Source organism: Sinohyriopsis cumingii, chromosome 3 (assembly GCF_028554795.1).
Source record: "Sinohyriopsis cumingii isolate HCF-2022 chromosome 3, ASM2855479v2, whole genome shotgun sequence".
Classification (NCBI taxonomy): Eukaryota; Metazoa; Mollusca; class Bivalvia; order Unionida; family Unionidae; genus Sinohyriopsis; species Sinohyriopsis cumingii.
In genome coordinates, this window is record NC_142963.1 from 72,140,017 (window position 1) to 72,212,105 (window position 72,089).

At 39.3% G+C, this 72,089-nt stretch overlaps 1 pseudogene across 1 annotated transcript; it reads right to left on the reverse strand.

Moving 5' to 3' along the window:
• Positions 1-12,588: 12,588 nt before the first annotated feature.
• LOC149803083 (uncharacterized) lies at positions 12,589-52,622 on the reverse strand (annotated as a pseudogene). The gene is made up of 4 exons (XR_016420288.1): positions 52,082-52,622; positions 15,981-21,065; positions 15,444-15,843; positions 12,589-14,829 (listed from the first exon to the last, which is right to left on the reverse strand). The product of XR_016420288.1 is annotated as an uncharacterized LOC149803083 (transcript).
• Positions 52,623-72,089: the final 19,467 nt, after the last annotated feature.

Here is a 72,089-nt window from a genome sequence, read left to right on the forward strand (position 1 = left end):
CGAAACATCTAGACAAACTCTGACGTTTCAGTTACAGTATGTAACATTTAAATTCCCTACTGGAGAACGAACATGTTTAGTTAGAAATTACCTTTATTGCTTCCGAAACAAAGACACTATAAAATCAAGTTGCCATGCCACGGATTATGTCACATATCATTGAACAGATTCCGTGGAAGGAACTCAATGACCATATTCAAACCGTGGATCATTACCATCGATTATTACAAGAACTGTATCCATTCAATTTGGGTCGACAAGTGGTGTGTGTCTTAGTGACTTGTTTTCTGGGATTTCGTTTACCAGCCGATTCTTTGTGGACTCTTTACGATCAGTACTTACCACCTCAATGGCCTTAAATGGTCACGAAAGATTCCTTTTGCTCAAAGCCTTGCGTTTTCATCTGGATACTTCTCGACCTCAACAGGAAAAAAAGATTCGTCAACTTTTAGCTACCCAAGACGTGTATGACGATGTGTGTGTAGCTTGTGACTTACATCCCCATTGGACAGATGTCCGTGCCTGGAAAGAATGGGATTTTGAGGCTTGGACCCAAGAAGTGGCCCAGTATGCACGAGAGTTGTTCAAGGAAAAAAGTTACTTTTCAACCTGTGTTAGTGACGGTGCCAGAAGAAGCCGTCACTCAGGACAGGGCTGTCGTGGACAGTCCTGAAAGACCCTTTCGGGAGGACACTTGTCTGACCTTACCCCCTACTATAGAACTGGTTAGAACATTACCCAAAACATGTTGTACAGACACTTGTGTTTATTCCACGTTAATGGTTATCGTGTGCCTTTTATCCTTGTACTTAAGCCTTTGGCTTTTATGTATTTTTGTCTTTCGTATTCATGTTTGAAACATTCAATAAACGTGTTCTGAAAAAAGTATATAAACTCTTGTCTTGTTTGTTTTCGTGTCACAAGTGACATTCCTAACACTATGGCTACCTCTGCTGTCTCTGCTCCCTCTTCCTCTACTGTCAAAGTCATCGACGAACACTTAGATCGTGCCAGTTGGGAGGCTTTCTATCTTCGCCATCCCTTTAACATGCTCATTGCTGGACCTAGCGGTTCAGGCAAAACCGAATTCGTCAAACGTTTGATCGAACATAAACATCATTTGATCGATCGGCCACCTCAACGGATCGTGTGGTGTTACAAAGAGTGGCAATCGGCGTACAGCCTCTTTCGAGAAAGTCAAGGCAATTCCATCGTGTTTGTGGAAGGCATTCCTAAAGAAGACGACGGCATCGTCTCTGACTCCCGTCAAACCCATTTGGTCATTTTTGACGACATGTTAGGAGAAGACGAAGAAGAAATTAAACTGTGGTTCACGCGCAAAGGGCATCACCGTAATGCCAGTGTCGTTTACATCACCCAAAATTTGTTTCAACAAAGTAAAGCCCATCGCACCATCAGTCTCAATGCGCATTACGTGGTCTTGTTTAAAAGTCCTCGAGATAAATCGCAAGTGCAAGTCTTAGCCAAACAGTTAGGAACGCCTTGGCTGACTCAGGCGTACGACGATGCCACTCAAACGCCACACGCCTATTTACTCGTCGATTTGAAACCTACGACCCCCGAGGATTTGCGATTTCGTACCCACTTGTTTCACCACTGGTGCCAAGACGGAGGGCCTGTCCTGTACACGTCTCCGTCCTCGACTTCATTTCACTCCCCATAAAAAAATCTATAAAAACCTCAGACCCTTTTTCGTCTGTCTCACTCTCAGTGCGAACATGACGTCCCTTCAGTCGCATCTTCCCGTCAAATTGATTCGTGCCTTGTATGGCATCAGTCGAGAAAAATATCCACAAATACGAGCTCGTGTCTTAGAAGCTAGTCTCAAAGAAGTCTTACGATGGTTCACGGTGACGGCACGTCAAATACTCCAAGGAATCATTCAGATTCCTCATCAAACTAAACGCTTTTTCGATCGAAACAAAGTCGCTTTGGTCCAACTGGCCGATCCCCGCATCGACACTCAAACCAAAAAACAAATCATTTTGAAACCTGGAGGGAGCGGTACTCTAGGAGGGGTCATCATTCGCTCTCTCTTAAGATGGGATCCTAATGCCCCCAAAGTTATACCCAAGAAAAAAGTCCAACGAAGCCCCAAGAAGAAAAAGAAAAAGACCAGGTCCCCAAGGAGAACTTCTCCAGTGGCAGGACCCTCCTCTTACCAGAAAGAAAAGAAACAGAGAAAAAGTCCCCAGAAAAAGAAAAGTCCACAGAAGAAAACTAGTCGCAAGAGAGGCACTTCGGCCAGGGCGCAACTTTACACTCGCAAACCACGACCTGCCACGGCAGTGACTGCGTCTCCGGCATCCTCACGTTCATCCACTTCTCCGTTGATGACACCAAGAACTGAAGAGTACTTGGAGACGTTGATCACATCAAGAACTTCTCCGTTGATGACCCCAAAAAGAACTTCCCCAGTGGCAGGACCTTCCAATTTAGTGGCAGTGGCTGCTGCTCAGAAAGTATCTTCTCCCAAAATCAAAGTCCAAGAAAGATCGGGCATGTTACAAAGTTTACTGGATTTGTCCAAGCAAGAACTGGCTCGATTTAGTCCGTTACGTACCCCTGCACGACGTGTCATGCCTGTTCTCAAACTAATACGACGTAAAGACAATCAGTGGCGACGCGTTCCAGTATAAAAAAGGCCTGTGACCAGGTCGGGGGTATCAGTGTTTTGGTGCTCCTGAACATGTCACCCTCCAGAAAACCCCAAGAAAAGAAAAGGAAAGGACTACCACCACGTTTAGTCAAACATGGGGACATGTTATCTGTCCTGTCCAAAGCTTCTCCACCTCTACGAAAAAAACGTTTTGAAAGGCACGATCCCTTTGTCCAAACACCAGAAACAATGCTTAAGCAAACATCGTCACGTTCTTCGCCAAATGGTTCAAAAGAAAATTCCCATTCGTCAAAAGAAGAAGATGTTGGTCCAACGTGGAGGCATTTTACCTCTTTTGTTAGGTCCCATACAGAAAGGAGTCTTGGGAACCATGTTGGGAGGACTGGTGGGAGCAAGATAAAAAGACCCTCGGAAGTCCCAAGATCTCAGAATCGACCCCTGACAACCCCATGGAAGGACGAAAACTAGCTTTAGTGCCTTACAAACGATGGATGGAATACCATCGGTGGCAAGAACAACGCACCCCGCATTTACCTCCCAATCCCAATTTGAGCGAGATGTCCCATTTACAACACGAACTGCAGTCCTTGATGGATCGCCAAGATTTGTCCGAAACAGAAAAATCGCAAAAGTACGGTCAACTCTTGCAACGACTGCAACTCTTTCACCAGAAAGCTTTAGACGAAACAGCTCTACCCACTTTGAAAGATTTTAAGACCTTGATGAAAAGTCCAGCACCATCATCACCACCACCACCACTACCATCCCCAGGGGTCACCAGAGATGCTACCCCACGAAGACCTGAGGAAGAAGAGATGCGAGAAGTGTTTCAAACACCGTCAGCAGCTCCCATTTCGAGTAAGATTGCAGCATCCTTGTTGACCCCGTCCCCCACACCCCAACGAGAAGAAATGAAAGCTTGGGTTAAAAAGATGATGTCCACGCCTCCTTCGACAGAAGTGAAAAAGAAAGAAGGGAAGCCAGAAGTGAAAAAAGAAAAGAAGACCAAAGCCATTCCATTGCCACCTCCACCACTACCTTCGACTTCTACTCCCGTAGCCCATCGGACACGTACATCCGTTTCCAAACCACCCTTTCGTCCCACCCAAAGTAGCATCACCGAAGAGTGGGTAACTTATTAACACACAAACAAACACAAAAAAATGGAAAAAGTCTTAGCCAGCATTTACTACGATCCCTCCCATCCTGCAGGTTACGCAGGAGTTCAAAATTGTATCGTGCTGCCAAAACGCGACTGAAAAGTCTCCGTTTACCTCAAGTGCAACGATGGTTACAAGAACAAGCTACCTACACTTTACACAAACCCATTCGACGCAAGTTTGCCAGAAGTCGCACCCGAGTGGAAGGCATCGATCATCAATGGCAAGCCGATTTAGCCGATGTCTCTCATTTGGCCAGCTACAATCGTGGCTAGAAATATTTGTTTTGTGTCATCGACGTCTTTTCCAAATTTGCTTGGGTCGTACCCTTGACTTCCAAATCGAGCAGCGAGTTAGTGCGAGCCCTGCAACGGGTGTTGAAACAAAGCGGTCGTCACCCTCTTCGATGGCAAACGGACAAAGGCACCGAATTTCTGAACCAAGCTTTCGAAAAAGAATTAAAGAAACGTGACATTCATTTTTTTACCACCGAGAATCCCGAAACCAAAGCCAGCATCGTGGAACGTTTTCAACGCACTTTGAAAGAACGCATGTGGAAATATTTTACGCATCACCACACTCTGAAGTACATCGACATCTTACCGCACCTGGTGCAAGCGTACAACCAATCTTACCATCGAAGCATCGGACGTGCCCCGCAAGACGTGACTCCCGACAACGAAGTGCTGGTGTTTGAGCGCCTGTTTGGTACGTCCCCGACGAGGGCTGTCCCCAAGAAAAGTGGAGTGTTGGCCGTAGGAGATTGGGTGCGCATTGGCAAAACCAAACGCACTTTCGACAAAGGTTACTTACCTAACTGGACGAGCGAATTGTTTCGCGTCACTGGACGAGTGCATGGCCGTCATCCTGCCGTCTATAAATTGGAAGACATGAACGGAGAAGTGCTCAAAGGAACGTTTTATTTGCCCGAGTTACAACGTGTCACCAAAAAAGAAGACGACGTGTACGACATCGAAAGCATTCTCGAACGCAGAACCCGTAAAGTGGGCAAACGACGTGTGAAAGAAGTCAAAGTACGTTGGAAAGGATATCCACCCAGTTTTGATTCTTGGATCGACGCTTCGCAAGTCATCGACTATAAAAAGAAGTGACCATCATGCCCTTTCACACAGCAGACGCAGCTACGTCAACCACTCCTCCTTCACCTAGTTCTTCTGTGCAAGATTTACAAAAACAACCCTTGTGGGTGTGGTGTGGAGAACCTGTGCCTAAAATGCAAATCGTCTTTTTCTGCCAAATCTTCGTGGTGTATTGTGTCATCGGGGCAGCCATTGCCAATTTGAGTTTGCAACAAGGAGACAAACAATTGTGGACCATTTTATTGAGCAGTTGCATCGGTTACCTGTTTCCTAATCCCTCCCTAAAATTCTCCTCGAACGGGAACCACGGGAACGTTGTGTCCAGTGCCAGTGTCAATCACCACTCCAACAACAACCACAATCAGAACCCCATTTTGGACGGAGACACGCCTCTGACATCCACTAACCCCTCGGACAGCCACAGAACTCTGGAATTATGAGTCACCAAAACCAATTTTACTTAACCTTACCCAGTGACAGTTCCATGGAGGTGTTTCCCCACAACACGTTGTGCTGTTACACGGCCAAATTACCTCAGGCCATCCCCTTAGATCACGAAGCCCATTGGGAAGTGGCTTTGGTAGAAATGATTCACCCAACACAAATCAAAAACATCACTGAAACTCAAAACACTTTTGACGTCGAAATTCTGGACCCAGCACTGCAGCAAACCATGACGAACAGTCCTCAACATAGATCACATCTTGCGAAGGACCCAATACCCCGCAGCAGCAGTGACCCTTCTCCTCCTCTTTACGTTTATCACTTTAAAATTAATTCAGGCCATTATTTTAGTGGTCAACATCTGGTGGAGGCCATCGCTGACAAATTCTATGCAACATTTGAGAAAGTTCTATAAAAGCGTGTTACCATTGAGTACCACAAACAGTCTCACAGTCTACTCATCAGATTTGAAAGTGAGGAAAAAAGTATACGTATTAAATCTTGCCCTGGATTGTATGACATTTTGGGTGGAGACCTCAAAATGATCACGGATAAGCAGACCAAAAAGATTAACATCGCAGAGATTGACAACAACGAGCATTTTGCAAGGTATTTTCGTTACCCGGTAGAACTGAACCAGGGACCGAATTTGATCTTCGTGTACTCCGATGTGGTGGAGTACAACGTGGTGGGACACACCTCCGTACCGTTACTGCGTGTCATTCCTTTCAAAGTAAATTCTGCCACGGCCACTGACGAGGAAGGTGGAAACACTTATCACGTCCACCGCGAATTTCTCCATCCTCATTATTTGCCTGTCAGTAAGTCGTATTTGGACACGGTCAACATTGCTATAAAAGGAGATCTGGGACAAAATATTCCATTCACCAAAGGAATAGTCATGGTGAAACTCCATTTTCGAAAACGGTTTTCTCACGACTCGTAAGTCATGTATCCAGTGTACCGAGGGGTTGCACGACAGCGAGGACACGGTTTAGGAGATATGTTAAAATCGGCCTTTCGTTCGGTGGCTCCGGTGTTGAAACCGATGGTGACACGCGGATTGCACGCCTTGAAAGATGCGGCACTGACGCAGGCAAAGAATTTCTCCAAAATGTCATCATTGACAAACAAAACCCTAAAGAAGCTTTCATGAGGGCAGGCAAAAATGTCTTGCTGCAAACGGGCAAAGACCTTTTGGGCCGCCGAGAAACACCTATAAATGCCCTGCACGCTACCGAATCAGGCATTCAGCAAGGACAAGGCAGAAAGAGACGACGAAGAAAACACCCTTTCACCAGACTTCAAGCGAGAAAGGCCAAGAAAAGAAGAACCGTTCGAGACTTAGACGTTTTCGATTATTGAGACACAGCAACAAAAACAAATGATGCATCGAGAGTCTTGCGCCTGTTCCAAGACGGAACTGGATCCGTTTGCCATGCCCCCCACGATGATGACCATGCAAGAATCCCAATGGGTGGAATTTCATCCCGTCTCCTCGTTGGCCGATTCCGCTCCCATCGAGTTTGAAATCAAAGGACAGCCCGAAAATTACATCGATCTGAATAGCAGTTACTTGTACTTGAAAGTCAAAGTTCTAGATAAGGATGGAAATGCTATAGACACTGAGCCAGTAGCTCCCGTCAACAATTTCATGCATTCCTTGTTCAGCTCAGTGGACTTGTACTTGAATAACAAACTGGTCAGTAGCAGCATGGATACTTACCCTTACCGTGCCTACCTGGAAAATCTCTTGACGTACGGAATAGATGCCAAGAACACCCATCTCAATGCCTGCGTGCTATGGGAACCTGACGAAGCGGGAGAATTTGATCAAACAGGTCTTGAAGCTGACCCCAAATCAAAAAAAACCACCAATGAGGGATTTGTAGAACGAAGAAACAAAATCAAAAATGGAAAGAGTTTAGAACTGATGGATCGTTTGCATTTGGACATGTGGTTGCAAGAGAAATATTTGCTGAACGGGGTCAATGTCCGCTTGAGACTGAATCTCAGCAGTGCCGCTTTCCATTTGATAGCTGATAGTCCTGACGTCAATCCCAAAAGCAAAATCGAGGAGGCCAAACTCTATGTACGCCGTGTGGAAGTGTTACCTAAAGTGGGAAACGACATCAGTCAGACGTTGAGCAGAACAACCGCCAAGTATCCCATACGACGTGTGGAAGTGAAAACGTTCACCATTCCTGCTGGACAGCATTCCATGATCGAAGATCATCTGTTTCAAGGACAGTTACCCAAACATTTAATCCTTGGTATGGTCTCGAATTCAACCTTCAACGGAGCCTTCAAAGAAAATCCTTTCAACTTTCAACTCTTTTATGTGAAGAAAATCGAAGTCAGTCGCGATGGCAAGACCTTGTGTACCCGACCTTTCGAACCTGTCTTTAGTGACGACGAGACTAAGATGAATTACTTAAGGTCGTACTTGTCCCTGTACGAAGCCACTGGTCAGTTAGGAACAAACACCAGTCACGGTATTACGTACGAGGATTATGCAGGAGGCTACGCTTTGTGGGCTTTTGATTTCACTCCAGACCAAGGCAGCGACGAGGGACATTTTCACCCTATAAAATCTGGCCAGATTCGTGTGGAACTTCAGTTTGCAAAAGAACTGCCAACAACAGTGAACGTCATCCTGTATGCCGAATTTGATAATACCATAGAAATCAACAGTTTGAGAGAAGTCATTCTGGATTATTAGAAGCCATGGAAGACTGTTATCCCTCTTTACCTAGTGGAGAAACTTTGAAGATGGAATGTGAGGAGACCGTGGAAGGAGAATCTCAAGACAAAGACGAAGAAGATATCATGATGAAGTCGAGATGGCCAGAACAAGAAGCCCATTTAGTCTCCTGTTTTGCCAAACACTTGGTGTAAAAAATGACGGAATTGATCAAGAAAGAGTGTTATGGATGTCAAAACGATCATCCCAGTCAAATTCAACACGACAAATGCCTGATGTTGAGTCAAGAAGAAAAATTGGACGAGTATCTGGACGAAGCTTGGAGTCTCATCTCGGACGAAGACGTGTTGCACCAGTGGTATAAAGACTTGCGTGAACATTCTTGTCCACCATTAACCACTCAAGAGATCGATCGTATCGAAGCTCTCCTGAATCAGAGTGAGGAGACGAAAGGAAGAAACGGTTATTTGTCAAACATTTTCAAGCAAAAAGTCAGGATCGAATTGATGACATATTATTACCTGTGAAGAAGAAGAAAAAAAACCACACACAAATGGATACCTGGGAACTTTATTACCTTTTAAACCACAGTTCGTATACGGCTTCTTGGAATCCTGTCGTCTGTGCTAAAGATGAACTCCCTCATCTCAAACCTCAAGACCATCAAGCTTACGTGATCAACACGGACGACAGTCATCTCACAGGAACCCACTGGGTATCCGTTTACTTTCCTCAAGAAGGATGTGTGGAATATTTCGATTCGTACGGATTGCCCCCTTTGGAAGACGATATCATTGACTTTATGAGAAGAAATGCTCAGACCACCCGATTCAATAATGTGAAATTACAAGGCACAGATTCCTTGGTGTGTGGACAGTACTGTGTGTATTTTCTGCATCATCGCAGCCTGGGCTATTCCTTAGAACATTTAGTGACTCATTTTGATCCTCGTTCTTCTTCTAGAAACGATGTGAAAGTAGATCGATGGTTTTGTGACCATTATGCTTATCTTTTGTCTCAAGTTAGGAAACGTAGTGTCCATCAATGTCCTAATGATTTCCAACAGTGGAAATCACAATTTCATTCACAACGTTGTCAGACCTGTTTAAAGTAGACTGTAAATTGAGAAAAAATGTTTGTCATTTTTGAAGAAAAAATGTTTGATGTTATAATGTTAGATTATTGTTAAAAAATATGTTAGAGTGGTTGTTGGTTAGTGTTAAGTGATTATTGAATAAAAAATGTCTTTTTTTGTTTGGCAATAAGAATGTTTGATTCATGCTCTTTAATTTGTCTCTATCCCTCTCATGACACTCATTGAACGTTGCGACTCGAAAACCGTGTGGGGACGTTTTCCTTCACGTCCGCGCTTTGACTTTAAGAACCGAGGAAGTTTCCAGTCTAACCATCCATTGTCGACTCATCCTCCTACGAAGATGTGCTCCAGACTAGCTAAGCTAAACGAAGCCTACGTGAATTTGCATAGGGTCAGACACAGTCTTATACCGAAGCCAGAAGAAATAGAGAACGTGAGAATGCTAAAAGTCACTGAAGACCTGATAGAAGAGCTCTTCAGAGAAGAAGTGAACAGGGAGAAAGAAGAATGGACAGAGAAGTACAGACTTCAGAGACAGCAGCAACAGCAACAACAACAGCAGCAGCAGCAACAACCTGAACCTGACAGAGGTTTTGTCGATTGCCGTATCGACACCAAAGAGTTCTTCTCTTTCCGAAGAAGCAGTCCTATCGCCAGAAAGTCTATCCTCAAAGGACATCGCATTCTTAGAAACTAAAAAAAGATTGCCATAGCAAACAACAAAAAAAAACAGCCCTTTTCAGGGCTACCCCAATACTCTAGAAAAGAAATAACTATCCATTTGCCAATGTGTGTAGGTAGAGTAGTGTGAATATAAACACTCTTTTTTTTAATAGTGTGAGTGTACGTGTTTGTGTGTTTGTGTTTGTAACCGCTCACGTACGTTGGTGTGGATAGTAGATTAAGATGATTTTTTTTTTGGTGTTTGAGGTGTGGATTTGGGGTTAGATTGGATTGCTTTGCTTATGTGAATAGTATATTGAAGTGATTAATGAAAATTTTTTAGAATAGTGATGAGCAGTATAAAAAAGTGAGTGAGTGTTTCTTTTAGGTCCGCGCGTTGTTTTTTTGGTCATGATCTAGGTAAGATCAATTTTATGTTTTTTAGGGGGAAGTTTTCCTTCACGTCCGCACTTTTAGTATAAATTGAAACTCGTTCAGCAGTCCAGTTACCCTTGTTGATTGATCAACACCAGAATGAACACGAGACTGGCGAAACTGTTTGAACTTCATGTGCATCTGGAATATGCCAGGCGCCTGTTGAACGAACTGGCCGCGGAGGCCATTGTGGAAGAGGGAAGGATGAGAGAGGAGGAGGAAAGAAGAAACAAAGAAGAGGAGGAGAGAAGATACAAAGAAGAGGAGGAGAGAAGATACAAAGAAGAGGTGGAGAGAAGATACAAAGAAGAGGAGGAGGAGAGAAGAAACAAAGAAGAGGAGGAAAAGGAGAGAAGAAGAAGAAGAAATTTCAGAATCCCGGAGACAGAAAATTGGGATTCTGAAGCCACATATCCTGCCTCTGCTCTCTCCCCAAAAAAAGTAAAAAGCAACTGGGAAACAAGATGTGTATGTGGCGCCAGGCCTGGAAGGTGCCACCATTAACCAGGTGTCCATGAAGTTCCAAACAAAAAAAAAGCCCTTTTCAGGGCTACCCCAATACTCTAGAAAAGAAATAACTATCCATTTGCCAATGTGTGTGTGTGTAGGTAGAGTAGTGTGAATATAAACACTAACTCTTTATTAATAATGTGAGTGTATGTGTTTGTGTGTTAGTGATTGTGTTTGTAACCGTTCACGTAAGTTTGTGTGAATAGTAGATTATGGGTTTCTTTATTGTTTCTTAGCGTATGTGGAGAATATAGTTTGAAAGTAGGGGATGTTTTCCTTCACGTCCGTGCGTTGTTTGGTCATGATCTAGGTAAGATCAATTTGATGTTTTTAGGGGGATGTTTTCAATCACGTCCGCGCTTTCACTATAAGAACCCACAAAGTTTGATGTTGGAACCATTCTAAGGAAAAACTGAGACAAAATGACTCAAGTATCAGTTCTATTTAATCTATTAAGAGACATCTATTTTTGGATAATGGATGTAGAATATGTTGTAGGAAGAATAGAAGAGGAATGGAGGCATGGAGATATGAAAGACTTTGTAACCAGTCAAGTTCAAGGCCTAAAGACAGCAAGAGATATCATAGCAGGGATGATTGAAGAAGAAGTCAATAAGTCAAGAGGCTTCATTAACCCACCTTACTTCAGAGTGGGAAGTTTGAAGGAAGCACTGGATCATGTCATCAAAGTCCGGTGCTTCCTAGAAAAAATATTGTACTGGACAGAGTGGAGGAATGTAAAATGGGGGTTGGACAAGGTGAAGAAAGGGGAAGATCTGATGAGAAAAGTAATGGAGGAAGAAGTAGAGAAGATTAAAGAGAAATGGAGGGAAGAAAGAAAAGATGTGGAAAACAAAAAGAAAAAGGAAGAGTTTGAGCGGCTTAACAACAATTGGATGAAAATCCAAGAGAAGTTCCGAGCCATGGGTCACCCGGACTGGATGCCGGAAACAGAAAAGAAGAAGAAGAAAGGAATGATGGAAAAAATAAGAGGATGGTGGAAGAAGTTAAGGAGCTAGAAGAAGAAGAAGAAGAAGAAAACCCAAAGGGCCTTTTCACCCATATTTCTCGAAAAGAGAATGACTTTCCATTGCCTACCCCTTTTTTTAAATTTAAAAAAAATTTAAAAAAAAAAAAAAAAAAAAAATTCCATGTTCAATTCCCCTTGTCCCTAGATAGACCCACACTTTATTCCCCCATGTTCAATTCCCCTTGAGGCTAGAGTGGCCCAAGACTTTTTCTCCATGTTCAATTCCCCTTGAGGCTAGAGTGGCCCAAGACTATTTCCCATGTTAAATTCCCCTTGAGGCTATAGTGGCCCACGATTTTTCTCCATGTTAAATTTCCATTGAGGCTATAGTGGTCCAGGGGGGGTCTGTAATGCTAATTTCCATTGAGGCTATAGTGGCCCTATTCACTACTTGCAATTTATTGCTAAATAATCAACTAAAGTCAGCCGTAAGTAAGGCTTGCCCCGCCCGCCCTCCCAATTCGACATCCACCCCAGGCATTGTTACATCCTGTATCATTCACAAATAAAATTTGTAATGGGAGAGAATTGAAGAAAGCAAGCAAATATATTCGTTTTGGAATGATCTTATATAATGAATACAATTTTTACATCCTATACTGTTTCCAATTAACTCTCTCTCTCTCTCTCTCTCTCTCTATCTATCTATCTATCTATCTATCTATCTATCTATCTATCTATCTATCTATCTATCTATCTATCTATATATATATATATATATATATATATATATATATATATATATATATATATATATATATATATATATATATATATATATATATATATATATATATATCCTAACGTGCACGTTCCGAGAGCTACCAGCGAAATCCCTGGATTAGCATCTGATTCACGACCTCTTCCGATGAAAACATGGAGAGTTCCTTTAACCCAGATGAAAAAACTCAATAATTTTCTCATCAGTTTTGATCTTCTGCATATTATCTATGGTTTTCTTTATTTCAAGTTCTTCTCGAAGTATCCTTCTGGCTGCTTCACCGAATGTATCGTCCAAGTATGTAGAAAATGCTTTGGACGCACAACCAGCTTTAAATTCACGAGCAGATTCATAGATTTTTATGATCGTTCTACGAAGTTCTCCTCTGATTTCATGTATGTCTTTAGGTCTTTCTGTTTTACTCCACTCTTTCAAAGCGTTTTTCAGATTTTTGTCTTCTATCTTGCCTATCAACTCCAAGTTCAATGTCTTGTCAACAAATGCGGGATGTGCTTTCAAGAAATCATCAACATCCTGCATGTATTTTTCCACCTATTCTTTTTCTGATGTTTTCAGGGCTGCTCTGAATTTTTCATTGAAAGATTCTTGAATTCTCTTTTTAAATTCCCCTAAATCCTCAGTAGCAACTTTTTCACTAAGATCCTTCCATAATGTCTGAAGCTCTTTTCGCTCAAAGTCTGAAAAAGCATACTTGTTTTTGGCAAACTCGTTTACATAGATGCTGTTGTATCTGTTTGCTCCTGCACCTGTGTCCCTAAATATATCTTGAAAATTGTTCACGACTTTTTCTCGGTTAACATCCTTTGAGAGAAATTCAATTGATAGAGTCGAAAGCATCACCAGATAATCTAGTTTTCTTTAGATATTCAATGGCATTGGCATCACCACTTAATGCCTTCTTAACCTCCACATCATCAAGCCATGGAGTACTGTCACCCCACCATTGGTCGAAGCCGACAATACATTTAATGTGGCATTTTTCGAAGAGTTCAGTACACTTTTTAGACAGACAGTCCATACAAGACAAAGCGTCTGATCTCCCATGGCTAGTACATGGACTGTACTTCGTATAGAGAACGATTTCACATGGGCTGTTAAATTTTCTGCATTCCTCCAATCGCTTAATATTCAGCCTGTCTTCAAGCAAAAACTGTTCCGCATGCTGAACGTTAACAGTTGCTTTAACCTCAGAACCTTCAAGATAAATGGGCTTCATGTCTGGACCCAGTGGGGGAGGACGAGGGTCCGTTTTCCTGATATCACTCACAGACATAAGCGATATATCATCTATATTTCTTGTGACGGGATTTCTCAGGCCAACAACAGCATATTGTTCCCCAAGATTTTCTGAAATGTCCGCGGATAATTTCATTTTAGCCATATCATCTTCAATAACTTTATTGACTTTAATAATGCTAGTGTCACTAACAGAGTGTAAGTATTTTGCGTCATCATTGGCTCTAGAAATAGTTTCTTTTCTAATATCGCTACCAGTTTTCTTCAGGCCACATACACTGAGCATGCGCTTGCATCTTGTCAATCGTGTGTAATCTTTACTGTTAGCTTTTGCCAATTTAATATTTTTCTCTGCTTTTTCTGCTAAGCTGTCGCCAATTTGTTTTAATTTTGATTTTACTACTTTGCCAATGGCAACCATTTTGTTGGATATGCTATGTGCGAGCGATTTGCCGGCTTTACTTGCTGACAGGAACAAGTAGGATGCTGATGCCTTAAGTCCTTGAGATTTTCTTAACATCTTCAATCTCTTCAAATTAATCTTCAGGGATATCGATGTGGCTTTAACTGATCGTAAAGCGAAGTGAAGTCTTTTCCATGATCGAGTTAGTACAGTCTTAGCCATGACTGGCATATTTTTTAAGACCTTGAACGAAGACATTAAAATATTTCCCAAGGACAAATTGGACTTTTGAACATAGAGCATAGATTTCAGACCAACTTTGACTGCATTAGCAGATACTTTTATCGATTCTTTAATTGCATTAGCCGCTGCTTTTATTCCAGCCTTTACACCAAGTTTGATTCCTGTCTTCATTCCTCACGCAGCAGCAGTAGCCGTGCCAGCTGTCAAAGCGATGACAACGTCGATTGCTATATCTATTAAAGCGGACTGCAAGGCTTCCAATGCGACTTCGTCACAGCCTTTTCCTGCATAAACACTAGCTCGAATTGTATTATAAATAGTTGAAAATATTGGTATAAAACTAATAATTTCGGCTGCCTTTTCTTCAGATCTATCATAACAATGAGCACATCTTAGTAGCTTTCCGTCATTGTTCACGTCTTCTGTTGTTAGCTATGTCCACATTTGAGTACTGGTGTCCTTTGCGTAATATATCCTCAAAGTATCGTAACTGGAATCCTAAACCTTTGACTGATCATTGAATAAGGATTGGATTCGACCGTTTGATCGTGCCCATTGTTGGTAGCGTTCAAATGCATATCTTGTTTCTAAGAGAACAGGGGCTCCGTCATACCAACTATTTCTTAAACTCAATGCCTTTCCTGACTCACGTTTAAAATGTGGTTCTCGATCCAAAACCATAACTGTTTGTTAGGTGCATTTGTGTCAATTTTTCTCCTTGTAATTCGATCATATCCTTCATGCGTCAACAAAGGACAAGGATCTTCATCACTTTTTAGAAAATAGGCCTTGGGGCTGTCCATATTCGCACAATGAAGGAGGTCTAAATTTTGTAAACCGTCATCCTTGTCAACAAAATACCATTGTTGATTTGGCCCACCATGTGGGTCGACCCAAGTAATTACATCACCACGGGAAACTTCAAAATCAACAGCATAATTGTTAGCCATTGACCTTATAAAAAACAGTTCCTGTATCTAATTTTGTGTCATATAATCGCCTTTGTCTCTCAATATAATCTTCGCTCATGAATTGCCGTTTTCCATGTCCAGAGCAAATCCTGTATTTGCATTCATCAATTTATCTCCACTCCAAAACCAAACTTGACTAGATATCAGGTCTTGAGATATTGGGCGTGTTCGAACTTCCTCATTTTTTCCAAATCCTGTAAGCAACTCGCATGGAGCTCTGCTGTTTTGGATAAATGTCAAGCAAACTACTTTTTCAAAATTAGAAAATGAATCGTCGAAAAGAACAAATGACCACCTTTGGTTTGGGCCTCCATGTTTTGAACAATAGGAAATTGGTATGCGGGGCTTTGCCTTAATCGCATCAAAGACACAATTTGCATCTACTTTGGACACAAAAAGTAATCGTCTTTCATCCATTTTTGAGATTTCACAAAAGCAAAATGGTCGTTTAGAATCACTTGCGATCGAAATGCATGATTAATATCCAGCACTTGCAATCGAAATGCATGATTAATATCCAGTGCTAGAGAAGTCGCAGAATTGACAATTGACTCACCATTCATGTACCACAGTTGGTGACTAATATTTTCCTCACTTTAGTGTATGAATTCGGGGGGCTGCCCTTTTTGGCGAGCCGTCAAAATATGACATGGTACTTCATCGTTTAGAATGAAAAACAGCTTAGTTGGAGCTGATTCATCCATTGGACAGAACAAGTGATCTATATCTTCCAAAGAAGAGACAACCTCGTAAAACTTCCACTTTTGAGCTCTACTTTGATGATACGGTGTGATATATAGCAATCCATTTTCCTCTGGGTACATTGTTACTGCATTTAAACTGTCATTTATTACATGGATCGAATTTTGGTAGTGATGATATTCCCAGAACTGCCCATTCAATGCACTTCCTGGCGACTGCATCACAATTATTCCATTTTCAATCGATAAGTCAAGACCTGTTTTATGATGAACTAGTCTCGTTGCATTCCAGTACCACATCTTGTTTTCCATCAGGTCATGTACAAGTGGTTTTACTGATACCGCTGTATTTTCAATAGAACCTGTTAGGAACTCACACGGCTGAAGTTCGTTCCTGATGAAGTAAAAACATGTTACATTTTCAAAATTTTCCATTGGAACCCACTCCCACTGTTGTGATAATATTCCGGCGTCGCAATTGGACAGCTGTAAGGGCACGATGCTTTGGGCAAATCCAAGGCAGACATCTCTGTTATGCTGAGATAAGATTCGATTTTCTCTTGTAAACCACTTCTGATCCATCTTAAAAGCATTTCTGTGCCAAAGATCAACTTTTCTATTTGGCAACGCTCTGAGAGCACGACCACTTCCTACATTTATAATGTTATTATCTTGATACCAAAGCTGCTTTTCAACTGATCCACTGTCTAAATGCTGAAATTTCGGATATTAGCTTTCATCTGTAGCAGTCAACAAGACACATGGATCTTGCATCTTTTTCAAGAAAAAGAACAGTTGTTTTTCAGAACTTTTATCTGGACACTCAAGCATCTCCGGGTTTTGTAATGACTCCCCTGTCCGTATGAATGCCCATTGTTGATTGGGTAAGTAAGATGGGTTTTCTAATTTGATAGCTCCCTCACTTATAGGATCAACCTCCCACGTACGTCTACTGATAAGACCTTTTCTTTGCACCATATTATACTTTGACTTCACCCAGGTTGCGTTAGCATCAGAACGGAGAACAAGGTAACGGTCTGATTCAGAGGCGGAGAGCATTAAACCTGTTCTGGCGTGAATCAACTTACTCTCTTGCCAACACCAGATCTGATCTTCTATCCTTTCGTCTGACAAAGGCTCTACCTTAACTCGCCATAGATTCCCTTTTCCAGTCAAATACTGACATGGGAAAATGTTACTGCGTATGAAATAGGTACACACCAACCGATCCATGTTCTCTTCGAGATTGTTTAGTTTTAAAAGTTCGAAATTGTCTTCTGTCGATGTGTTTCCTGTGTCGTCTGTTGCTAGGGAAATGGTATCGCCTATGTTTAAAATTGCTTTGAGTCTTAATGTGTCCACTCCAGTCTGTACAAAGAAAGTATTTGAGCGAAACTCTACTTGGGAAATTCCCTGAATCAAAAAAATCTTTCTGCACCATTAAGATCTCCGAATTATGATCTCTATTGTTATGAATGAGGTACATTCGAGTACCTACATTCACAAGTGTCCCTTCTTTCCACCACCATAATTGATCGGCCATGATACTGTAATCAAAAGGAATGAAGATTGGCGGTTCATTAGCCCTTACACTTGTTAGTACAACACAAGGAAACTTATCGCTCATTATCAAGAACACTTCGTCATCATCAGGATTGTCACAATGCAGAATTGATGAATTTAGTTCGAGATCTTTTTGGAACAGCATGGACCACACTTGAGTGTCCTCGTTATTCCTGTCACAAAGGCTGATTGTTCCGTCGGGTTGCTTCTCAACATGCATGCTTAAATTGTTAAAAGGGGATAGTCGCTTTTGGTTGAATACCCAGTCCTTCACGAAGTTATTTCCCTTGCCGTCACTTACAAGGGTTACATCATCACTATTTGAAACAGAGAGGTACTTGCCGCTTATAAGCCCCTTAATCTGACTGCCATCCCAATACCAAAGTTGTGAATTCATAACTTTAGGGTACATCGGCATAGCAATGACACGGTCTGACCGATCTAAGTGTGTCAAAAAGAAACAATTTTTGTCATCATTTCGAAGAAAAAAAGGACAAAATAAATCTTTTATTTCAGTGTGCTCTGAGACAGGTATAATGTCCCATTCCTTGTAAGCATCATCGCCCTTATCGCAGAATAATCCAATTAAATCAGAGTTCGGCTCGAACAATCCAATCTCACAACTTTCATATTGTTTGGACATTATTCGATTTTCACTTACAACCCACTCCTGTAACGACTCAGAGGCATTTAATTATTGTAAGGCAATACATTCTAGATGAGGACTTCCTGAATTTATAAAAGAAAGGACTAATCGAGAGTTTTCGTGCATAATAACATTCTTCGTTATCGTCCATATAAATTTTTTAACCTCCTGCGTAGCGCAGTACTCGAAGTCTGGAAAATATGGCCCTGATACCGTCAGGAATTTACAAGCACTAGCTTTATTTCTAATAAAGTAAGGCTGAGTTGTTTCTTCATCATATCCACCATAATCATAAAATTCATTATCTTCAAAGAGATCTTGAAAGGGTCTGTAGTCACCACAACCTTTTCTGATATCATTAGCAACAACAGCACGGCGCTCTGAAACCATCCACTCACTCGTATACGCATCAGTTGCTTGGGACTGCATCGTTAAAAGCAGCTTTGAGTCAAATGTCAATATTTCGTGACCAATCAGAAGCCATAGTTGATTCTTGTCCATATCTACGCGGCGTTGGACTAAACCATGTGTCAGTCCAATAGCAGAAAAAATAATTTCAATTTCTGAAGTTACGGCCAGTCCTGTACTGGCGTGTATTAAATGATTTTCGCTGTAATACCACAATCCTGCCCCTTGATCCATTTGTTCCATTTCTGGTGTTGTCAGGATGAGAGTATTATTGTTTGCTTCATCCACTATCAAAAGTTCACAAGGAGAATTGGCATTGGATAAGATGTAAAAGCAGGAAATGCGTTCAAGATCATTTCGTGCGCTTTCCAAAGCAACGTAAGTCCAAGTCATATTCATTTCGTGTTCATCCTGGCAAATGCTTTGATCTGCATTTTTTATATCATCCATTGAATACAAATAGTATTCAAAGTCAACATCGTTATCTTTATATTCCATAGCATAGTTGTACTCCTGACTTGTGTTCACTGGTTCACATACTTCCTTTTGTATTAATGTAATGTGCAAAGAATCGTGCCATACACTGCTTTTCGTAGACTTTTCAAGCACTGTAGTTCGGTTCAAGTCAAATAGTTCTAATCTGCTTTTCGTCAAATGTAGAAACAGGCCGGATCCCTTGTTTATTAGGTGGTCATTCTATATCCTCCAAACTTGCCATGAAATATCCTTGTCAAAACACCTCCTGGTAAGTCAGATGCTCCTTCTGGTCGGTTAATGTAAGTACTTTGCATGCATGTGCACTACTGTCCAATTTGAGGAAAAAAAACTCGTGTGAATCAATGCTGTCGCATTCAGCCTGCCAATGTATTTTTTGATATTTTTCATGGGGTACAACCTCAGTTTCAACCAAGGAGTGTGAATCACTGCATGAAACGGATACGTATCCATTGTGAATATCCAGTTTGCAATTAGTCCCGCCGATATGTATTGATCTATTTTTATTGCTGATATCCCAACTTTGTGACTCTGCATCCCAGTCGGGTTCCTCGAGCATCATGACGTGTTGAAAATATCCAGAAAATTTATTTACAGACACAGCACGACCAGTCTTTGAATCTATTAAGTGCTTTAATTCGTATCTCCATTTCTGCTCCTGTAGATTTGAAAACATTTTGAAAACCGAGTAGTTACTTTCTTTAGAACTTGTCATTACGAAGCAAGGATTTGAACTTATGTACATAATGTAATTTTCTAAACTGCCTGTAGCGCGTTTCGTACGCATCGGTATGCCAATAGATTCTGTCGAATAGTCTTTTTCAAACAGGTCTTGATAAGCGTTTAGAGTCTCTGACCTGAGTGGCTTGATAGAAACTTCTGTTGTATGATTATGTCTCACCATTGTGCTATTGATATTTACTGGGCTCAATTGAGATTTTAAAATGTTGAGAGCACTCGTAATTGTATTCTTTGTTTGTAGACTCGTCTGAGATTCTAATTTCTTTTGATCATATTGTAGTGGTGTTTGCAAAGCGTCAATGTTTGCGGTCAGTCCATGATTTTCAGTCTCTGGTGGATCCTCCGTTCCTGAATCAAAAAGTTTAATTTCTTCCACTGCTGATTCATATGCATATTGCAACATATCTTCCAGTTCAGTCTCATTTCCGATCATGTAGTTACTAGCGAAAGCATTGAAGATACCATTAATCTCTCCTGTATTAAACAAATTTATTGTCAAAAGGTCCAGGATATTACTTGTTAGGTTCGATAAAACGTCTCGATCAAAATGTTCCACATGACCAGACTCTTGCTCTTGGGTTGAACTATTCCCCATATTATGTTCTGTAGCATTTAATATGTGCATTGCGTCATCTAATTCAGTCAAAGCCTTGATAACATCGATCGTAGTTTTCGAACCTAAAAGGTCAACAAGTTCTATCGCTCTCTTCTCCATTTGAGCATCACATTCAGCGATGTAAAATAGGACAGAGGATATTAAAATGTAGACAAAGCTAAAAGTAGGATTGTCTTTCCAAAAATTGTACGCTGCCTTCTCGTTTGATACACAATCCGTAAGCCAGACGTTTACATTTTCAACAATTAATGCATTTCTCTCTTTGAAACGGTTGCCAAGTGACCGTAATGCATCCAGAACCTTGCGCAGTTGCCGAGATGTACTTCCACTCGACATGCCTTTTCCACTGCTCAATTCTGTAGCGTCAGAGTTCCTTGTAGACGATGTTCTCATTTCGTCCATGTCGAGGAGAAGAACTACATTGAATTCCTGTAGTAGGAAGAGACAGATCCAAACAACGGCCGATCGTTTGTTCCTCTTAGACGACATCTCTGTAAGACAGACTTCCCCCTGTAATCTTAAGAAATACATAAAACAGTGATTTACAGACTGTAATCACATTTTCAAGGACAGTATTTTAAACAGTCTGGTCCATGATTCGTGTGAATAATCATTATTATTAACATTACTTTCATTAATGTTAACATTATAATAATTATTATTATTTAGAAGAATGTACGAAAATATTTTAACATTTTATAATTGTATTTATTTCTTTATCTTTTTCAAGCTACGCCTCAACTAAAGCAACTCATTAGTGCCGTGTCTCGTTATTCAAATTTAGCCTGATTTCAATTCTACGACAAATTTAATGTCATACATTAGTCTACGCATACTTTGCTGACAAAATTATTTTAAAATGTATACGTAGGTAAGTAATGGCAGGTTTGGTACAATAACATCGTGCTATTACATCCTACTCCTAAACCAGATGGAGGTGATAAAATGTTATATTTGCAATCCTGAAAATTCGTTAAATTTAATAGAAAAGGAATAGAATACATCAGCATTTTATAAATTGTTTCTTTAGCCTGATTGGGAAAGATTGAAAGTATAGTATATATCGGAGAAGAAATAGTTAAGAATATTTTTGCAAACAAGTTAAAAGAAAATCCACACCAATGAGGGAAAGCAAAATGCAGGACACATTTAAAACGAAATAAAACGAATGATGATAAAATGGAGAGAAATGTTATGCCGATGTTAACCAGCCAAACAGACAACGGAACCAGATACATACAACAAATGGTCATAGTCTGCAGTCGGATTGATTTACGTGAACGTTTATCTGCCGATAAGCCCACTGTTTATAGTCTATGAATATTGATTGAGCTGGAACACTTAAACAAATGTTGTAACTTTTGAAAACAGAAATCAACATGCAAAAAATAAGCGATTTTCGGCCACTGATTGTAAGACGCAGTTGTGCCTAAATGTACCATTTATAGACACAAATCACCCCATGGCATCCAGTTAGACTTAGTGTCTAGCATTTAGTGGATGTCAGTGAGATTTTTTGAAAGCGTATTTGCAAATGAATATACTTACTTTTATACCTTCATACATACTTAGGATGCCTAAAGAGTGTTGTTGTTGCCCTCACTAAACAAGAGACATGTTTAATTTTTAGGTCATGTTAAGAAGCAAACGTCCTTACTGCATGGATCAATTCAACGTATTCAAAGCTTCAAGCAAGCCGTAAATTTCACTGGCTGAGCAAATCTGCATTGGAAATGTGTCTGCTATGGAGTCTATTAGAAGTGAACATTTCGGGTTTTATGTAGTCTAATGGAATAAATATTGTATGGAGGCCTCAATGTATCCTATTGGAATTAAGCGTTAAAGGCTTCCATAACGCTACGGATGACAACATGTATCTAGAAATTTGTCATTGTGAGATGGTATGAACTCTATGTGAATTTTACGTTTCGACAAAATCATGGACGGTATGAAGTCAATGAGAATGTAATATTGTATGGATTCTATAGCAATAGTTAACGCTACTTATGACACTGCTAAGTCTGTGTGAATGTAATGTGAGCTAATATGGAGTCTGTGGAAATTTAACATAATGCCTGGTTTCGAATGGAGTATATGTTAATTTACATTATAATCGGTCCACTATGTAGTTTATGCGTATTTAACTATACGTGATACCGTGGAGTCCATATAAACTCATTATGTTGGGCTACTATGCAGCCTATGTTTATTTGACATTAATACAAAATTTGGGACGTTATGAAGTCTACGGGGACTCAACATTGAAAGGTGGAGGGAGTTATGTAAGACTAGAGCACGCTGTGTAGATTTATTATGACGGGACTGTTAGCCGACCATGAAAATTAATCTTTATTGGTCCCTATGACCCCTTATTTGAAATTGACATTCCTTAACGGTATTATACATAAGGGGGCACTATAAACATAAATACAACGGGATTAAGTATAGAAACACACACCTAATGACATATATTGATTTATTCTTACAATCTTACAAATCTAATGGTAATTTTCATATCAGAACATATATATATATATATATATATATATATATATATATATATATATATATATATATATATATATATATATATATATATATATATATATATATATATATATATATAATTCTTTCTCATTCTGCCATGCGCTGTTGGTGAAAAAGACAGTGAAACATTGCTTTACCGCCTACAACGACAGACAGCGGCGTAAGAAAATGTTTTCGTCAACTTTAAGGATTTTACATTTTTTATTGTGCTTTTTAAAAACAACAAACATCATACATTGTTCTGCTACTTGACTGTTTTACTGAAAGAGGAAAGCAGCTTTGCTCTTCGCTTTGTTACAAATGTACTTGTGGGTTTGTGCCTGCCAAGAATAGAATGATCTTATCTTTTACTGCAGAAAACGTGTGAGAATGGTTTCTTTTGCGCACACCATCACTATTTCAGAACTTTGAGAGGAAGTAAATATAGATTAGTAAATGAATGCCTGAAATATCAAAGCACATCACTATAGCCCTTTATGTGAGTTTAACATTCGGGATCTTATTGAAAATTATGGAAACTAATATTGTGGTCGGTATTGCATTCTATGTGAAAATAACATTACTAATGTAACTATAATGGAATACGGAAACTGTACCATTTCTGAGGTCACTATGGACTTTTAGTGAGCTTTAACAGATTGATTGATTGATTGATTGATTGATTTTTTTACGGCGCATCAGCACTGTTAGGCTATTTAGCGCAAAACAAAATGTTATTTCTATAATCTTTTTAAAAAATTATAAAAGGACCTATATCGACCAGAGATATAAAAGAATTGGTTGAAATTAAAAACGGTAAGACGGTAACGGTGCAAAATAAAGCTTCCCGATCAACGGGAGATGTAAATGTTCTACGTGTATGAAAAAAGATGAAAAGGTATTAAAATGGGACGGTATATATATTGCATAAAACTGCACAAGGTAAGAGCATAAAAGTCAGAGTTTAGAGTAAATATTTACGGCTTTCAGGAACTCTATAATACGAGTGATGTTTATAGTATAGTATAGTCCATTCTCCTAGAGTAGGCTTGATTGCATGAAGTTTGTTATTTACAGCATCATTCCATGATGCCTGCCACTTCTGCCGTAAGGACTTTCTGATACTAGGTTTAAAATCAGTATACGGTATTTTAAAATCAGATGGTTCTAGAGTAAGGGCCATTTTAGCAGCGCGATCAGCTTTTTCGTTACCTTTAATACCAATATGGCTAGGTAACCAACAGTTATATTATATTGTGGGAGACACTCATCTTGGTATTTTTGACGAGTATGTTTTTCAATAATCGATTCTACAGTTTTCTATTGTGTAGTGACTGAAGTACTGATAGTGAGTCGGAGAAGATGATACTGTTAAAAATACGTTTGCTTGCTATATGTTGCAGACCAAGGTCTATTGCTCTGATTTCGGCTGAAATAATTGATGTTCCATTTGGTAAGCGAACTTGCGTTGTGTGATTTCCACAAACGAAGGCTGCAGCAGCCTTTTCCGCATCCTTTGAGCCGTCGGTATAAATTCTTGTGTAGTTTTTATATTCGGTGAGAAGTTCTTGATAACAGTTGTGGAAGACGGAAGGGTTTGTCTCCGATTTTTTTCCATCGTGTAGCGTAAAAAGTACTTTTCATTGTTTAAGTTAGCCAGGGTGGTGTTTCGGAGATGGACAAATATGATTCTCTGGCTGAACCATACACAACGCAACCATAGTCCAGTTTGGACCGTATAAACGTTCTATATAAACTGAGTATGACTTTTCTATTAGCACCCCAGTCATGTGCGCTACTACTTTAAGTAGGTCAAGTGCTTTTAAACATTTAGCTTTCAAGTTCTTTAGGTGTGGAATAAAAGTCAGTTTTCTGTCAAAGATAATACCTAAAAATTTTGTTTAATCAACAACTGGAATAGGTGTTCCGTCCAGCGTGAGGTGAGGTTCTTTGTGGTGTCGTCGTAACTGACAGAAATGCATGCATACCGTTTTTGATTTTGAGAATTTGAAGCCGTTCGTACTAGCCCAATTTTAAATCTTGTTGATATTTTGCTGTAGTTGTCTTTCAATTGTATGCATGTGTTTTGACCGATAACATATGAGAAAATCAACAACATATAGTGAGCAATCCACACCAAGAGTCAAACACTTGGTGATGTTATTAATTTTGATATTGAAAAGAGTCACAGATAAAATACTGCCCTGGGGCACACCCATCTCTTGCTCGCGCAAATCTGAGAAAGTAGAGCCCACTCGTACTTTGAAATCTCTGTCTGAGAGGAAGTTGGATATGAAAGAGGGCAGACGGCCTTTTAGACCTAGAACGTGCAGGTCTTTTAGTATCCCGTACTTCCATGTTGTGTCATAGGCCTTTTCTAAATCAAAGAAAACCGCTACTAAATGTTCTTTGTTGATAAATGCATCGCGAATGAATGTTTCTAGTCTAACCAGATGATCGTTGGTGCTCCGTCCATAACGAAAGCCACTTTGGAAAGGAGATATTAAATTGTTAATTTCCAGGTACCATACAAGCCGAGAATTGATCATTCGTTCCATTGTTTTGCACATGCAGCTTGTGAGTGCAATAGGTCGATAGTTGGTAGGATCTTCGCTATCTTTGCCGGGTTTGGGAACTGGTATTACTGTTGCTTCTTTCCATATCTTAGGTAGATTACCAGTAATCCATAAATCATTGAAGAGTTTCAAAAGAGATGTTAAAGATGATTCTGGAAGATGTTTTAAAAACTAGTAATGTATTTCGTCAGGCCCAGCGGAAGTATCATGGGCCTTGTCTAAAGCCTCCATAAGTTCTGATAGTGAAAACAGTTGGTTGTAGCTTTCCGAGTTGTTGGATGTAAATTTTAAACGTGACTTTTCTTTTTGACTTTTCAATTGTTGAAAGGCTTCGGAATAATTAGATGATGAGGAATTTTTAGAGAATGTATTAGCAAGAACATTTGCTATGTCACGTTTTGACCTAAAATTGTTATTGTTCAGTTTCAGATGTCGGAAAGAATTGTGTTTTGTCTTTCCGTTTATTTTGCGGATCGTGTCCCAAACTTTCTTAATTGAGGAACGAGAGTTTAAAGAGGAAATATATTTCTTCCATGATGCTCGTTTACTTTCTTTGATTGTGCGGCGAGCTTTGGCCCGGAGAATACGATATTTACTTAAATTCTCGGGCGTCGGATGATTGTTAAATTTTCTTAAGGCTTCTCGGCGTTGTCGTATGGCTTCCTTACATTCCTTAGTGAGCCAAGGTTTTAGGGTTCTTTTACAGTTTGTTGAGGACTTGGGAACGGATTCTTCTGCAATGTCGGTTAAAATAGATGTAAAATGCTGAATGGTGTCGTCAACATTGAAAACTGTATCCTCATTCAGCCTAGTTTTACAGAGTGTTTCAAACTTGGCCCAGTCGGCCTTCTTTAAATTCCATTGTGGAATTACTTCATCAATTGTAGAGTTATGATTTACAAGGGAGATTGGGAAGTGATCGCTGCTTTGATTGATTGATTGATTTATTTTTAACGGCGCATCAGCACTGTTAGCCTATTTAGCTCCAAAAAAAGGTTATTTGTATAATCTTTTAAAAATTATAAAACGTCCTATATCGACCAGCGATATAAAAGAACAAATGGTTGGAATTAAAAACGGTCAGATTGTAACGGTGCAAAATAAAGCTTCCCGATCAACGGGAGATGAAAATATTCTATGTTAATGAAAAAAGATGAAAAGATATTAAAATGGGACGGTATATATATTGCATAAAACTGCACAAGGTGATAGCATAAAAGTCAGAGTTTAGAGTAAATATTTACGGCTTTCAGGAACTCTATAATACGAGTGATGTTTATAGTATCAAAAAGTTCTTTCATGTCATGCACAATGTAATAACGATCGCGCGTAGGTTGCAGGTCAAAGCCTTCTTTCATAAAGTGCTTGACAGTGAATGGTTCATTGCAAGATTGATTGATTGATTGTTTCTTTTTTAACGGCGCATCAGCACTGTTAGGCTATTTAGCGCCAAACAAAGTGTTATTTGTATTGATTGATTGATTGATTGATTTATTTTTAACGGCGCATCAGCGCCAAACAAAGTGTTATTTGTATAATCTTTTAAAACTTATAAAAGGTCCTATATCGACCAGCGATATAAAAGAACAAATGGTTGAAATTAAAAACGGTAAGATGGTAACGGTGCAAAATAAAGCTTCCCGATCAACGGGAGATGTAAAAAAAGATGAATAGGTATTAAAATGGGACGGTAGATATATTGCATAAACTGCACAAGGTGATAGCATAAAAGTCAGAGTTTAGATTAAATATTTACGGCTTTCAAGTACTCTATAGGTTCATTGCAAGAAACGCAATCTGGTGGGTCTTCACCTTTTAGTATGTGGGTGTGGGTGATATAAGTATGAGCAATTCGGATTCTTGCAATGACTACCTCCGCCCTACGCACGGTTCTATAGGAAGGAGTCCATTCTCCTAGAGCTGGCTTGATTGCATGAAGTTTGTTATTCACGGCATCATTCCATGATGCCTGCCACTTCTAACGAAAGAACTTTCTGATACAAGGTTTAAAATCAGTATACGGTATTTTAAAATCAGATGGTTCTTGAGTAAGGGCCATTTTAGCAGCGCGATCTGCTTTTTCGTTACCTTTAATACCAATGTGGCTAGATAACCAACAGTATATTATATTGTGGGAGACACTCATCTCGGTATTTCTGACGAGTATGTTTTTCAATAATGGGTTCTCCAGTTTTCTATTGTGTAGTGACTGGAGTACTGATAGCGAGTCGGAGAAGATGATACTGTTTAAAATATGTTTCTTTTCTATATGTTGCAGAGCAAGGTCTAGTGCTCTGATTTCGGCTGTAAAAACTGATGCTCCATTTGGTAAGCGAACTTGCGTTGTGTGATTTCCACAAACAAAGGCTGCAGCAGCCTTTTCCTCATCCTTTGATCCATCAGTGTAAATTCTGGTGTAGTTTTTAAATTCGGTGAGGAGTTCATGGTAAGAGTTGTGGAAGACAGAAGGGTTTGTTTCCGATTTTTTTCCATCGTGTAGCGTAAAACGTACATTTGGTTGTTTACTTAGCCAGGGTGGTGTTTCGGAGATAGACGTTTTCTGAATTTTAGAAAGATCTGTATTTATAGTGTCAAGGCTGGATGATATTCTAATGCCAAAGAAAGGTATGGCGTTTGGTTTATTTTCGTATAAAGTTTTGTATTTGGGTTGAAAAACAGCCGAAAAAGCAGGATTCAGAGGCAGTGACACCTTCACTTTTCATCCCCTCTACGATGTCTTTGTCGCTGACTCCAGCCAAGTCACGGCAACGAATGACGCCTTTTGATGTATTTAGAGATGTGTGTGCGAAACAAGTCACTGGGATGTCATGAAATACCTTAATTTTTTGAATGTTCTCAGTGTGTGCTTTACGTTCGCACTCCACAAGCAGACCACCTGATTTAATCTTTTTAACGATTTTTGGTTTGCCGGCTAATCCAAGTATAGTCTTTTCGATTATAAATGGCGATAGTGCGGCTAGGGGTTTGGTTTCATCTTTTGATTTGATGACCATGAAGCAAGGAAACGATTCCACACTACATGGTTCATCATCTGAGTCAGTTCCCGTTTTGGTACGCTTATTTTGATTTTTTTGATTTTCCATTTTGGCTTGAATAAAAATTCAGCACCCGTGCTCCCCACCCACCAAGGAGTCCAACAAGGGGACACTTTTCAAGTGTCAGGGATACACAGATGCCATACTCAGTTGATAAAATTACCTTTGATTGACCCTGAAGTCGCCAATTTCTAAGGTCGGTAAAATTACACCCCGATTGACCCGTTAAGCCACCGCCTTCTAGGAAGTCTTCTAAGATTTGGAAAAGGGAAAGATAAAGTAAGAGAGTTTAGGGGCAACGGTGGTATCAAGAGAGATACAAGGAGACAGATAAAGAAGGTGAGAGAGTAAATAAAGACCTCCTAGGGCTCGGCGTGACCAGCCGATTTGTCGGAACCGGGCCCATCCCGACCACCCGTCTACGAGAAGTAGAGGCCAAAGTAGTGTGTTGCAGGGAAAGCCTCTGCTCAACTACCAGGATCCTTTCCTCCCCCGACACGGGACGCAACCCACGGCAAACAGGTTGCCTCTACTTAGTCGCCTTTTACGACACGTAGCGAGGCACGTCGGGCCAATTCTACAACCCCGGACCCGCAGGGGGAAGGGTGCGGGAAGCTGTTGAACAAGATTGTCGAGTTCGTTTGGTACCAGGTTAGTGGTTGGTGGTAAATAAATAGATCAAAATGTAATCACTCGATGTAGAGTGACGCTTACAGCAATGGCTTGTAAATTGGTGTTTAAATGGATGAAGCTATGAGGGGCTCTGTTCTTCACAATACCAGAGACTCCTCCTGAGGCGCTGTCAACATTCTGTGAATAAGTGTTAAACAGGGAGTAGTTTTTAAGTGTGATGTTCTCCGTATCTTTCAAAAATGTCTCCTGAACACATAATACTGCAGGATCATGTTCGTTTAAAAGCAGAAGAATATCATTGTAATTTGCTTTAAGTCTTCGACAGTTCCATTGTATGATGGTGTTCTTCATTATCCTTTTAAATTAAAGATTGTGGACCTAGGTTAGACTTTTCGCGGAGGCAATTTGAGTGGTTATTTCTCTGGAGGAAGTACGGGGGTGAATTTTTTGTTGTTAGGTCTGGAGCTACCTTGAGCGCATGGAGCAGATTCTTCCGCATCCATGCTCTCAATGTCTCCAAACCTGTTATAGAGTTTGATGGGGTCATCTGGCCCCTTTTGTTATCTGTTTCCGTGAGAATTTTTTTTTACTTTTCGGTGATTTTGGTGATTGGGTATTGAATGTAGTTTGTGTAGATGCCGTGTTTTTCTGTGCTTGGTAACGGGGGGTATTAGAGCTTGGTGCAGAATCGGGTAGATCTGTCTGTGTTTGAGCGTCCTTCGTTGTTTTAGGATTGCTCTTCACTACTTTGGAGAAGTATGGGCCAGGATGGGCTGGTTTTGCCTGTACAAGTTTTCTGGCTTCTGGATAGGGAATATTAGCTCTGTATTTTACCCTCTGAATTTCCTTCTCCTGTGTCCAGGTATCGCAATCCTTGGAATTTGCGTGGTGCTCTTTTCCACAGTTGACACAATGCGGAGTTGCTCTACAGTCAGCTTCCTGATGAGAATTGTCTCCGCATCGGCCACATATTTGGCTTTTAGAGCAGCGGTCTTCGTGATGGCCGTATTTTTGGCACTTATAACATCGAAGGGGGTTGGGAATGTAGATCTCAACCTTCACTTGGAAGAAGCCAACTTTGACCACTTTGGGTACTGTTGGCTTGTTAAAGATGAGAACAATGGTATTGGTGTCCTGTAGGTTGTTATTACGTTTCATACGTATTCTGCGTACTGCAGTGACACCTTCATTTTTCATTCCTTCAATGATATCAGTGTCGCTGACTCCACCCAAGTCGCGACAACGAATTACACCTATGGATGTATTGAGTGTGGTGTGAGCGAATGAGGTCACTGGAATATCGAAGAAAGTTCTTATTTTCTAGATATTGTCTGTGTGACCTCGTCGTTCACACTCCACAAGAAGGCCTGCAATTGTTTTCTCGATCACAAACGGAGAGAGTCAGGTAAGCGGTTTCGTGGCATCTTTTGATTGTATGACCATGAAGCGTGGAAATGACTCCACACTGCATGGTTCGTCGTCAGAGTCAGATAGAGTTTTGGATCGTTTATTTTGATTTTTTTTTGGAAGTTTCCATCTTGGCTTAATTAAAATTCGGCACCCGTGCTCCCCACCCACCAACAAACCCAACAAGGGGACACTTTTCAAGTGTCAGGGATACACAGATGCCATACTCAGTTGATAAAATTACCTTTGATTGACCCTGAAGTCGCCAATTTCTAGGGTCGGTAAAATTACTTCCTGATTGACCCGTTAAGCCACCGCCTTCTAGGAAGTCTTCTAAGACTTAGGAAAGGCAAAGATAAAGGAAAAGACTATAGGGGCAACGGTGGTATCAAGAGAGATACAAGGAGAAAGATAAAGAAGGTGAGAGAGTAAATAAAGACTTCCTAGGGCTCGGCGTGACCAGCCGATTTGTCGAGACCGGGCCCATCCCGACCACCCGTCTAAGAGAAGTAGAGGCCAAAGTAGTGTATTGCATGGAAAGCCTCTGCTCAACTACCAGGATCCTTTCCTCCCCCGACACGGGACGCAACCCACGGCAAACAGGTTGCCTCTACTCAGTCGCCTTTTACGACACGTAGCGAGGCACGTCGGGCCAATTCTACAAGCCCGGACCCGCAGGGGGACAACTCGTCCCTGGAGACGTTAGCAAGTTATCGGATGGCAGAGAACATCAAAATCACTCGTCGATACTGTCCTAACAATACAGACCTTTACTAAAAAAAAAAAGCCGCGTATCTGTACGCCTGGAGCAAATTTTCCGAAATTCAGCTCCCACCGATCGAAGCGCTATACTTGTCCATGCAAGGAAGAAACAATGTAATTTGTAATATCCTTAAGGTTCTCCATGGACCCAACATTATTAGGCAATCAATTAACCATGAAAATAATTATTTTGTAATGAGTCTTATGAGGCTGGATTTTAATTCTTTTTGTAACACAACTTAGTATGCTTGAAAATTCTTACCAAGTACAGACTTGATATTATCATATGCGGAATAAAGTTTTCAATTCGGAGGTAAGCAAATCCTGTTTGTAGTTCGCAATCCCATAATGCATAAACAATAGTCATCGGTTTGTAAAAAAATTAAAAAAAGAACTTCTGACGTTTGCGCTACTGGCCCAATAAATGTAATCTCCCATTTCACAAAGTTGGTTAGTTTAATATCTTGTTTTGTTCATTTGTCAGTAGTGTTTGTGCATGGGTGTTTCTTTGCATTTTCAATGTTATCTTTGCTTCATATTACATTAGCATATCCAGTCTGATTATTGTTTCTTTTATTTATATTATGTTGAAATTTAAATCTGCGTTTGATAGTTTCAATTGTATTTTATTTGTTTACTTTGACAGTTGTTTGTTTCGATTGTGCCTCGTTTGTTTCATTTAAGTAGCTAGCTTATTGTTTTTTTAAACACTGTTATTTCATTTGGCGTTTGCTTTTTTCATTCGTATGTTGATTGTTTCTATTGAAATTTGTTTCGTTCGTGCCTCGTTAGTAGTAAATGGGGATACCCTAGCGACAATGGGAATTAGCATTAAAAACACCCCTGGGACAATCTGGCGACAAGGGAAAATTAACATGGAGAAAAATCGTGGGACAATCTGGCGACAAGGGGAAATTAACATGGAGAAAAATCGTGGGACTGTTGAACTACAAGGGAAATGAACATGGAGAAAAATCGTGGGACTGTTGAGCGACAAGGGAAATGAACATAGAGAAAAATCGTGGGACTGTGGAGCGTCAAGGGGAATTGAACATGGGAATAGAGTGTGGGTCTGTCTAGGGACTAGGGGAATTTAGCATATGGAAATTGAACATGGTGGGTCTGTATAGCGTCAAGGGGAATTGAACATGGTGGGATTGTCTAGGGACAATGATGGTAGAGGGTCAAACACAACAGAGACAGAAACATACATACACTAGTACAAGCGTGAGATTTATATTTAAAGCATTACCAAGACCTGAAATCTTGCTGGGGTGTTAAAAAATTTGCATAACTGTAATGATGCTATAAATAGCTATAATCAAGGAAATGCTCAACGACAAAATGGATGTGACTAAAAGTAACGTTAAAATGACGAAATTGTCCCAGAATTTAAAGGAAAATAAACATATCCCCGAAAATTAAGTTACAATGGTTTAGACTAAAATGGATAAAATTAGTAACTACTTACAATATCAACTTCTGTGACGATCATGGATAAATACCTATGTATCTATAATCAGCTGAAATTCCTATGAAATCCCACTATCTATTTATAGCTCCAACTTGTGGGTTTTTCCTTTGGAAAATCCCACTATCTTTTTATAGCCTCAGCTTGAGTGACGTTCCTGTTTATGAATTCTAGTATATATGTATAGCTACAAAATGTGGAAATCCCCAAGTCGATATTTATAGTCTCAAAATTTCCAGCGTCAGTGACGTCACTGTACTGAACACTAGGGGATAAATGGCAACAGTGTTGCAAGTGGCTGACCTGAATACGCGCTACTGTAGGTAGGTAGGTAGAGTGTATCTGATAGGGATAAAGTGAGTTTTATCGGGACAAACAGAGACCAATACACACACACACACACACACACACACAACATACGCGCGCAGACTCTCTCTCTCACACACACACACACACACAGAGGGAAGAGGAAAAAACAAACCCCAAAATATACTATCCACACTCGGGAGGAAGAAAAAAAAAACAACCAAATATACGATCTACACAACGTACGCGAACAAACACACACACACACACACACACAACATACGAGCGCAGACTCACACACACACACACACACACACACATACACACACACACAGAGGGAAGAGGAAAAAACAAACCCCAAATATACTATCCACACTCGGGAGGAAGAAAAAAAACAACCAAATATACGATCTACACAACGTACGCGAACAAACACACACACACACACAACATACGCGCGCAGACTCACACACACACACACACACACACAGAGGGAAGAGGAAAAAACAAACCCCAAATATACTATCCACACTCGGGAGGAAGAAAAAAAAACAACCAAATATACGATCTACACAACGTACGCGAACACACACACATACACACACACACACACACACACACACACACAGAGGGAAGAGGAAAAACCAAACCCCAAATATACTATCAACACAGAAGGGAGATAATACAAACCCCAAATAAACTATCCACACAAACGTACGCGAACGCATACAAACCCGAAATATACTATCAACACAGAAGGGAGATAATACAAACCCCAAATAAACTATCCACACAAACGTACGCGAACGCATACAAACCCCAAATATACTATCAACACAGAAGGAGATAATACAAACCCCAAATAAACTATCCACACAAACGTACGCGAACGCATACAAACCCAAAATATACTATCCACACAACGTCGCTAACGCATACAAACTCCAAATATGCTATCCACACTCGGGAGGAAGAAGAAAAAACAACCAAATATACGATCTACACAACGTACGCGAACACACACACACACACACACACACACACACACACACAGAGAGGGAAGAGGAAAAAACAAACCCCAAATATACTATCAACACAGAAGGGAGATAATACAAACCCCAAATAAACTATCCACACAAACGTACGCGAACGCATACAAACCCCAAATACACTATCAACACAGAAGGGAGATAATACAAACCCCAAATAAACTATCCACACAAACGTACGCGAACGCATACAAACCCCAAATACACTATCAACACAGAAGGGAGATAATACAAATCCCAAATAAACTATCCACACAAACGTACGCGAACGCATACAAACCCCAAATATACTATCCACACAACGTCGCTAACGCATACAAACCGCAAATATACTATCCACACTCGGGAGGAAGAAGAAGAAAAACAACCAAATATGCGATCTACACAACGTACGCGAACACACACACACACACACACACACGCACACCACAGAGGGAAGAAGAAGAAAACCATTATACACTATCCACACGCAGTGAAGAAATAACCCTTTATATATATATACTATCAACAGAGAGTGAAGAAAATAACCCATTATATTCCATCAACACAGAGTGAAGAAGAAAAAGTTTTTTGAAAGCACCTAAGCCCTCACCTGCAATGACCAACTCTGCCAAACACCTACACCCCACCCACCCCCACTCCCAACACTACAAAACCCATTTAACCCGTTATTTTATGGCATCAGTGTGTGATTTAGGAAACATCAAGACACAAAATGAAGGACGAATAGACTGACTATTGTTTACGGACTTGCATGCCTAAAGAGCGTGCGTGAAGGAAAACATCCTTCCATTTCAATTCTAACTAAAACATGATCCAGAGGGATAGAGAGAGGTGAAAGAGCACAATTTCATAAAGTGTGAGTAAAAACAAAACACGCCATCCTTATTATACAATGTCAAGACCAAGAGACACTTACGTTTTCTTTCTGGTCTATTCTCTTTTAGAAGGTAGTATGAAATTTCACATCAGGGCTAACGTATCGGCTCACATTGTCAATTTTTCCATTTCCATGTTTTTACTGGCACAAGTTCTTCATCATCTTCAATTTCTTCTTCTTCTGAATCCCTCTTCTCTGTTTCGTCTTGTTTTTGTTTCTTCTCTTTTCTCGTAGGGCACTCTGAATTCCAGTGTCCTTTCTCCTGACAACGATATTAGGTATCTTGACTTTTGTCTCTCTTTCTTAGACGAAGCAGGTATTCTGGAGACAAATACCCATTTACCTTTGCAGATATAGCAAACTTCATTAGCACTTACACACTTTCGTATGACTCTCATCAAATCAACGACCAAAAGAGTAAGTTTTGTTGCCACTTTCGCATGTGAATTATGCTTTCGTATGACTTTTAGCAAATATTTGACCAGCAGGTCGATCTGTGCTGACTCTTCCATCTTCTTGATCGTTTGAGAGCGGAATGAATACTCTGACGCTAAGACACTCTCCTTATATACATGGACCTGCTGCGTATGAAACCTAGTCAAATGTAATTTTGCAATAAGATGAAACGATTTCATTGAGGAAGTAAAAAGCAATGATGTACCGTATCGCCTCACACAAAACCTGAAGTTTTAGTTCAAATCCGTGTCAGCGATTTCGAAGACGACATAACTGAGCTTTAATCAATGCTCTCCAATTATGCCACAAAACCACGAGTCCTGATTCACGCCAAAAGAAATTTCGTTCGGTCCATAAAAAATGGTATCACATCTGAGAAACGCAAAAACGAACTTCCAGAAAACTGAGAACGACGGCTTACACCTACAACGTAAATGTGTGAGTTCAAGTAGTGCGTAAAACTTAGTCAAATTAGATTTTTATAGTCAAGACGAAACGATCTCTTTTCGAACAAGAAAGCAGACACCAAGCGACAATGGCGATCCGTGTCACACAACACTTTTCAAAATGTATATTATCAGAGGTTTGTTCTAGCGATCTGCACGGTTAAATTAAATGTTGATGTATTTTGCAATAAGACGGACACAATTTCCATGGGATCGCCCATGGTACGAATGTTCGTGCATTAGTTTAATTTTTAAAAATATTTTTTTATATAAATCGCCTATAGGATAGACCCAGTAAAGCATGGCCATTCTCGTCACTGTCTGAATAGCTACTCAAGTCAATTCGAAGCGAACGCGGTAAGAAAATAAGTAATGCCAATGAAATGGCTTACAACGGGTGATGCATTGTTTTGTTCTAGGGCTGTGTGGCATAATAATCCCTATGTTCTTGCGTTGTTACCATTACAGTGCAGACAGACTGAAATGTGAACTTACAAGCCCTCTTTCTGTGTGTTGTACCATTTCCTCTTACCACATCAAAATACTGAGCGTCACAGTATTGGTTCGCGTTTTCAAGCTGACCATTTTTTTATATCTCACTTAAACATTTCGACATAAACACTCACATCGGTAGAGTCAGAACAGACGTGTTACAGTATTGAGGGGCATGTTATCTTTTCTTTTTCAAACTAATAAATTTGGGGTTTGTATGAAGTAAAGAACCGAAAGTACAGTGAAACTCAAGGATGATGACCAAATCTGTCTGTCTATTGATGCGTGTATTTACTTAAGAAGAAATATGACCTCTAAAACACAAAAAGATACGGCAAGCATGATTAGATTAAACACAACGATGTTTTCCTTCACGCCCGTGTAATTTAGAGTTTCAATCGTCTTTGAAGACAAACTTGGTCTCCTTTTGTAGGGCTTGAAATAATAAAAAAATTGAAAAATCTTAAGCACTTTGCTATAGATAATTTCATCAACAGACCAAACAACATAAATACCGTTACAACAATAGAAAGCCTTAAATCTTCTATCAAAAAGAAATGCATGAAAAAAATTAAAGATTAACGATAACTAACCAATGAAACCGAATTTAACAAAGGCAATGATTGATTGATTGATTGATTTATTTTTAACGGCGCATCAGCACTTTTAGGCTATTTAGCGCCAAACAAAGTGTTATTGCTATAATCTTTTAAAACTTACAAAAGGTCCTATATCGACCAGCGATATAAAAGAACAAATGGTTGAAATTAAAAAACGGTAAGATGATAACGGTGCAAAATAAAGGTTCCCGCTCAACGGGAGATGTAAAAATGATCAATAGGTATTAAAATGGGACGGTATATATATTGCATAAAACTGCACAAGGTGATAGCATAAAAGTCAGAGTTTAGAGTAAATATTTACGGCTTTCAAGAACTCTATAATACGAGTGATGTTTATATTATCAAAAAGTTCTTTCATGTCATGCACAATGTAATAACGATCGCGCGTAGGTTGTAGGTCAAAGCACTCTATCATAAAGTGCTTGACAGTGAATGGTTCATTGCAAGAAACGCACTCTGGTGGGTCGTCACCTTTTAGTATGTGGGTGTGGGTGATAAAAGTATGACCAATTCGGATTCTTGCAATGACTACCTCCTCCCTACGAATGGTTCTGTAGGAAGGAGTCCATTCTCCTAGAGTCGGTTTGATTGCGTGAAGTTTGTTATTTACAGCATCATTCCATGATGCCTGCCACTTCTGACGTAAGAACTTTCTGATACAAGGTTTAAAATCAGTATATGGTATTTTAAAATCAGTTGGTTCTTGAGAAAGGGCCATTTTAGCAGCGCGATCTGCTTTTTCGTTACCTTTAATACCAATGTGGCTAGGTAACCAACAGTATATTATATTGTGGGAGACACTCAGCTCGGTATTTTTTACGAGTATGTTTTTCAATAATGGGTTCCCCAGTTTTCTATTGTGTAGTGACTGGAGTACTGATAGCGAGTCGGAGAAGATGATACAGTTTAAAATACGGTTCTTTTCTATATGTTGCAGAGCAAGGTCTATTGCTCTGATTTCGGCTGTAAAAATTGATGCTCCATTTGGTAAGCGAACTTGCGTTGTGTGATTTCCACAAACAAAGGCTGCAGCAGCCTTTTCCTCATCCTTTGATCCATCAGTGTAAATTCTGGTGTAGTTTTTAAATTCGGTGAGGAGTTCATGGTAAGAGTTGTGGAAGATAGAAGGGTTTGTTTCGGATTTTTTTCCATCGTGTAGCGTAAAACGTACTTTTGGTTGTTTAATTAGCCAGGGTGGTGTTTCAGAGATCGATGTTTTCTGAATTTTAGAAAGATCTATATTTGTAGTGTCAAGGCTGGATGATATTCTAATGCCAAAGGAAGGTATGGCGTTTGGTTTATTTTCGTATAAAGTTTTGTATTTGGGTTGAAAAACAGCCGAAAAAGCAGGATTCAGAGGGTTTGATTTTAATTTCAGAGCATACTGTGCGGAAAGCATTTCTCTACGATGCGATAACGGTGGTTCATTCGCCTCAGCTAGAAGGCTTTCACACGGGGATGTTTTAAATGCTCCCAGAGCCAGTCTTATTCCCTGATGATGAATTGGATCAAGCATTTTAAGATACGATTTTCTGGCAGAACCATACACAACGCAACCATAGTCCACTTTGGAGCGAATAAACGTTCTGTATAAATTTAGGATGACTTTTCTATCAGCACCCCAGTCAGTGTGCGCTACTACTTTAAGTAGGTTAAGTGCTTTTAAGCATTTAGCTTTTAAGTTCTTTAGGTGTGGAATAAAGGTCAGTTTTCTGTCAAAGATTATACCTAAAAATTTGGTTTCCTCAACAACTGGAATAGGTGTTCCATCCAGCGTGAGGTTCGGTTCATCGTGATGTTTTCGTAGTTGACAGAAATGCATGCATACCGTTTTTGATTTCGAGAATTTGAAACCGTTTCCACTGGCCCAATTTTGAATTTTGTTTATATTTTGCTGCAGTTGTCTTTCAATTGTATGCATGTGCTTTGACCGATAACAGATTAGAAAATCATCAACGTATAACGAGCAATCCACACCAGGAGTCAAACACTTGGTGATGCTATTAATTTTGATGTTAAAGAGCGTCACAGATAAAATACTGCCCTGGGGCACACCCATCTCTTGTTCGTGCAGATCTGAGAGGGTAGAGCCCACTCGTACTTTGAATTCTCTGTCGGAGAGAAAGCTGGATATGAAAGAGGGCAGACGGCCTTTTAGACCTAGATCGTTCAGGTCATTTAGTATCCCGTACTTCCATGTCGTGTCATAGGCCTTTTCTAAATCAAAGAAAACCGCTACTAAATGTTCTTTCTTAATAAATGCATCGCGAATGAATGTTTCTAGTCTAACCAGATGATCATTGGTGCTCCGGCCATATCGAAAGCCACTTTGGAAAGGAGATATTAAATTGTTAGTTTCCAAATACCAGACAAGCCGAGAATTGATCATTCGTTCCATTGTTTTGCACACACAGCTTGTGAGTGCAATTGGTCGATAGCTGTTGGGGTCTTCGCTATCTTTACCGGGTTTGGGGACTGGTATTACAGTTGCTTCTTTCCAGATTTTTGGTACATTACCAGTAATCCATAAATCATTGAAGAGTTTCAAAAGAGATGTTAATGATGATTCTGGAAGGTGTTTCAGAAACTGGTAATGTATCTCGTCAGGCCCAGCGGATGTATCATGGGCCTTATCTAAAGCCTCCCTAAGCTCCGATAGTGAGAACAATTGATTATAACTTTCCGAGTTGTTGGATGTGAATTTTAAACGTGACTTTTCTTTTTGAGTTTTAAGTTTTCGGAAGGCTTCTGAATAATTAGATGATGAGGAATTTTTCGAGAAACTGTCAGCAAGAATATTTGCAATGTCACGTTTTGAACTAAAGTTCTTATTGTTCAGTGTCAGATGTCGGATAGGGTTTTGCTTTCTCTTTCCGTTTATTTTGCGTATAGTGTCCCAAACTTTTTTAACAGAGGAACGAGAGTTTAAAGAAGAAACATACTTATTCCATGATGCTCTTTTACTTTCTTTGATTATGCGGCGAGCTTTGGCCCGGGCAATACGATATATATTTAAGTTTTCGGGCGTCGGTTGATTATTAAATTTCCTTAATGCTTCTCGGCGTAGTTTAATGGCTTCCTTACATTCCTTAGTGACCCAAGGTTTTTGGGTTCTTTTACAATATGGCGAGGACTTGGGAATGGATTCTTCTGCAATCTCTATTAAAATAGATGTAAAATGCTGAATGGTGTCGTCAACATTGAAAACTGTATCCTCATTCAGCCTAGTTTTACACAGTGTTTCAAACTTGGCCCAGTCGGCCTTCTTTAAATTCCATTGTGGAATTACTTCATCGACTGTAGAGTTAAGATTTACAAGAAAGATTGGGAAGTGATCGCTGCTATGAAGGTCATCAGCGACCTTCCATTCATAGTCCAAAAGCAGAGAAGGAGAACAAATTGTCAAATCGATGCTTGTGTATGTACCCGTGCCTGGGTGTAAATATGTAGGTGTTTTGGTATTATATAGACACAGATCGTGTCTAGAAATAAAGTCTTCAACTTTGCGACCTCTGTCACTTATATGATTCGATCCCCATAAAATGTTATGGGCATTAAAATCCCCGAGTAAAACAAAGGGTGCGGGAAGCTGTTGAACAAGATTGTCGAGTTCGTTTGGTACTAGGTTAGTGTTTGGTGGTAAATAAATAGAGCAAAATGTAATCACTCTATGTAGAGTGACGCTTACAGCAATGGCTTGTAAATTGGTGTTTAAATGAATGAAGCTATGAGGAGCTCTGTTGTTCACAATAACAGAAACTCCTCCTGATGCCCTATCAACATTATGAGAGTAGTTGTTAAACAGGGAGTAGTTTTTAAGTGTGATGTTATCTGTATCTTTCAAAAATGTTTCCTGAAGACATAGTACTGCAGGATCACGTTCGTTTAAGAGCAAAAGAATATCATTGTAGTTGGCTTTAAGTCCTCTACAGTTCCATTGTATGATGGTGTTCTTCATTACAAGTTAATATTGAAGATTCTGGAGCTAGATTAGTCCTTTCGCGGAGGCAATGTCTTTGGTTATTTATCTGGAGGAAGTACGGGGGTGAATTTTTTGTTGTTAGGTCTGGAGCCACCTTGAGGACATGGAGCAGATTCTTCTGCATCCATATCCTCAAAGTCTCCAAACCTATTGTGCAGTTTTATTGGGTCATCAGACCCTTTTTGCTGCCTATTTCCTGTCGACTTTTTCTTACTCTTTGGTGATTTTGATGGTGGAGGATTGTTGAACGTTGTTTGCGTCGATGTTGAGTTTTTTGGGGGTTTGTAATGCGATATGTTCGAGACGGAAGGGGATTCAGGTGGGTCTGTTTGGGTTTGGTCGTCTTTCGTTGCTTTTTGATTGCTTTTTACTATGGTTGAGAAGGATGGGCCGGGGAGTGATGTTCTAGTTTGTACAAGCTTCCTGGCCTCTGGATACGGGATGTTGGATGTGTATTTGATCCTTTGGATTTCCTTCTCCTGTTTCCATATATCGCAATCTTTTGAATTTGCATGGTGTTCCTTGCCGCAGTTGACGCAATGCGGAGTGGCTTTGCACTCGGATTCCCGATGAGAAGGATCTCCACATCGTCCACATACTTGGTTTCTGGAACAGCGGTCTTCATGATGACCGTATTTTTGACATTTGTAGCATCGGAGGGGATTTGGTATGTATACCTCAACCCTAACTTGTAAGAACCCAACTTTGACAACTTTAGGTACCGTTGGTCTGTTGAAGGTGAGTATAATGGTGTTGGTGTCTTGCAGATCGTTGTTTCGTTTGATACGAATCCTACGAACTGCAGTGACACCTTCACTTTTCATCCCCTCTACGATGTCTTTGTCGTTGACTCCAGCCAAGTCACGGCAACGAATGACGCCTTTTGATGTATTTAGAGATGTGTGTGCGAAACAAGTCACTGGGATGTCATGAAATACCTTAATTTTTTGAATGTTCTCAGTGTGTGCTTTACGTTCGCACTCCACAAGCAGACCACCTGATTTAATCTTTTTAACGATTTTTGGTTTGCCGGCTAATCCAAGTATAGTCTTTTCGATTATAAATGGCGATAGTGCGGCTAGGGGTTTGGTTTCATCTTTTGATTTGATGACCATGAAGCAAGGAAACGATTCCACACTTTTGCTTTCACGTTCTTTCCCGCACTCCTAGTCTCATGATTCTTGATATCAGGAAATGCGTAGCCATGATGGGCGGTAATGTAAGCAGCGGTTTCTACCAGTTGACTGAGGGGGTATCCAGTGTAGGCTTGTCTGTAGAATTGGGGAAGAACTCTGACCCCTAATCCCCATTGAGAAGGTCTTGGTTTAAAGGTGTCTAGAGATTTGTAGGCAACGTATTGTATGGCTGTAATAAACTGCCCTGCTATGTTGACGTCATACAATGCTTGATCTAGCCCCATTTCGGTGTACTTCTCAACGAGGGTCAGCGTCCCCCTCCTCCTCAATCGCCTCAATTTCCTCTTCTGGTTCTGATACTAATTCTTCAGTTGAGGTAGATAGTTTCAAATCCGCTGCTATCGTGTCTGTCGCTGTTATTGTTGTTGTAGTTGTTCTTTCAGCTGAGATTGCCTGTAGTATCGGAGTGAGAAAAGAACGTAGTGCCTCCGATAATTACATTTGAGTTTGCCATACCGTTTGTGTAACATAATTGGACCTTTGTTTTGCCACCACTCTTTCCGGGACGGGTTGTTTGTTAGGTATAGTCGGCTGTTGACTAGCTGTTATTTGTGTTCTCGAGGTGGGTGGAGTGCTAACTGGCTAGGTCTGCATTTCTTGCTCCCGCTGCTGTTGCGTATATTTCTTCCCTCCACACCGAGTTCTGGACCTAATTCTTCAAATTTCATTGTACCCGAACTTACATTATCCATATTATCACCAACAAAAGAAAACAAAACGCACAGACCTAAAAGAAACACTCATTCACTTTTTACAGAACATTACTATTTTTAAAATTTTGATAAGCGACGGAAACGAACAACTTAGAGTCACACTTTCTAACCAAGATAAAGAAATCATGTGCTGATAGACTCACTTCTGTATTTTTTCTTCTAACTGACTAACGTATCATAGGCAATGGAATGTGATTTCTTTTCGAGAGCATGGGGTAGCCCTGAAATTTTTTTTGGGAAGTTGAAGCTATGGCGATCGCTTAGGTTATAAGATTCAAAAATGTTGTGTTGTGTTGTGTCTCCAGTCTGTCCATCCATTGTCGACTCATCTTCCTACGAAGATGTGCTCAAGATAAGCCAAGTTGAACGAAGCCTATGTGAATTTGCATAGGGTCATGCCAAGTCTGATACCGAGACCTGAAGAGATAGACAATATCATAATGTTGAAAGTCACTGAAGACCTGAAAGAAGAGCTCTTCAAGGAGGAATTCAAGAAGGAGAAAGAAGAATGGACGGAGAAGTATAGACTTCATAAACAGCAGAGAGAACAGCAACAGCAGCAGCAGCATGAACCTGGCAGAGGCTTTGTTAACAGTTTTATCGACACCAAAGAGTTCTTCTTCTCTTTCCGAAGAAGCAGACCTTATCCTGTGAGAAAGCCTGTCGTCAGAGGAGGCCGTCATCTTATAACCTAAGCGATCGCCATAGCTTCAACTTCCCAAAAAAAATTTCAGGGCTACCCCAAACTCTCGAAAAGAAATCACATTCCATTGCCTATGATACGTTAGTCAGTTAGAAGAAAAAATACAGAAGTGAGTCTATCAGCACATGATTTCTTTATCTTGGTTAGAAAGTGTGACTCTAAGTTGTTCGTTTCCGTCGCTTATCAAAATTTTAAAAATAGTAATGTTCTGTAAAAAGTGAATGAGTGTTTCTTTTAGGTCTGTGCGTTTTGTTTTCTTTTGTTGGTGATAATATGGATAATGTAAGTTCGGGTACAATGAAATTTGAAGAATTAGGTCCAGAACTCGGTGTGGAGGGAAGAAATATACGCAACAGCAGCGGGAGCAAGAAATGCAGACCTAGCCAGTTAGCACTCCACCCACCTCGAGAACACAAATAACAGCTAGTCAACAGCCGACTATACCTAACAAACAACCCGTCCCGGAAAGAGTGGTGGCAAAACAAAGGTCCAATTATGTTACACAAACGGTATGGCAAACTCAAATGTAATTATCGGAGGCACTACGTTCTTTTCTCACTCCGATACTACAGGCAATCTCAGCTGAAAGAACAACTACAACAACAATAACAGCGACAGACACGATAGCAGCGGATTTGAAACTATCTACCTCAACTGAAGAATTAGTATCAGAACCAGAAGAGGAAATTGAGCCGATTGAGGAGGAGGGGGACGCTGACCCTCGTTGAGAAGTACACCGAAATGGGGCTAGATCAAGCATTGTATGACGTCAACATAGCAGGGCAGTTTATTACAGCCATACAATACGTTGCCTACAAATCTCTAGACACCTTTAAACCAAGACCTTCTCAATGGGGATTAGGGGTCAGAGTTCTTCCCCAATTCTACAGACAAACCTACACTGGATACCCCCTCAGTCAACTGGTAGAAACCGCTGCTTACATTACCGCCCATCATGGCTACGCATTTCCTGATATCAAGAATCATGAGACTAGGAGTGCGGGAAAGAACGTGAAAGCAAAAGAGAGACGTGTTACCTTCTAACAGAAAAAACAGACTTTTTTTTTAGGGCTCCAAAAGATTGATTTTTATTAAATAGGGAACCATATTTGGCTTGGTATCCCTCCTTGACTAAACTATTCTCAAAACAAACTTGACCCATTGGAACACCACAACAAACTTAACTTTTTAAACCTAACAGTGACCAAACTGGTATATGTCGCTTAGACATAATAATTTAAAATAAGATCAGTATGGCTATTTTTATGTACACTAAGTACTAATATTAGACAGATATGTTAGGAAGTAGGAAATTTAACAGACTCGTTAGATTTGAACTAATTGCACAGGTGGTTAACACATTATTGGTACCTTTTATTGTCCATTAGCAAAAACGGGACTTGATTTGAAATAAGTACGGGCTAGCGTTTTGGTGAGTACTTAACATCCATGGCTGTCTTGCTGAGCACCTTTTTCCTCCTTTACCACGCTCGGACAGAAAAATGAGTGTGTGGTGAGACAATTCCCACTCATGTTTAAAGTCTTTCAGTCAGGTTGTTAAGGACTAGTTAGTCCTACACCTGAGTGGCTAAATTTAAAAATAGTCTGTGAGTACATAAAAGCCTGGGGGATGAGGCTCTCTTTCCTTCCCCAGGAGTAATTAAAAATCACGCGGTGCGTTATTAAACCAGTGATACATGCTCCATTAGAGCGAAAATCACTTTAATTCAAGTAAGCAGGCAAGCAAGTTCGGGTACCGTCTCTAGCACTCTTGATGACACCAACTGTCTGGGTTATTTTCTTTCTTGCAAGCCCCTATGTTCCACTTCTGTTTGTGATAATAACTTGTGATACTTCACATTTTCTAAAGTAGAAATCTTTACAAGCCGTACAAAAGACAAAACTTATATGACTTTGGCTTTTGACACTTGCACAGACTCTTCACTTTATAAGTGTCACGAGAAAATTGTATATCCAATTTTTACCATTTTCAAAAACACGCACACACTTGCAGCTTGACCAGAAATATGTATATCTTGTTTTGTGGATAAGTCACAGACAAGTCCAAGCATATATAGGTGGTTATGAACGTTAGGAATATCCCCTCCTTTTTTCAGAAATATCAAAGCTTGTATGTGCATTTTCCCTTTTCCACTCTATATTAGTGCTTAGATTTGTTCCAAAAAAAAAAAAAAGAAAAAAGAAACGAAATAATTTTGAAGAAAAAGAAACAACTGAATTTTGAATTCAGGTTTCTCTCTGTTTATAATTTTTTTCAAGTTGACGGTGCATGACAGAGTACGTTCGCCTACCTTTCCAAAGTGAGAGGCATTTCTTCACATGTCATTGCCTTTGTTAAATTCGGTTTCATTGGTTAGTTATCGTTAATCTTTAATTTTTTTCATGCATTTCTTTTTGATAGAAGATTTAAGGCTTTCTATTGTTGTAACGGTATTTATGTTGTTTGGTCTGTTGATGAAATTATCTATAGCAAAGTGCTTAAGATTTTTCAATTTTTTTATTATTTCAAGCCCTACAAAAGGAGACCAAGTTTGTCTTCAAAGACGATTGAAACTCTAAATTACACGGGCGTGAAGGAAAACATCGTTGTGTTTAATCTAATCATGCTTGCCGTATCTTTTTGTGTTTTAGAGGTCATATTTCTTCTTAAGTAAATACACGCATCAATAGACAGACAGATTTGGTCATCATCCTTGAGTTTCACTGTACTTTCGGTTCTTTACTTCATACAAACCCCAAATTTATTAGTTTGAAAAAGAAAAGATAACATGCCCCTCAATACTGTAACACGTCTGTTCTGACTCTACCGATGTGAGTGTTTATGTCGAAATGTTTAAGTGAGATATAAAAAAATGGTCAGCTTGAAAACGCGAACCAATACTGTGACGCTCAGTATTTTGATGTGGTAAGAGGAAATGGTACAACACACAGAAAGAGGGCTTGTAAGTTCACATTTCAGTCTGTCTGCACTGTAATGGTAACAACGCAAGAACATAGGGATTATTATGCCACACAGCCCTAGAACAAAACAATGCATCACCCGTTGTAAGCCATTTCATTGGCATTACTTATTTTCTTACCGCGTTCGCTTCGAATTGACTTGAGTAGCTATTCAGACAGTGACGAGAATGGCCATGCTTTACTGGGTCTATCCTATAGGCGATTTATATAAAAAAATATTTTTAAAAATTAAACTAATGCACGAACATTCGTACCATGGGCGATCCCATGGAAATTGTGTCCGTCTTATTGCAAAATACATCAACATTTAATTTAACCGTGCAGATCGCTAGAACAAACCTCTGATAATATACATTTTGAAAAGTGTTGTGTGACACGGATCGCCATTGTCGCTTGGTGTCTGCTTTCTTGTTCGAAAAGAGATCGTTTCGTCTTGACTATAAAAATCTAATTTGACTAAGTTTTACGCACTACTTGAACTCACACATTTACGTTGTAGGTGTAAGCCGTCGTTCTCAGTTTTCTGGAAGTTCGTTTTTGCGTTTCTCAGATGTGATACCATTTTTTATGGACCGAACGAAATTTCTTTTGGCGTGAATCAGGACTCGTGGTTTTGTGGCATAATTGGAGAGCATTGATTAAAGCTCAGTTATGTCGTCTTCGAAATCGCTGACACGGATTTGAACTAAAACTTCAGGTTTTGTGTGAGGCGATACGGTACATCATTGCTTTTTACTTCCTCAATGAAATCGTTTCATCTTATTGCAAAATTACATTTGACTAGGTTTCATACGCAGCAGGTCCATGTATATAAGGAGAGTGTCTTAGCGTCAGAGTATTCATTCCGCTCTCAAACGATCAAGAAGATGGAAGAGTCAGCACAGATCGACCTGCTGGTCAAATATTTGCTAAAAGTCATACGAAAGCATAATTCACATGCGAAAGTGGCAACAAAACTTACTCTTTTGGTCGTTGATTTGATGAGAGTCATACGAAAGTGTGTAAGTGCTAATGAAGTTTGCTATATCTGCAAAGGTAAATGGGTATTTGTCTCCAGAATACCTGCTTCGTCTAAGAAAGAGAGACAAAAGTCAAGATACCTAATATCGTTGTCAGGAGAAAGGACACTGGAATTCAGAGTGCCCTACGAGAAAAGAGAAGAAACAAAAACAAGACGAAACAGAGAAGAGGGATTCAGAAGAAGAAGAAATTGAAGATGATGAAGAACTTGTGCCAGTAAAAACATGGAAATGGAAAAATTGACAATGTGAGCCGATACGTTGGCCCTGATGTGAAATTTCATACTACCTTCTAAAAGAGAATAGACCAGAAAGAAAACGTAAGTGTCTCTTGGTCTTGACATTGTATAATAAGGATGGCGTGTTTTGTTTTTACTCACACTTTATGAAATTGTGCTCTTTCACCTCTCTCTATTTTTTTGGATCATGTTTTAGTTAGAATTGAAATGGAAGGATGTTTTCCTTCACGCACGCTCTTTAGGCATGCAAGTCCGTAAACAATAGTCGGTCTATTCGTCCTTCATTTTGTGTCTTGATGTTTCCTAAATCACACACTGATGCCATAAAATAACGGGTTAAATGGGTTTTGTAGTGTTGGGAGTGGGGGTGGGTGGGGTGTAGGTGTTTGGCAGAGTTGGTCATTGCAGGTGAGGGCTTAGGTGCTTTCAAAAAACTTTTTCTTCTTCACTCTGTGTTGATGGAATATAATGGGTTATTTTCTTCACTCTCTGTTGATAGTATATATATATAAAGGGTTATTTCTTCACTGCGTGTGGATAGTGTATAATGGTTTTCTTCTTCTTCCCTCTGTGGTGTGCGTGTGTGTGTGTGTGTGTGTGTGTTCGCGTACGTTGTGTAGATCGCATATTTGGTTGTTTTTCTTCTTCTTCCTCCCGAGTGTGGATAGTATATTTGCGGTTTGTATGCGTTAGCGACGTTGTGTGGATAGTATATTTGGGGTTTGTATGCGTTCGCGTACGTTTGTGTGGATAGTTTATTTGGGATTTGTATTATCTCCCTTCTGTGTTGATAGTGTATTTGGGGTTTGTATGCGTTCGCGTACATTTGTGTGGATAGTTTATTTGGGGTTTGTATTATCTCCCTTCTGTGTTGATAGTATATTTGGGGTTTGTTTTTTCCTCTTCCCTCTGTGTGTGTGTGTGTGTGTGTGTGTGTGTGTGTTCGCGTACGTTGTGTAGATCGTATATTTGGTTGTTTTTTCTTCTTCCTCCCGAGTGTGGATAGCATATTTGGAGTTTGTATGCGTTAGCGACGTTGTGTGGATAGTATATTTCGGGTTTGTATGCGTTCGCGTACGTTTGTGTGGATAGTTTATTTGGGGTTTGTATTATCTCCTTCTGTGCTGATAGTATATTTGGGGTTTGTATGCGTTCGCGTACGTTTGTGTGGATAGTTTATTTGGGGTTTGTATTATCTCCCTTCTGTGTTGATAGTATATTTCGGGTTTGTATGCGTTCGCGTACGTTTGTGTGGATAGTTTATTTGGGGTTTGTATTATCTCCCTTCTGTGTTGATAGTATATTTGGGGTTTGGTTTTTCCTCTTCCCTCTGTGTGTGTGTGTGTGTGTGTATGTGTGTGTGTTCGCGTACGTTGTGTAGATCGTATATTTGGTTGTTTTTTTTTCTTCCTTCCGAGTGTGGATAGTATATTTGGGGTTTGTTTTTTCCTCTTCCCTCTGTGTGTGTGTGTGTGTGTGTGAGTCTGCGCGCGTATGTTGTGTGTGTGTGTGTGTGTGTTTGTTCGCGTACGTTGTGTAGATCGTATATTTGGTTGTTTTTTTTCTTCCTCCCGAGTGTGGATAGTATATTTGGGGTTTGTTTTTTCCTCTTCCCTCTGTGTGTGTGTGTATGTGTGTGTGTGTGAGTCTGCGCGCGTATGTTGTGTGTGTGTCTGTGTGTGTTTGTTCGCGTACGTTGTGTAGATCGTATATTTGGTTGTTTTTTTTTTCTTCCTCCCGAGTGTGGATAGTATATTTTGGGGTTTGTTTTTTCCTCTTCCCTCTGTGTGTGTGTGTGTATGTGTGTGTGTGTGTGTGAGAGAGAGTCTGCGCGCGTATGTTGTGTGTGTGTGTGTGTGTATTGGTCTCTGTTTGTCCCGATAAAACTCACTTTATCCCTATCAGATACACTCTACCTACCTACCTACAGTAGCGCGTATTCAGGTCAGCCACTTGCAACACTGTTGCCATTTATCCCCTAGTGTTCAGTACAGTGACGTCACTGACGCTGGAAATTTTGAGACTATAAATATCGACTTGGGGATTTCCACATTTTGTAGCTATACATATATACTAGAATTCATAAACAGGAACGTCACTCAAGCTGAGGCTATAAAAAGATAGTGGGATTTTCCAAAGGAAAAACCCACAAGTTGGAGCTATAAATAGATAGTGGGATTTCATAGGAATTTCAGCTGATTATAGATACATAGGTATTTATCCATGATCGTCACAGAAGTTGATATTGTAAGTAGTTACTAATTTTATCCATTTTAGTCTGAACCATTGTAACTTAATTTTCGGGGATATGTTTATTTTCCATTAAATTCTGGGACAATTTCGTCATTTTAACGTTACTTTTAGTCACATCCATTTTGTCGTTGAGCATTTCCTTGATTAAAGCTATTTATAGCATCATTACAGTTATGCAAATTTTTTAACACCCCAGCAAGATTTCAGGTCTTGGTAATGCTTTAAATATAAATCTCACGCTTGTACTAGTGTATGTATGTTTCTGTCTCTGTTGTGTTTGACCCTCTACCATCATTGTCCCTAGACAATCCCACCATGTTCAATTCCCCTTGACGCTATACAGACCCACCATGTTCAATTTCCATATGCTAAAGTCCCCTAGTCCCTAGACAGACCCACACTCTATTCCCATGTTCAATTCCCCTTGACGCTCCACAGTCCCACGATTTTTCTCTATGTTCATTTCCCTTGTCGCTCAACAGTCCCACGATTTTTCTCCATGTTCATTTCCCTTGTAGTTCAACAGTCCCATGATTTTTCTCCATGTTAATTTCCCCTTGTCGCCAGATTGTCCCACGATTTTTCTCCATGTTAATTTTCCCTTGTCGCCAGATTGTCCCAGGGGTGTTTTTAATGCTAATTCCCATTGTCGCTAGGGTATCCCCATTTACTACTCTCGTTAGTTTTAATTGAGAATTGATCTTACAGTCTAAGATATAATATTTATATTTTACATTTATGCTTGTTTTACTTCAAAGGTACGAATTTTGTTATTATTTCATATTCTTGGTGCCGATGGCATTCCATAGTCCCGTCATGTTCAATTCCCATCATAGTATCTTACTCCACATTATAAATTCCCATAATGTTCAATTCATGTAACCGCCATATCGTCTTATAATGTTAAATTCCGATACATTGCTATACTGATACAGAATGCTAAATCCACATAGATACGTCAAAATAAAGTTAAATTCCGATACATTGCTATCCCGATAAACAATGTTAAATCCCCATAGAGAAATAAAGTGATTATTTAAAAATCATTTCATGCAGTCATTCGCGTCCACTCGTCTATGCTTTTAAAGACTACAGCAAACAAACAAACAAAATCAGTGACTGTGTGGGCGAAATTAACCAGTAAATACCTTTGTTAGCAGTGACAGATAAGGTTATTCTATTCTTCACAAATACAAACGCTCCAGTACATCAGTGAAAGATTGCAGAACTAAAATGCTTTTCTCTCTCTCGATACATGTTTGTAACACGTTCGCAACAAGTATGTGACATGAAAGTCGACAGAGAAGCAGATGCTGATACGTCACATGAAATTAACCGGCTCTAGACTGATTTCGACGTACAATAAGACTGGTAACTTTGGAAACTTCCAAGTCAAAGAAATCACACGCAGTTAAACACAATCATATTTTTAACAATGAGACAAAAAAAATTCCCCTTGATATCTACTTCATGAAAGAAACTTCAGAATTAAGCACACCAAAATCGTTCCTTTCTTTAAAGCATTTCATGCAATGTGTTCTAACTCCTTAATTCTATCTTTAATCTATATTTACCTTTACATTTAAATATTTTAATTCCATAGCGACTTCAATTCATTACTCACTTCCACAGTATTTAGACCCTCATGTACAAAATACGCGTTCCTAGCACAGGGTTCGTGATAAACAAATATGAGAGAGAGAATGAACAAATATGAGAGAGAGAGAGAGCTACAGAGAGAGAGAAAGAGAGATAGTGTTTACCTCTTTCAGTCTATGTGATGCTACGGCAACCAGTAAATAACGAAGCGCTCTAAATTTTGGTGACCGACATTGCTCTTTGATAACGCCACTTGTTTATCTCCTTGCGTGGAAAAACGTTCATCTTGAAAATCACCGACAACGTTTCCACTTCAGCCTTTACCGGAACGCGTTTGTGTAACATGATATCATCGTCGTAAAGACCCATAAAGTCAGTCAACAGCATCGTCCTGCAAGTTACTCAGCTGTTTCTTACAAAGTCTGCTGGTGAGGCCACTGATCTACACTCTCCGCGTAACAAATATCAACAGCTGTCAGATTTGTTTAATACAAAAGACTTTCCTCTTTACAAGGGTAGATTGTTTTTGCTTTTGTTTAAAAGTGGAGGTGTGGGATACAGCTACCGAAACCCCATCGTTTAATTTAAATAATTTTAAACATATGTCTTAATTTAAAAGCTTAGTACATATTAGAAAGTTCAGAGGCTGGATAGTGCCATTACATTATTTTTCATATCTTGTTTAAACAAATCTTTTTTAAACTTAATAATATCTTTTTTAGCAAAAGATGATATCGTGTCTGAATTACATAAAATCTTAATTAAGCAACATAATATATTGTTTAAACCAACTATCATCATGTTTGAATTAAATAATATTTTGATTAAACACGATAATGCATTATTTAAATCAAATAGCATCTCATTTAAACATGATAATAGCGTCTTTTGAAGAAAAAATTAATGTTTGTTTAAGCAAGAGAGTATTCGGCTAAAACAATATATTGTTTAAACAAGATATGAAAACAAAGATTGTATAAAAATGATTTATGGACGGGTTTTAGAGCCATATTATTTGGATATAAATCTTTGGTAATACTAGCTACGTTCGCATGGTTGGATGATATGATCAGCTAGTCAGATCAGGTCAAGACCTCCCACTGCAGATAGAAGCAGATTGGCGTTTGGCTATTATAAACTTAACAGATGTAGGTACAGCCAATTGGCGCTTGGGTATTATATACGTAGCACTAGCCCCTGGAAGACAGCTTCATCTAGGAACAAGTCAATGAACGGGAAATGGGGTGTATATTCCAATGCAGTCTTTTAGTCAGACGTTTGCTACAATTCTGCTTATTGAAACGTGTCATGGTATTTAGCCGTTCAAGAATGTAATCACCTTCATTAGTTTCCCTAGATGGATAGCTAGCTAGCCAGATGTACTGAGTTAAGCATAAATATCGACGGACGAAGAAACAAAAATATAAAGATGCATGCTTACATATATGCACACCAAAATGCACGAGTACAAATGTGCGTTCTTGCGTTCGAATTTGTGTAAATAAATACCTAGCTACGCCTGTACGTACATACATAGATACAGACGTTCTCAAATAAAGCACATACATACATACATACATACATACGGACAGTAATACGTATGGGTGCATGGATGGATATCAAGACATCCAGAAACTATCGTTCACAGCATCTGCAGTAATAGTTAGAATTGCTCTGATTTGGAAATACATGAACCACCAGATTAGACTTACCATGAATATTACACATACGGTTAACATTGTTCACATTTTGTTGTATTACCTTTAATGGCTGTAAAAAGAACTTCACGCCAAGATACTGTAACGTGATGGGTTCAGAAATAAATCCACAAAACACTTCTCCTATTTACACGTTTATTTACAATTTACACTCTATTCACTCCTTTACCCTTGTGTTGCATTACACAAGAAAACCCCTACTTCTTGTAGGATTACAATCTAAGTGTCCGTTAGAACAGAGAGAGAAAATGTAACTAATCCTTTCACACTGAAAGCTACAAAAACCTCTCCCCTTCTCAAACATTCGCGTCTTTCTCAGCCTATAATTCAGTCTAGTTGAAACCTGATACTTGACACACGAAAGCAGATAAAGGTTCTCTCACTCGCTAGAATCACTGCTCTCACGCTCACGAACACAACTGCTCCAATCATTACAGCATCACGCTCCCAATGTATCTAATTTCATCACAAAACATACTTAGTTACATATATACATTCTTAGATATACCTCTGAATTGGTTTATTGGTGTGGTCCCTCTCAGACTCCATCAACGAGAGGACCCCCTATTGCCGAAACTTGAAATGGTTTTTATGTGTACATGTTTCCCCCTTAGTGTGTATCGTGTTTGTGAACATTTTTAAAGAATTTTGTTAGATGATAATAAATTTTGATTAGGGTTTTATACACCTTCCTATTCGATTGTCATAATAGCTCTTCAACCATGACTGGTTTCGGAGCTTACTTATAGAGTGTTATCCTTGCCAGGGATGGTCAGCTGACCGTAATAGTCACTCCATAGGTGGTGGGCAAAATATGGCAGACGCTTTAGCATCAGCATCAACGTCTGTAACTACTTCAATATCGTTTATCGAGTTGAAAAATGCATATTCAACAGCGATGCTGCCACATATATTGACGAAATTTAATATTGGAACCATCCTGTTTTATTTCCTGGAAACCAGGGCGGATTTCAAAGCCATACGAGAGAGTAGCTTTGAGCTATTTACATCTGGACATGTACATGTAAGTAAGGAAACGGTGTCGAAGTAAACAAATTTAATCCGACAATCAAAGAGCAAGTTGTTCAAACTATTTCTGTGCATCCGAAACGTCACTATAATAAAATGCGTTTCATGAGTTTATCAGATTTGTTTTTGAAAGTATGTGGATAATTTACATATAAATTTCAATCATTTAATTAATTTTATTTCTAAATTTTTTCTAAACAACAATGGATGCCATTTTGTTATGTACATGTGCCCACCAGCGTTTGATTGGCTGGAGTATAAAGTAACTCGGGAGGTAATTCGAATAATTACGGAGCAACTCGGTTAAATTCGGTATGAAATGGGCTATAGTCAAATTCCATATGTTGTCTTAAACTATAAGGCTATCTACAAAATAAAATATTGCTGCTAAGGATGTCCGGGTTGGCAGGTGATGGTGGCAGGGGATTATTGATCCACCTCCCTCTAAATTGGGCTTCGTCTTGTATAATCTTCGTGAGATTTTACTTAGAAATGAAATGTGATGAGGCATATAGTTTTATCAAATGAACTAAATAATAGTTCATTTTAACAATTACCGTGTGTTTTTATATTATTATTTTCATTACTATATTGTGATAGGTCATGATCGTTACTCCTGAACTATAAACGGTGTTTTAAGTATGTAAACGTCTACATAAAGCTGGCTGAAACTTTTCGTGATGGTGATGTATAGCGGCAAGTGTGTGGAGCAGGAACGCCATTTGGGGAGAGGGACGACATAGATCGACAGAAATTTGCATGTGCTGTGAAATGTAAAACTGCTGTTGCCTATATACGAAAACTGACAAGCATGTTCAGTTTTGCCGTCCCCCCCCCCCCCCCCGAAAAGGTTGAAATGACGTCCCTGGTGCGGAGTACAATTTAAAGCTAGAAAATTTCGTGTGGGAAACACGCCCCTTATTTAGCGTAACAAATCAGGATTAAATATATCTACCGTCTTTGATAACTAGACGCCAAAATTACGGTAAGCCTGACTTCTAGATTTCCAAAAAACTGATTCTGGTCAATTTCAAAACTGACAGTTCCGATATAAAATCGTAGTTAACCTTCCCTTTCCTAGCAGTCTAACGGTTAAGTAAACGAAGTCTTAATTAAGAATCACTTCCTCTTACGACACAGACAATAGAAATCATTGCAGTATAGCGATTTAACAAGCATCTGTCCCCATAAATCCAATTAATTGTTCTCTGGCCCAAGCTAATGTGCCCTTCATAGATCGACAGAAATTTGCATTCTTACAGGTAGTTTCCAAAACTAGTTATCTTTTTGAAGATCTCTCAAGTTCTTGGCTTATTTGATTTCCTATTATCTGAAGGCGTTACATGATTGATTGATTGATTGATTGTTTGTTTTTTAACGGCGCATCAGCACTTTTAGGCTATTTAGCGCCAAACAAAGTGTTATTTGTATAATCTTTTAAAACTTACAAAAGGTCCTATATCGACCAGCGATATAAAAGAAGTAATGGTTGAAATTAAAAACGGTAAGATGGTAACGGTGCAAAATAAAGCTTCCCGATCAACGGGAGATGTAAAAAAGATGAATAGATATTAAAATGGGACGGTATATATATTGCATAAAACTGCACAAGGTGATAGCATATTGGTCAGAGTTTAGAGTAAATATTTACGGCTTTCAAGAACTCTATAATACGAGTGATGTTTATATTATCAAAAAGTTCTTTCATGTCATGCACAATGTAATAACGATCGCGCGTAGGTTGTAGGTCAAAGCACTCAATCATAAAGTGCTTGACAGTGAATGGTTCATTGCAAGAAACGCACTCTGGTGGGTCTTCACCTTTTAGTATGTGGGTGTGGGTGATATAAGTATGACCAATTCGGATTCTTGCAATGACTACCTCCTCCCTACGAATGGTTCTGTAGAAGGCGTTACATAGTTTAGAAAACATTACGAAACTTATAAAACAAGGATTCTTTAAGAGTATTGATATTTACCGCATTTTTATTTTCAATATCAACATGGTCAATGCTGAAGAGAACATGATGAACGTAATCTAAACCCACCTCTGACTTTGACAGATAACGTCTTTCTCATAGGCTTGTCAGAGAACCTTAGGACAATTAGAAACTCTTGTGCACAATATTTACAGCATTGTCAATATTCAAGGAAGAAATCCAAGTTCGGTTATAGCTCCAATGTTTCCTTCACGCTTAGGTTGATCCAATATTGACTTTACGACCGTAATTTGGGTGGATTTGAATACATTTTTTTTATGTATCCCAAATGATATACAGATCTGAATCTGTGACACTGGAGATTGTACATCATCAAACCTCAGACATGATCCGGAAACATGTATATGGTTTCCACATTACACTTGAGCCAGAGAACAATTGTTGGGATATCATCGGTTTTACTTGCGTTTGCTTTTATTGTGAATCAGCAGGCCCGGCCCCAGGGCAAGGCGAACGAGGTAACCGCCTTGGGCCCCGCGCTTTCGGGGTCCACGCGCTGCTGACGGAAATCAACTCCGCAATGTAATGTTTTTGCTTGGGGCCCCGCTCATCGCTTGCTGCCTTGGGCCCCGCAGATCCTAGGGCCGTTTCTGTGAATCAGACACGTACATATTTTTTATTCCTTAGGCACTACGCGCTACGTTAATGAGACAGTGTGAGTGAACATCAGCAACATTTGTTAACACTGCCCATTTAGCCCAATGTAAACTGATGGGAGATGTAAGCAATCTGCTCCAATCAGAACCTAACGCTGGATACAGACTAGGATCTCTTACTACAACACTATAACTGCCCTGATATGTGGAAACAAGGCACGCAGAATGTAACGATCAGAAATATGAGACTGGCTCCTCACCATTTAGTTAAACTATTTAATTAGCATCATTAAATACAACCGATATAGAGGCTGAATTATTTAGTTACACTAACAAGTACGAGACCACTTAGACTTGATGATACTCTACGAGACCAACTCCAGTGTTCTGGTACCTATCTAAGTCACCATGTATCGTACTACTACAATAAATGGAAATGATAATATGCTACAATTCTGTTACTGAGACATCATCAAATGAAATGGAACAAAAGAAAGCCCAGACACCAACATTGCAGGGATTGCTAATTTAGGAAGCTGCTTGATTTTGGAAAGGAAAAAGGGGTATTTCTACCAATTAAAGAATATCATCGTAACATATAAGTGTTTATGTGACAGAACAATTAAAATCGTGATGCTAAAACAACAATACAACAAAAATGCCGATTACATCATATGCAGTATAAAAACGAATAATATAAAATATTTAGAAATTCTATGCCGACGCAACCCATTCCCCCCCCCCCCAACCAAAAAAAAAAATGACTTAGACACAGAGAGCGTGTATGGCATAGTCGACGTCCTGACTTATATAAGAGAATGATCCCTAGTGAAGCGAAACGGCGAAGCTGCGGAGAAGAACACTAATTTGACATTTTCGACACAAAGTAAATTATGGCATCATGATAAAAAGGTACATTGTATGAATTCAGCAGCTTTTATATCAGTGATAGATAGATAGATAGATAGATAACGGCGCAAATTCGATCTAAACGAGCTTCTCGTCAGGGCAATAAAAAAAAAATTACATATACAACACAAACACTAAAAACTAAATGTAGGACACATTATGGACTCATATGTTATCATCATGGCGGGGGGCGGATTTACAACAAGAGATATAAAATAATCGAAAATTTTGGAACAATAATAAACGAGGTTACTGTGTCTGTCACATAGAGGACCTACATGTTTTTACCTAATTCCAGGTTTTGAATAAAGGTAGGAAAAACAGCGTGACGAAAAACCAGCGCCATCTACAAGAGTTCGAAAATCAATTATATCCCGGTAGAGTTATGCGTGCAGGTTCTAAAAGTAACCCGTTAGGAGAATGGTGTAGCAAAATAATAATAATAATAATAATAATAATAAATAAGTAAATAAATAAATAAATAAAATAATGATGATGACGACCGCGATGGTGGTGATGATGATGAAAATACAATAATAAAAGTAATAAATGTAATTACGTGAGCAAATATAACCACAAAACTTGCCCACGATTTAAAAAAAGGGCGACTACCAGTAATTTCTTTTTAAGACTGCAACTTAAAGGTTGAATTGTTGCACTTAGGCAGAGTTTTCAATTGTGGTATCCTTTAACTTCCTTACGTATGCGTTCAATGTCGGTCCACCACAGGTTTGATTCAACTGGTAGCATCTCGAGGGACTCGACTGAATGTTTAGTCGACTTGTAATGGCTGGCGACTTTCGCGGTAATTTTTGTTACTAATGCGGCTTTTGTGATTATTCTTTTCGCTGTATGAAATAGACGGTTTGGCCAACACAATGAGTGATACAGATCTTGGATGTCAGGCGATATATTACATTACTGGCTTAACTTCTCACGGATTCTGTGACCGAATTTATCCCAGAACTTATGGCATAAATAAGTAGATTGCTATCAATTAAGCAGTTGAGCACAACACCGTATCATCCCATATGTTATCACGTGGTCAAGAGATTTTACGCGACGTTAAAGCAAATGCTACGTCCGATAGGAGCCGGAGGACCACATTTGTAAAGAAATAACGGATACTGAAAATTACTTAAATTCCGATGCAATCATAGAAACATTTAAACTTCTTTCAAATGTTATATAGAACATCAATTTAAATCGTGCCAAATTTATAATTAAATATGTATTTTTCCTGGACCAAATATGTAATAATGTACAATTTGAATAATCCATTAAACTATCTGTTACAAAGCATTCCCAAAATCAGTTCATAGAGTTTTTCCATCACATGGATGAAAGTGAAGTCCAGCAACATTGCAAAGTATATAGATGTACATATTCTAAAGATGTAATTATAACAGAACGTTCACTTTAACATTTAGTCGAAATTGAAATTACACTTTACAAATAAACGGGGTAATAAGATGTAAACTGGTATAGATGCAACAGAAACGATGATAGAGAAAATGGAACACAAAAGAAATACTTAAAGACTGTAAAATTAACGAGTTTTCAGATGATATAATAGTGGACGAGATTAGAAGATTTTGAGAACGAGAGAGATATAAAGTCAGAAAAGAGTTAAAGGTTAATATGTATTAAAACAAATAGCAAGTGATGACTCAAAGTCTCTACACAATACAAAATAATTTCACTTTAATCAAATGTAAATAATGGACATTAGAATCAGTAGCATTCATGCTATTGCATGTGTAGACCCTATATATAAACTTTAGGGAACTTCAGTCCTGAAATAATAGACTGTCTTCATAAAATAATAGACTGTCTTCATAAAATAATAGACTGTCTTCATAAAGTAATAGACTGTTGTACTGAAGTAATTACTCAATTTTGCATTTGATGTTAACCCATTCGGGATACCTCGCACTGACGATGAAATTTAAAAAAAAAAAAAAAAAAAAAAAAACCAGCTCCTGGCCGTTGTCGTGCGATTCAAATTTTAAAAAAGTCATTAAATTAAACTTAATGAAGGCAAGACGTCATAGATATTTAAACATGCTACAATTGTTACACGGAAAATAGGTATTTCACGTTCAAATCATTAAACACATTTGATAATTACACTTTAAAATTTGACAATGAGGACATTAACAGATGCACATCCAATTGTGGCATGAAAAGTTTGCAGAATGAGCTAAATGGAAGAGTGTAGATGACATGTCATATTGGGATGAAAGTGCAGATGTCAACATGTCCCTGTGTGATTCCCACCCGCATTTAATAGAAAATCATGAACAGAATAAGTAAAATCAGAATAAATAGTTCATTCTAAATTTCAAATGAGAAATATGAGTCATATGACTGCAAAATACATACTGCTTGACGATGAAGAATGCAAATAAAATAAACAACAATAACATAGATATGATAAATTTATACCCTTTTTATTAATACAAACGTAGTGATGTAGGGTATTCCAAAGGGTGACCATGAATCCGCCCCGAAGGACAAGAAATTTTAAAGGCCAAAAATGAAGAAAAATCATGTAAAAATTACCAGTCGAGGAAGATCAATGATGATATTCTCACAGCAATCTTTTGTTTTGATATGGTTGTGCCTTCGGAACATGTGCAGAACACTACGTCACGTGGAAATGTGGAAACGTTCACAAATATTTATCAAAAAATAACATAATTTTATTGAGTCTTGTTGATTTTGTTGAGATACAAGGAGACAGATAAAGAAGGTGAGAGAGTAAATAAATACTTCCTAGGGCTCGGCGTGACCAGCCGATTTTTCGGAACCGGGCCCATCCCGATCACCCGTCTAAGAGAAGTAGAGGCCAAAGTAGTGTATTGCATGGAAAGCCTCTGCTCACTACCAGGATCCTTTCCTCCCCCGACACGGGACGCAACCCACGGCAAACAGGTTGCCTCTACTTAGTCGCCTTTTACGACACGTAGCGAGGCACGTCGGGCCAATTCTACAACCCCGGACTTGCAGGGGGATATTAAAACTAGGAAATTTAGCGTGGGAAACACGCCCCGTATTTAGCTTAACTAATCAGGATTAAGTATATTTGTCGCCTTTTTCCAGAGGCGCCAAATCTGGGGTAAATTTGACCTTCTACGTTGCAACTAACGGTTAATGGAAATTCTCAATTTGTGACAGTTTTACCATGAAATCAAAGTTGACCGAGTCCCTAATAGTCCGTCTGGCTGCTGTACAAACAAATGCTTAATTAAGAACAAAATTCTCCCCTCAAAAAAATATTACCGATCATGGCAGTATGGCGATTTGATACGTGCCTGTCTACATAAATCTAATTAATTGTTATCTGGTCTCATCTAATGTATTCTTCATAGATGGACAGAAATTTGCCCCTTCACAATATATTTTATTATGTCGGATTGACACTGATTCTACTGTTCATAACTCCTTTCCTTTTCATGTGCGTGACGTGCGGCATTATTTGCTGTAAATCCTTTGAAGTCAGCCCACTATTGCGGTGAGCTCGACGGGTGCATGATGCGGGACTCAGGCTGAAGAGAAGAGCTATAAAAATGTTAATTACTGTATGCTACCTTTTGTTGTATACTGGAGTCCATTACTTCTCTTTAACGCAGCTTCAGAGGACTTAACTCTTGGGAAAACATGTACAATATTAGCCTTTCAAACATTCATTGGAGGGAGTATCTAAAGTGTCTCGCTTTGAGTAGTTGCTGTGTAAATCCTGTAGTGTAGTCATTCATGAATGAAGAATTCAAGTTAATGCATTCCTCAGTCTTCCTGTTTATTGAAAGCGCGCGTATTTTATCCGATGTCTTTCGATCATGCGCATACCCATGCGCATATCAGCAGACAAATGCAAGACGACATTTCAGTGGGATCCTTTGATGCCAACGATTCAATAGACTTATGAATGATGGGTCTGATACAAAGTCAATATAATCATTGTAACGAACTCTGTTCATAACATAATTTTAATTCACATATACCAGAGAAGAGGACGTTTATCGAAGCGGGACGTAATCCAGAGACACCAAGGTTGCTTCAAATAAACATAATCATTTTATTAGCTTCGATTTTTTCCACAGGCAAAGTCGGCCTTGTATACCACCCGTTTTAAAACTGCCAAATGTGGAAAAGCTGATGCCGAAAAAAAATTAAAATGGACCAATCAAATATAGTAGGCTAGAGGGCTCAGGTTGATTGGAGGCTTGGTCTACATTTTATGTCTGAACGTGCACCGTTTGTATAGGAAAGCTGTACTAAGATTTTCAGGGTGCTGATAATTCTGAAAGAGTACAGACGTGTCAGTCTGAATTAGATCATAGTGTCCTAGGAAAGGGAAAATGAATTTCAAACTTACTGACCAATCCGGACACTTAATTGACCTACGTTAAGTTTTTCTTAATATAAATATATACGTAAAATCTTAAATCTTTTTGCAGAGTGCTTTACAATTAATTAAATCATGATGTATATTATACAATATACCAGCATGGGCGAGTTTTTATACACCACAAGGGGAAGGAATTTGAAAACGCCATCCGAACAATAATAACACAGTCTCCAGTCAACACAGAACAATTTCGTATTAATATAGTTAATGATGAATACGTCAACGAAGATTTTTTATTGACGCAGAAACAATTAGACGAACTGCGGCGAGAACACATTATTATGATCACGTGGGAGAGAGATTGCATTCTGAATTATGTACAGTCCTGCATTAAATTTGATCAGCTAAAAATATTGCAGAATTTTGAATTAAAAAAGATTTCATTAAATTAATTGGTATATAATCTTTAAAAAAATATATTATAACATATTTTTTTACTGATTCTCGTTAATCACTAGTCTCATTTTCATCACTACTCTCATTTGCATAAGTGACGGCGTTTTCGTTTCCACGATCTGATATAATCTTTTTCAGTTGTCTTACGCGATATTAATTTTTTTTCGTCAGATAATTGTGATCTAGTTTTTCAATAGCGATAGAAAGAGGGACGAATTGCTCAACTTCGATACCTTTCACTGCTGATAAAGATTGTAACATGATCTGCTGGGTCTTTTTAATAAATCAATATTCGGTCGATAATGTGTATCCACCTTCAAATTTACGATTTTGTAATGATTCATAATCAGACATAATCCTTTCAGGATCAAGTTGAATCTTTGTACCGTCTTTTTTAATTTATTTACTGCAGAAATTATATTAATAATTTCAAAATTCATTTTATTTTGTATTATAAAATATATATAAATAAATTGTATTCTTAACAAAAAATAAACCGTCGCAAGTTGGGCGATTATCATTCAAGGGGTCCCTTTTTTGGCCTTAGTGCCTTCGATAGGGTCCTTTATTGTGACCTTTTTTATGGTCTTCTCGTCACCCACTAGGCTTTTCTTTTTGGTCGACATTCTTTCTGAATGTTGTGAGGGGTGATTTAGATTACGATTTAGAACTCACACCACACTACCAAACGAAATTTTAGAATATTCAGAAGGTTGCTTGATTGATTGATTGATTTTTAACGGCGTATCAGCACTGTTAGGCTATTTAGCGCCAAACAAAATGTTATTTGTATAATCTTTTTAAAAAAGTGTAAAAGATCCTATATCGACCAGCGATATAAAAGAAGTAATGGTTGAAATTAAAAACGGTAAGATGGTAACGGTGCAAAATAAAGCTTCCCGATCAACGGGAGATGTAAATGTTCTATGTTAATGAAAAAAGATGAAAAGGTATTAAAATGGGACGTTATATATATTGCATAAAACTGCACAAGGTGATAGCATAAAAGTCAGAGTTTAGAGTAAATATTTACGGCTTTCAGGAACTCTATAATACGAGTGATGTTTATAGTATCAAAAGGTTCTTTCATGTCATGCACAATATCGTAACGAACGCGCGTAGGTTGCAGGTCAAAGCACTCTATCATAAAGTGCTTGACAGTGAATGGTTCAATGCAAGAAACGCACTCTGGTGGGTCTTCACCTTTTAGTATGTGGGAGTGGGTGATATGAGTATGACCAATTCGGATTCTTGCAATGACTACCTCCTCCCTACGCATCGTTCTGTAGGAAGGAGTCCAATCTCCTAGAGTTGGCTTGATTGCATGAAGTTTGTTATTCACGGCATCATTCCATGATGCCTGCCATTTCTGGCTGAACCATACACAACGCAACCATAGTCCAGTTTGGACCGTATAAACGTTCTATATAAATTGAGTATGATTTTTCTATCAGCACCCCAGACAGTGTGCGCTACTACTTTAAGTAGGTCAAGTGCTTTTGAGCATTTAGCTTTCAAGTTCTTTAGGTGTGGAATAAAAGTCAGTCTTCTGTCAAAGATAATACCTAAAAATTTTGTTTCCTCAACAACTGGAATAGGTGTTCCGGCCAGCGTGAGGTGAGGTTCATCATGATGTCTTCGTAACTGACAAAAATGCATGCATACTGTTTTGGACTTCAAGAATTTGAAACCGTTTGCAGTCGTCCAACTTTGAATCTTGTTTATATTTTGCTGAAGTTGTTTTTCAATTGTATGCATGTCCTTCGATCGATAACATATGAGAAAATCATCAACATATAGCGAGCAATCCACACCAGGAGTCAAACACTTGGTGATGTTATTAATTTTGATATTGAAAAGTGTCACAGATAAAATACTGCCCTGGGGCGCACCCATCTCTTGCTCGTGCAAATCTGAGAGAGTAGAGCCCACTCGTACCTTGAATTCTCTGTCGGAGAGAAAGTTTAATATGAAATAGTGCAGACGGCCTTTTAGACCTAGATCGTGCAGGTCATTTAGTATCCCGTACTTCCATGTCGTGTCATAGGCCTTTTCTAAATCGAAGAAAGCAGTTACTAAGTGTTCTTTCTCGATAAATGCATCTCGAATAAATGTTTCTAGCCTAACCAGATGATCATTGGTGCTCCGGCCATATCGAAAGCCACTTTGGAAAGTAGATATCAAATTATTAGTTTCCAAGTACCAGACAAGCCGAGAATTGATCATTTGTTCCATTGTTTTGCACACACAGCTTGTGAGTGCAATTGGTCGATAGCTGTTAGGATCTGCGCTATCTTTACCGGGTTTAGGAACTGGTATTACTGTTGCTTCTTTCCAGAATTTAGGTACATTACCAGTAATCCATAAATCATTGAAGAGTTTCAAAAGAGATATTAATGATGATTTTGGAAGGTGTTTCAAAAACTGGTAATGTATTTCGTCAGGCCCAGCGGATGTATCATGGGCCTTATCTAAAGCCTCTCTAAGATCCGATAGTGAGAACAATTGATTATAACTTTCCGAGTTGTTGGATGTGAATTTTAAACGTGACTTTTCTTTTCGAGTTTTAATAGGGTCATTTACATTGCAACCTGTATCTGCATTCAGCCTAGTTTTACAGAGTGTTTCAAATTTAATCCAGTCAGCCTTCTTTATATTCCATTGTGGAATTACGTCATCAATTGTAGAATCAATATTTTCAAGGAATATTGGAAAGTGATCACTGCTGTGAAGGTCATCAGCGACCTTCCATTCGTAGTCCAAAAGCAGCGAAGGAGAACAAATTGTCAAATCGATGCATGTGTATGTACCCGTGCCTGGGTGTAAATATGTCGGTGTTTTGGTGTTTTATAGACGTAGATCGTGTCTAGAAATAAAGTCTTCAACTTTGTGACCTCTGTCACTTATATGATTCGATCCACATAAAATGTTATGGGCATTAAAATCCCCGAGTAAAACAAATGGCGCGGGAAGCTGTTGAACAATGTTGTCAAATTAGTTTGGTACTATGTTAGTGTTTGGTGGTAAGTAAATAGAGCAAAATGTGATCACTCGATGATGAGTGACGCTTACAGCAATGGCTTTTAAATTTGTGTTTAAAGGGATGATGCTATAAGGGGCTCTGTTGTTCACAATAACAGACTCCTCCTGAGGCCCTGTCAACATTTTGAGAGTAGTTGTTTAATAGGGAGTAGTTTTTAAGTGTGATGTTATCAGTATTTTTCAAAAATGTTTCCTGAAGACATAGTACTGCAGGATCATGTTCGTTTAAAAGCAGAAGAATATCATGCTAGCTGGCTTTAAGTCCTCTACAGTTCCATTGTAAGATGGTGTTCTTCATTACAACTTTATATTAAAGATTCAGGAGCTGGGTTAGACCTTTCGCCGAGGCAATCTGTTTGGTTATTTATCTGGAGGAAGTACGGGGGTGTATTTTTTGTTGTTAGGTCTGGAGCCACCTTGAGGACATGGAGCAGATTCTTCTGCATCCATGTCCTCTAAGTCTCCAAACCTATTGTGCAGCTTTATGGGGTCATCAGACCACTTTTGCTGCCTATGTGTTTGCAACTTTTTCTTACTGTTTGGTGATCTTGGTGGTGGAGTATTGTTGAATGTTGTTTGCGTCGATGTTGAGTTTTTCTGGGGTTTGTAGTGCGGGATGTTGGAGTCGGAATGGGATTCAGGTTGGTTTGTTTGAGTTTGGGCGTCTTTCGTTTCATTTTGGTTGCTCTTCACTACAGTTGAGAAGGATGGGCCGGGGAGTGATCTAGCTTGAACAAGCTTCCTGGCCTCTGGATAGGGGATGTTGGATGTGTATTTAACCCTTTGGGTTTCCTTCTCCTGATTCCATGTGTCACATTCTTTTGAATTAGCATGGTGTTCCTTTGCGCAGTTTACGCAATGTGGACTGGCTTTACACTTGGATTCAAGGTGAGAGGGGTCTCCACATCGGCCACATATTTGGCTTCTGGAGCATCGGTCTTCATGATGACCATATTTTTGACATTTGTAGCATCGGAGGGGATTGGGTATATATATCTCAACATTAACTTGTAGGAAGCCACCTTTGACAACTTTAGGTACCGTTGATTTGTTGAAGGTGAGTATAATGGTGTTGGTGTCCTGCAGATTGTTGTTTCGTTTAATACGAATTCTGCGGACTGCAGTGACACCTTCATTTTTCATGACGTCGACGATTTCTTTGTCGCTGACTCCAGCTAGGTCACGGCAACGAATGACGCCTTTTGATGTATTAAGTGATGTGTGTGCGAAACAAGTTACTGGAATGTCATGAAATAGCTTAATTTTTTGAATGTTCTCAGTGTGTCCTTTACAAGCAGACCACCTGATTTGATCTTTTTAATGCTTTTTGATTTGCCGACTAATCCAAGTATAGTCTTTTTGATTATAAATGGCGATAGTGCGGCCAGGGATATGGTTTCATCTTTTGATTGGATAACCATGAAGCGAGGAAAGGATTCCACACTACATGGTTCATCCTCTGAGTCAGTTCCCGTTTTGGTACGCTTATTTTGATTTTTTTGATTTTCCATCTGGCCTTAATTAAAATTCAGCACCCGTGCTCCCCACCCACCAAGGAGCCCAACAAGGGGACACTTGTCAAGTGCCAGGGATACACAGATACTATACCCAGTTGATAAAATTACATTTAATTGACCCTGAAGTCGCCAATTTCTAAGGTCGGTAAAATTACCCCCCGATTGACCCGTTAAGCCACCGCATTATAGGAAGTCTTCTAAGACTTGGAAAAGTGAAAGATAAAGGAATAGAATATAGGGGCAACGGTGGTATCAAGGGAGATACAAGGAGAAAGATAAAAAAGGTGAGAGAGTTAATAAAGACTTCCTAGGGCTCGGCGTGACCAGCCGATTTGTCGGAACCGGGCCCTTGGTGTGGGTGATATAAGTATGACCAATTCGGATTCTTGCAATGACTATCACCTCCCTACGAATGGTTCTGTAGGAAGGAGTCCATTCTCCTAGAGTTGGCTTGATTGCATGAAGTTTGTTATTTACATCATCATTCCATGATGCCTGCCACTTCTGCCGTAAGGACATTCTGATACTAGGTTTAAAATCAGAATACGGTATTTTAAAATCAGATGGTTCTAGAGTAAGGGCCATTTTAGCAGCGCGATCAGCTTTTTCGTTACCTTTAATACCAATATGGCTAGGTAACCAACATGATATTATATCGTGGGAGACACTCATCTCGGTATGTTTGACGAGTATGTTTTTCAATAATGGATTCTCCAGTTTTCTATTGTGTAGTGACTGGAGTACTGATAGCGAGTCGGAGAAGATGATACTGTTTAAAATACGTTTGCTGGCTATATGTTGCAGAGCAAGGTCTATTGCTCTGATTTCGGCTGAAAAAATTGATCTTCCATTTGGTAAGCGAAGTTTCGTTGTGTGATTTCCACAAATAAAGGCTGCATCAGCCTTTTCCTCATCCTTTGATCCATCAGTGTAAATTCTTGTGTAGTTTTTAAATTTGGTCAGGAGTTCATGGTAAGAGTTGTGGAAGGCAGAAGGGATTGTTTCGGTTTTTTTCCATCGTGTAGCGAAAGACGTACTTTTGGTTGTTTGATTAGCCAGGGTGATGTTTCGGAGATAGACTTTTTCTGAATATTAGAAAGATCTATATTTGTAGTGTCAAGGCTGCATCATATTCTAATGCCAAAGGAAGGTATGCCGTTTGGTTTGTTTTCGTATAAGGTTTTGTATTTGGGTTGAAAAACCGCCGAAAAAGCAGGATTCTGAGGGTTTGATTTTAATTTTAGAGCAGACTGTGCAGAAAGCATTTCTCTACGATGCGATAACGGTGGTTCATTCGCTTCAGCTAGTAGGCTTTCACAAGGGGAAGTTTTAAATGCTCCCAGAGCCAGTCTTACTCCCTGATGATGAATTGGGTCAAGCATTTTCAAATATGATTTTCTGGCTGAACCATACACAACGCAACCATAGTCCAGTTTATAAACGTTCTCTATAAACTGAGTATGACTTTTCTATCAGCACCCTAGTCAGTGTGCGCTACTACTTTAAGTAGGTCAAGTGCTTTTAAGCATTTAGCTTTAAAATTCTTTAGGTGTGGTATAAAGGTCAGTTTTCTGTCAAAGACTATACCTAAACATTTTGTTTCCTCAACAAATGGAATAGGTGTTCCGTCCAGCGTGAGGTGAGGTTCATCTTGATGTCTTCGTAACTGACAGAAATGCATGCATACCGTTTTTGATTTCGAGAATTTGAAACCGTTTGCATTGGCCCAATTTCGAATTTTGTTTATATTTTGCTGTAGTTGTCTTTCAACTGTATGCATTTACTTTGATCGATAACATATTAGAAAATCATCAACGTATAACGAGCAATCCACACCAGGAGCCAAACACTTGGTGATGTTATTAATTTTGATGTTAAAGAGAGTCACAGATAAAATACTGCCCTGGGACATACCCATCTCTTGCTCGTGCAGATCTGAGTGGGTAGAGCCCACTCGTACTTTGAATTCTCTGTCGGAGAGAAAGTTTAATATGAAATAGGGCAGACGGCCTTTCAGACCTAGCTCGTGCAGGTCATTTAGTATCCCGTACTTCCATGTAGTGTCATAGGCCTTTTCTAAATCAAAGAAAACCGCTACTAAATGTTCTTTCTTGATAAATGCATCGCGAATAAATGTTTCCAGTCTAACCAGATGATCATTGGTGCTCCGTCCATAACGAAAGCCACTTTGGAAAGGAGATATTAAATTGTTAGTTTCCAAGTACCAGACAAGCCGAGAATTGATCATTCGTTCCATTGTTTTGCACACACAGCTTGTGAGTGCAATTGGTCGATAACTGTTGGGATCTTCGCTATCTTTACCGGGTTTGGGGACTGGTATTACAGTTGCTTCTTTCCAGATTTTTCGTACATTACCAGTAATCCATAAATCATTGAAGACTTTCAAAAGAGATGTTAATGATGATTCTGGAAGGTGTTTCAAAAACTGGTAATGTATTTCGTCAGGCCCAGCGGATTTATCATGGGCCTTATCTAAAGCCTCCCTAAGCACCGATAGTTAGAACAATTAATTATAACTTTCCGAGTTGTTGGATGTGAATTTTAAACGTGACTTTTCTTTTTGAGGTTTTAGTTTTTGGATGGCTTCTGAATAATTAGATGATGATGAATTTTTGGAGAAACTGTCAGCAAGAATATTTGCAATGTCACGTTTTGAACTAAGATTGTTATTGTTCAGTGTTAGATGTCGGAGAGGGTTTTGTTTTCTCTTTCCGTTTATTTTGCGTATAGTATCCCAAACTTTCTTAACAGAGGAACGAGAGTTTAAAGAAGAAACATATTTCTTCCATGATGCTCGTCTACTTTCTTTGATTGTGTGGCGAGCTTTGTACCGGACAATGCGATATATTTTTAAGTTTTCGGGCTTCGGATGATTATTAAATTTTTTAATGCTTCTCGGAGTAGTCTAATGGCTTCCTTACATTCCTTAGTGACCCAAGTTGTTTGGGTTCTTTTACAATGCGGCGAGGACTTGGGAACGGATTCTTCTGCAATCTCTTTTAAAATAGATGCAAAATGTGAATGGGGTCGTTAACATTGGAAACTGTATCCTCATTCAGCCTAGTTTTACAGAGTGTTTCAAACTTGGCCCAGTCGGCCTTCTTTAAATTCCATTGTGGAATTACGTCATCAATGGTAGAGTTAAGATTTACAAGGGAGATTGGGAAGTGTTCACTGCTGTGAGGGTCATCAGCGACAGTCTATTCGTAGTCCAAAAGCAGCGAAGGAGAACAAATTGCCAAATCGATGCATGTGTATGTACCCGTGCCGGGGTGTAAATATGTTGGTGTTTTGGTGTTATATAGACCCAGATCGTGTCTAGAAATAAAGTCTTCAACTTTGTAACCTCTGTCACTTATATGATTTGATCCCCATAAAATGTTATGGGCATTAAAATCCCCGAGTAAAACAAATGGCGCGGGAAGCTCTTGAATAAGGGTGTCTAATTCGTTTGGAATTAGGTTAGTGTTTGGTGGTAAGTAAATAGAGCAAAATGTAATCACTCGATGAAGAGTAACGCTTACAGCAATGGCTTGTAAATTTGTGTTTAAATGGATGACGCTATGAGGGGCTGTGTTGTTCACAATAACAGAGACTCCTCCTGAGGCCATGTCAACATTTTGAGAGTAGTTGTTAAACAGGGAGTAGTTTTTAAGTGTGATGGTATCTGTATTTTTCAAAAATGTTTCCTGAAGACATAGTACTGCAGGATCATGTTTGTTTAAAAGCAGAAGAATATCATGGTAGTTGGCTTTACGTCCTCTACAGTTCCATTGTATGATGGTGTTCTTCATTATAACTTTATATTGAGTATTCTGGACCTAGGTTAGACCTTTCGCGGAGGCAATCTGGTTATTTCTCTGGAGGAAGTACGGGGGTGAATTTTTTGTTGTTAGGTCTGGAGCTACCTTGAGGACATGGAACAGATTCTTCTGCATCCATGTCCTCTGTGTCTCCAAACCTATTGTGCAGCTTTATGGGGTCATCAGACCCCTTTTGCTGTCTATTTGTTTCTGACCTTTTCTTGATATTTGGTGATCCTGGTGGTGGAGTATTGCTGAGTGTTGTTTGCGTCGATGTTGAGTTTATCTGGGGTTTGTATCGCGGGATGTTCGAGTCGGAATGGGTTTCAGGTGGGTTCGTTTCAGTTTGGGCGTCTTTCGTTGCTTTTTGGCTGGTTTTCACTACAGTTGAGAAGGATGGGCCGTGGAGTGATCTCGCTTGAACAAGCTTCCTGGCCTCTGGATAGGGGATGTTGGACGTGTATTTAACCCTCTGGATTTCCTTCTCCTGTTTCCATGTGTCGCATTCCTTTGAACTAGCATGGTGTTCCTTTGCGCAGTTGACGCAATGCGGAGTGGCTTTGCACTCCGATTCTTTATTGCTGACACCAGCTAGGTCACGGCAACGTACGACGCTTTTTGATGTATTAAGTGTAGAGTGGGCGAAACAGGTTACAGGAATATCGCGAAAGGTCTTAATTTTTAGGATATTTTCAGTATGTGCTTTTCGCTCACACTCTACAAGTAG